The sequence below is a fragment of the Desmodus rotundus genome, chromosome 6, assembly GCF_022682495.2.
Source record: "Desmodus rotundus isolate HL8 chromosome 6, HLdesRot8A.1, whole genome shotgun sequence".
Taxonomy (NCBI): Eukaryota; Metazoa; Chordata; class Mammalia; order Chiroptera; family Phyllostomidae; genus Desmodus; species Desmodus rotundus.
In genome coordinates, this window is record NC_071392.1 from 116,268,396 (window position 1) to 116,339,668 (window position 71,273).

General features: G+C 47.5%; 2 protein-coding genes and 2 pseudogenes across 3 annotated transcripts in view; 2 read left to right on the forward strand and 2 right to left on the reverse strand.

Annotated features, from left to right (window-relative positions):
* Window positions 1-2,666: 2,666 nt before the first annotated feature.
* Window positions 2,667-50,574, reverse strand: LOC112303850 (signal-regulatory protein beta-1-like). Of its 2 annotated transcripts, none has more exons than XM_053926860.1 (6): window positions 50,434-50,574; window positions 46,322-46,672; window positions 40,493-40,810; window positions 39,586-39,918; window positions 4,073-4,182; window positions 2,667-3,427 (listed from the first exon to the last, which is right to left on the reverse strand). In XM_053926860.1, exons 1-5 carry the CDS (start codon window positions 50,501-50,503, stop codon window positions 4,076-4,078), a joined length of 1,179 nt encoding a protein of 392 aa, XP_053782835.1. In that variant the 5' UTR covers window positions 50,504-50,574; the 3' UTR covers window positions 2,667-3,427; window positions 4,073-4,075. The 2 variants fall into 2 exon arrangements, with proteins under 2 accessions (XP_053782835.1, XP_053782834.1); XM_053926859.2 differs by lacking the exons at window positions 2,667-3,427; window positions 4,073-4,182 and adding exons at window positions 32,545-34,794; window positions 35,327-35,435.
* LOC112303612 (L-aminoadipate-semialdehyde dehydrogenase-phosphopantetheinyl transferase pseudogene) lies at window positions 17,875-19,452 on the forward strand (annotated as a pseudogene).
* A 3,902-nt stretch (window positions 50,575-54,476) lies between the features above and the next one.
* Window positions 54,477-71,273, reverse strand: part of SIRPB1 (signal regulatory protein beta 1) — a 20,918-nt gene continuing 4,121 nt past the window's right edge. Inside the window, exons 2-5 of the mRNA XM_053926862.1 lie at window positions 66,162-66,512; window positions 59,982-60,299; window positions 59,081-59,410; window positions 54,477-54,583 (exon numbers count right to left, since the gene is read on the reverse strand). Of these exons, the coding sequence (XP_053782837.1) occupies window positions 54,477-54,583; window positions 59,081-59,410; window positions 59,982-60,299; window positions 66,162-66,512 (1,106 nt within the window). The remainder of the gene's footprint in view (window positions 54,584-59,080; window positions 59,411-59,981; window positions 60,300-66,161; window positions 66,513-71,273) is intronic.
* Window positions 66,548-71,273, forward strand: part of LOC128781196 (L-aminoadipate-semialdehyde dehydrogenase-phosphopantetheinyl transferase-like) — a 6,433-nt pseudogene continuing 1,707 nt past the window's right edge.

The following is a 71,273-nucleotide window of genomic DNA, read 5'->3' on the forward strand; positions in this document are numbered from 1 at the left end:
GGACAGGCCTATAGGAAACAGTGCTTCCCCTGCCTGGGGCCTCTGCTCTCCACTGGGCCCCTCCTCCCATCTGAGATCTTCATGATGGTGCCCCACTTGGGGTCCAGGACAAGAAGGGTCTGCAGTTGTGGGCTGTGTCCCAAACTCCCAACTCCAGGACCCTCGGATTTGGCAAGCTTGTGGCCTCATCCTCACCAGCCTCACCAAGAGCTGCTCAGCTGGAGAAGAAAGAGGGTTTACTGGAGCCTGTTCAACATCAGGACAGAAACAGGTCTGCTACTGAATGGCTCCACATTCTACTCTTCATTGATGGGGCTGGTAAAACTTAGCCTGAATTCACAGTGCGTTCTGGACCTCAGAACTTGTATGTGCTTCTGTCCAACAAAAGGAGTAATATCCTGACTTCTTTCAAGTGAGGGGGTGGATTATAAGACCCAGGGCTAGACTCCCAGGTATGTATCTCAGTGATGAAATATGTTACAACCAAAGCCTGTGTGCTAATGTTTATAGCAGCTTTCTCTGTAATAGCAGCAAAAGATAAAAAATGTCCAATAATAAGTGAACAGTTAATCAAACTGTAATACCTTGTAATGTCTCCATACAAGGACATGCTACTCAGCAATAGAACAAAATCGATGATTTTAAAAGATTTTTTAGTTGTTTATTTTTAGAGAGAGGAGAAGGTAAGGAGAAGGAGAGGGAAACATTAATGTGTTGTTTGCTTCTCATGCGCCCCCTACCGGGGACCTGGCTTGCAACCCAGGCATGTGCCCTGACTGGGAATCAAACCCACAACTGTTTGATTATCAGGCCTGCACTCAATCCACTGAGCAGAAATGGATTATTTACATGTGCAACAACTTGTAAGTTTCTTAAAGGTATTATGTTGGGTATATAAAGTCAATCTCAAAATTCACATGTTTGACTCCACTCATATAATGTTCTTAAAACTACGGAGTGGAGAGCAGACTGGCCCTTGCAGAGGTTGGTGTGGTGGGGATGGGGTCACTGTAAAGGGTGAGCACAGGGGACCTCTGTGGTCATGGAATTGCTCTGTGTCCTGGTCACAGCAGTGGTGACACAAACATACACCTGAGGGGCCAACACAGCACAGCAGGACATGTTACAGCATTTAGCTGTAAGTACCAACCTCATAGTCATTGTAACGAAGACATGAACTACTCAGTTATCGATGTCATTAGACTATTAAATTATACTGCAATGACATCGGGGTGATGGGCGTAGAAAGTGTGGCATGTACGGCATGAGGTCAGGAGTGACAGCGCCTTATGTCCCATCTTCCTTAGCGGGACGTCCATACGTAAACCCCAAGGGTCAGAGATCCAGAAGTGCACTAGAAGTGCGTTGTACGAGGTGTGACAGTAAACTCTAAAGTAATCAGTTCACAGAGTTGAAAGTGGCTGCCCCCTGGACGTAGGAAACAGTGGGTGGCTCGGGAGACTCCAGTCTTCACATGTAGAACTTGTGAACTATTTGATTCTTTAAACACGGCACATGTAACTTGGATACAGGGAGAAACTAATCATAGATAATTACTGTCTAAAGTGTTGCACATAAAAAGTGTACATACTATTAGCACTAGTAAGGGTTTCATAAGCTTGGTGGACATAGAGTGATGATTGAAATCAATCGCCATCCTAAACAGTAGTCAAAAAACACTAGTAATAGTAATTACTGTTTTTAAAGTTTTACATGGACAAAACCAGGGGGGAGGGTGGAGGTGGGGGAGGGAGGTGGGTTCAGCTGGGGTGGGGTGGAGGGATGGGGAGAAAAGGGTGCAACTGTAATTGAATAACAATAAAAATTTTAAAAAAATTTCAAAAAAAAAGTTTTCATGAACTAGAAAGTGTTAAACATAGTTCTAATTAGAGATACCTAAGACCATTAAGGGGAAAAATTGTGTATTGAGAGTCAAAAAGTAAACTTTAATAGATTATATCATGTCCATCAATGAAAAAACTTAATAGTCTAAAGATATAAATTTATCTGAATTAATATATAAATTTAATACAGCCAAATAATAATTTTAATATAGTTTTTCATGAAATAGGAGAAAGTCATTCATTCATGGACAGCAGTGGGGTGTTGCGGTGGTGAGGGGTGAGGGGTATAGGGGACTAAATGGTTATAGAAAAAGTACAATAAAAAATATAAAAAATGCATTTTGGTTAAGAGTAACACACAATTTAGAAAACAAGAAAAGATGGGAAGATTTCCCAAGAGAGGTACGAAAACTGATTTTAAAACTATTCTAATTAAGTCAAGGAAGTTCCAACAGGGAGATAGACAAGTAGCTGAATGCAACAGAGAGCTCATGAAAAGAAGCACATATTTACGCAAACTTGACCTACGGCAAAGGTGGCTGTGTGGACCAGTGAGTGCAGGGTGATTTACCCTTGCGGAAGGAAAAAGGATCCCGACTACCTAACACACACACACACACACACACACACACACACGGGAAATAGGCCTAAATCAAAGGCATCAATTACAAGAGTGAAGCTCGATCGAACATTGAAAACCATTTTTGGTGAAACAAAAAGCTCCCCGATGACACCGGCCTGCTTCTCTGTGGCCCACACTAGGGGGACAGGAGGGCTCTCCCATGGGTGCCATGGAGCAAAAATCAGTGTTTGTTGCAAAACATTAGGTAAAGGTTTAATACAATACAAATTGTAGAACATCTTACAATAGAAAACCATAGAGCATGGAAAATAAAATGGAGCTACATGTATCAACATTATTAAAACACAAAAGTGTTAAACAAAAAAGTTCCGGAATGTTGTATACAGTATAATAGCATTTAAAGAAAATTTAAAACATGCAAAGTAAAATGACATATTTCATAAAGATTTTATATATATTGTAAAAGTATAAAATTATGCTCAAGAAAATAACATCAAGTTCAGAATAGATTTTTCAAAATGAACACAAATCATAAGGCAAAATGTTACTGTTTTGCAGATTTGGTGGTGGGTCCATGGGGTTTTTTTACATTACTCATTATATATTTCAGGATACCAAAATGCTTAATCTTCTTAGTGATTTTAAATATCTATGTGCTAAAATGAAATCATGCTTACAAATCTCTGCATAAAATAAAATCTCTGAATATTAAAGGTTGTTTACAATCAGAAAGAATGGAAACCCACTCACTGCCTTGCTCTGAATGGGCCTCTTTTGGGGGGAGGCAGGGCCAGTTTGAAGGTCAGCGCATCTAGGTCCAGGCCTCTCAGAGTCCACGTGATCAAGCCCATCTTTGACTCAGGTTCATTGTCAGAGAGAAGGACCATCAGGGGGGTATGTGGAGGAGCATGTTCCTGGTTCAGGTGGGGCTGGCAGAGTGAAGGGCCAGGGTCTTGGGTCACCTGCAGGTCCTCCCAGCTTCTTCTCTCCAATGGAGCCCCTTGGAGAAGGCAGGAGACAAGGTATCACAGGGCATGGAAAGATGGAGTGAATTAATTAATTAACTCTGATATTAATTCCACAAATATTTATTGAGCACTTGCCAAGTGGCAAGCACTATGACCTGGGTTGGCACAGATCAGAAATCAAGCCCCTACTCAGTTTACCCAAACCCCTCCTCTTTCTGCTCCCCCTTTCATACCCACATTCATCTTCACCACTGGTCAGCACCTCCACGGCTCTTGGGTTGGATTAGCTAATTTTAGTTCTACTTTTCTGTTCATACCAAACATATATCATATGAAAACTGAACTATGGCACAGTTTATGGAGGACTCTTTTCAGTTTGGGTCTATAAACTTCAGCCTTTATCCCACCTCCACACTTGGGACCACCATCTCCAGGGTCCCAGGGAACTTTATTTGAAAACTTTCAAATCCCAGGACACCACACAATGTGGAAGACTTGGAAGCCTCTGAGATTCCAAATACATTTAGAGAAAATAAAAGCGTTCACAACTTCTGTTGAGGCTGAATCAATCTTGTGGGGACCATGTGACTAGGCAGCCACACCCTGGACTTCTCCTGCCGCCCATGGGGTTTGCCCTGACCTTCCTCTTTAAGGATTAAGGCCTGCCTCCAACTCACCTGTTACAGGTTCCACCACCTGCGGACGTAGGTGACTGTGAAACTTGTCACCAGCAGCACCTTGAGGCCCAGGAGGAAAATCACAAAAATAATGGCAGATGTCTGGGGACCTAAACACCAATGGGCAGAAGGAGACATCACATGAAGTTTTGTGAGTTTAAATACCACACAGCACTCAGGAGACGGAGGTGACTCAGCTGCTCACCCAGTGCTGAAAGAGAGTCCTCATAACTTCTTGCTGTGAAAACCAGCAGGGAGTGTGGTTGAGTGAGACAGAGAGTGGCTGGAATCTTGGGCATTCTTTTTTTTATTTTTAAAAAATAATTCTCTAGATATTATGTTATTACTTTTATTGAATTTATTGGGGTGACAATCAGAGAAAGAGAAATACCATATAATTTCTCAAATATATATATCATCTAATGAACAAAATAATCTAACAAACAAAATAGAAACCAGGCATCCCTCTTAAAGGCCCACACCCAGATTTAATCAGACTCACTCTCTTAGAGCTCCAGCACTGGGGCAGCAGCCTGAAAGGTGCCAGGGGATGGAAGGAACTGAAATGTCTGGCTTTGCGGTGAGGCTAGAGAGGCAGCTTTTTCCCAGACAGAAATGCTGGCAGAAGCCATTGATCCCCTGCTGAGCCCTCCCCTGATGGCACAGGTGAGCACTATGTCTGAGTCTCTATCAACCTGGTTAACATTGTTAGCCCCTCCCTGGTGATTCCCTGAGACCCCAACCCCCACAAGTTGTGGGCCTACCCAGGCCATTTCTATGGATTTCCTTAGAAATGGCCTATCTTGGCTTATTCTCCAGACTTTCTAAATCTCTCAAAGGACCACAAACCCCTAATAAGCTGCATCTGGCCTCGGTGCCCCAAACCTCTTGCTAAGTGGCCCCAGGCCCAGCATTAGCGGCGGCCAGCTTCAGTATGCAGCTGGGCCTCTCCCAGGCACCTCCAAGCCCAGCACAAGTAGCACCCATCTGCTAATTACTTTGTAGCTCATGCCAGGTAGCCCCAAGATGGGCCCAGGCAGTGGCTGATCTTTTTCTGCACCTCCAGGGAAACCCCAGAGCCAAGGAACCCAGTGAACAGCTTTAGACAACAAAGGAATACAACTCAACCACCGCCAATATTGAGAGGTGGTCTCATTGGGCACCAGAGCCCCAGGGAAGTGAATCCCACTCTGTGGGGGTCAGCCCCTGCATGGCGACTCCTTTGCTGTAGTCACAGCCAGTCCTCTCAGCTGATTGGCCTGGGGAGAGATTCCTGCCATTGATGAACCAACAGCAATCAAAACTCAACCACAACAGGAGGATGTACACATCCCACACTGGGGGAGCACCTAGAGCACCCAGGTAGGGTGACCGGGAAGGCTGTGCCACTGGACACTGCAGGACACCTACTACATAAGGCCACTCTACCAAGACTGGGAGACATAGCACCTCTACCTAATCCTTAGAAACACACACAGGGAGGGAGCAAAAATGAGGAGACAAAGAAACATGTCCCAAATGAGAGAACAGAGCAAAACTCCAGAAAGAGAACTACAAAAAATGGAGACGAGCAATCTACTAGATGTAGAGTTCAAAACACTGGTTATAAAAATGCTCAATGAACTTAGGAGGAGAGTAGGTGAACTTAGTGAGAACTTCAATAAAGGGATAGGAAACATAGAGATGCAAGTATAACCCCTGGCTGGGTGGTGAAGTTACTTGGAGTGTCATCCCATGAACCAAAAGTTTGTAGGTTTGATTCCCAGCCAGGGCATGTACCTAGGTTGTGGGTTCAATTTCCAGTTGGGGTGCATATGAAAGGCAACTGATTGATGTTTCTCTCTCATATTGATGTTTCTCTCCAATTTTAGTATATGTGCTGCCAAAGCGAGCACTTGATGTTTCTCTCTCTCTTTCTCCCTTCCTCTTTCTCTAAAATCAATAAATATATTCTTGGGTGAGGATTTAACAAAAAGTGAAGATAGAAAACGTTAAAAAAGTCAGAAATGAAGATACGTTAACTGAAATCAAGAATACATTGTAAGAAATCAACAGTAGAGTAGATAAAGCTGAAGATCAGATCAGTGATTTGAAAGAGAAGGAAGCAGAAAACACCCATTCAGAACAGCAAAAAGAAAAATAGTCCAAAAAAATGAAGATAGTTTCAGGGCCTCTGGAACTACTTCCAGTGTACCAACATTCACACCATAGGGATTCCAGAAGGAGAACGGAGAGAGCAAGAAATAGAAAACCTGTTTGAAAAAATAATGACAAAAGACTTCCTTAACCTGGTGAAGGAAATAGACATGCAAGTCCAGGAAGCACAGAGAGACCCAAACCAGATGGACCCGGAGAGGCCCACCCCAAGACACATCAAATTAAAATGCTGAAAGTTAAATACAACAAGAGAATCTTTTTTTAAAAAAAAGCAGTAGGTTACTTACGAGGGAGCTCTCATAAGACTCTCTCAGCTGATTCTCAATAGAAACTTTGCAGGCCAGAAGAAATTGGCATGAAATATTCAATGCGATGAACAAAACAAAACAAAACAAAACCAAAGTGATGAAAAGCAAGGACCCACAACATGGTTACTCCACCCAGCAAAGCTATCAATGGACAGATAGAGAGCTTCAGACAATGAAAGCTAAAGGAGTGTATCACCACCAAACTGGCATTATAAGGAATAAAGGGTATTCTTTAATAAGAAGGAAAAAAAGATAAAAAATATGAAAAATAAAATGGCAATAAATATGTATCTGTAACAATTACTTTAAATGCAAATGGATTGCATGTTCCAATCAAACGACATTTTGTGGCTGAACAGGTAAGAAAACAAGACCCTTACATATGCTGTCTGCAAGAGACTCACTTCAGATTGAGAGACACACAGACTGAAAGTTAAGGGAAAGAAAAAGATATTTCATGAAAATGGAAACAAAAGAAAACAAAACATGTGGGGGCAGCAATACTTACACCCCACAAAATAGGCTTTAAAACACAGGTGGCAAACACAAGGCCCTCGAGCCGAATGCGGCCCTCCACCTTGTTTCTACCCAGCAGCAGCGCTGAGCTCCTTGCCCCTAGTTAAGGAGTAGTTACATCTATACAGTCCTAAAATTGCATTCGGCCCTTTGAAGGCAACCACCAGGCTGCTGTGGGCCCCGGTGAACATGAGTTGGACACCTCCCCTTTAAAACGAAGGCTACAACAAGAGACAACAAGGGACCCAGCAATTCCTCTTCTGAGTATTTATACAAAGAACCCAGAACACTAGGTTGGAAGGACATAAGCATCCATATGTTCACTGTGGCATTATTTACAATGGCCAAGATATGGAAGCAACCTGACTGTTCACCAATAAATGGGTAGATAAAGAAGAAGTGGTGCATATGTAAATGAAATATGACTCAGCCATGAAAAATGAAAGAAATCTTGCCGTTTGTAGCAACATGGATGGATGTGGAGGGCATTGTGCTGAGTGAAATATATCAGACAGAGGAAGACAAATGATTTCACTTATATGTGGAATCTAACAAACAAACAAACAAGCCAACCGGGAACAGACCAACAGATACAGGTAATATTTTGATTGGAGGGCTTTTGGGGAGATGGGTGATAAAGGTGCAGGGATTAAGAAGTACAAACTGATGATTACAGAATAGTCACAGGGATGTACATTGTATATAATATTGTAACAGTCAGGTACCATGTCAGATGGGTAGTAGATTTATCCCGGTGGTCACTGTGTCTGTTGTATAAATGCCCAGTCACTGCACTGTACACCTGCAACTAATGTAATCTTGTGTGTGAGCTGTAATCCAAACATAAATCTTATCTAAAAAATAAAGTGCATAACTTTGGTGTATGGGAAGGCAAACAAGAAGGAAGAAGTGTGTTATTAAAACTGAGCAGTGAAGGGAGAAAGGAAAAGGGGGAGAGAGGGAAATTTAGGGTCATGAAAGCAAAAGAGAACCAAAGACTTCGAGGACTCAGAACCTTTCTCCCACCATCAAATCTAACCAGTAAACTCCACCAACACACAAAGATTAACCAGCACTGACAGAGAGAGGCCCATATAAACCCATATATATTATAAAACACTGCAGCACTATATAAACATGACCAAAATATTGTGCATCCTTACATGAAATCATTCGTCCAGGACTATGGTGAGCAGAGACCTCAGGGTCCATGCAGGGTGTGGCCCCACGGTGCAGAGGGTAACCCAGGCCCTTCCACGTTGCCCCACTCACTACCCCAGATGACCCATGCACCATCCCCAGTGTCATACTGGGCAGATGTGCTGGGCCACATGCACTGAGAGCAACAGGAGGTGGCAGGCTGTGCTGAGCAGCAGCAGGAGATGAGACTCAGAGCACCCAAGGGGGTCTCAGACCAGATGGTGCAGACACAGCTCTCCTGTGCTCCCGCTCAGTGCAGCTCCGACCCCTAGAGATGACACCAGGTATAAGGTACAAGTAGACGAGGGCTCTGAGCGATGGAGGAGGGAGGCAGATGGACTCGGACCTGAGGACTGGAGGAAGAACACAGTGACAGGCTTCAGAGGTGGCACGTCCCTGGATCTCCAGGCACAGAAGGTGACTCAGGTGTGGCTTGGGAAAGACAAAAATGCTAAAATCAGTGATCTACGTTCCCATCACAAGAATCAAGAAAAGGGGGATCAAAGTCAACCCAAAGGGCAGAAGGAAGGAATCTGTGAAGTTAAGAAGAGAAAAATCAATGAAATAGAAAACAGAAACAATAGAGAAAATCACTGAAACAAAAAGCAGGTTCCTGAAAGACTAATACAATTGAAACATTGATCAAGACTGACAAATAAACACAGAGAAACGACACATTTCCCATATCAGACACAACACTGGGATGTCACTTCAGACCCTGCTCCATCAGAAAGACACTAAGGGAATGTTATCAACATCCCCACGGGCAGAACTTGTGATGATTGCTGGTTGGTCGTCACAACGCTGGGGAAAAGGGGGCCTGTGCTGTGACCACCCGTGGCCCCTTGGATGCCTTGTCCTGACTCAGACTCCACGTCCTCAGGGCTCCCCCTCTGCAATTTCACAGAGCAGCAGCTTCGGGCATTTGCCAGGTGACCTTACTGATTCAGATGGAAAAGTCTAGGATGGAGTAGAGACCAGGAGGAGGTTGGGAAGAGCAAGGAGGAGGGAGGGGCTGCCGTGGACACTGGGTGCAGGGACTGTTAGGAGAAGGAAGGGAGAGGCAGGAGCTCACGATCTCTGTGCCTCCGTTTTTCTTCCTTTAATGTGTATTGATGTCAAAAGATGTATAAAAATATGTACCAAACTCTTACCACTGGCAACTCTTGGAGTGTGGGGTTTGTGGGAGGGGAGCTCTCTCAAAAGTTCTTTGTATTGACAGACTTCTAGAATATTCTATAATAAGCACACATTCCTATTCTTAACATTACAAAAAATAAAATTTAAATAGTGGGTAAGTTGGAATGTCTGAGATCTTCCTGCCAATGGCATGGATGGAACTGGAGAGCATTATGCTAAGTGAAATAAGCCAGGCAGTGAGGGACAAATACCATATGATCTCACCTTTAACTGGAACATAATCAACAAAGAAAAAAGCAAACAAAATATAACCAGAGACATTGAAATTAAGAACAATGTAACAATAGCCAGAGGGGGTGGAGAGGGGATAGTGGGGAGAGGGGTCTATAGGAGCTACTATAAAGGACACAAGGACAAAATCAAGGGGGAGGGTAGAGGTGGGGGAGGGAGGTGGGACTGGCTGGGGTGGGGTGGAGGGATGGGGAGAAAATGCAGACAACTGTAACTGAATAAAAATTAAAAAAAAGAAGAAAAATATTTGGGAGAGAAAAAAAGAAAAGAATAGTGGGTCAGTTGGGGTGGAGGCCTCACCAGAGGGTCCGTCTGTGCTCGGGTCCTTCCGGTGAGCAGAGGCCTCCAGGGTGAGGTTCCTGCTGACAGCTGGCTGCCCATCGTGCTGCACCAGACAGGTGAGCACCACGGCCTCCCTGCGGGCAGATGACTTCACCAGGAGCCAGCTTCCCCAGGTGAAGGTCCCATCCTTGTTCTCCACGCGAGTTAAGGGTGTTCCTGTTCGCGACATATTTCCATTCTCCAACCATGTCAGCTGTAGGAGCTGAGGGTAGAAGTTCTTCACCTGGCAGGTGACGTTCACCTGGTTCTCTGACACGACGTGTTGGGAAATCTCCAAGGTGGGCGGGACTGAAACAGCACAGGGCAGAAGCTCTGATCTCGTGGACACACAGATCACAGAGGATTCCCCTAACGTAGCTCCCCCACCACAGCGAGGGGGTCATTCAGGACAGTGCTAGGTAGGCAGCGGGTGCTCAGAACTCAGGGTTCTCTTTGCATATGAATGAAATCACTAAGCTCAATACCCTGCACATAGTAGATGCTCAAGAAATGGTAGCTCCTATTAGGATAATATGACTGAAGTCCACAAGCACAGCCTGGAAAGCAGTTGGAACATACTAACTGTAGCAAAATAAATGAGTACCCCAAGCACATAGTAGCTTGGTTTATAGTAGGTGCTCAATAATTGGAGTTGCTATGGCTAAAGTAGATGAAACTACCAAGTACAATGGTAGGTGTTCACCTGGTGACTGCCATTAAACAGTGGTGAGTTACAGGCTCATCCAGGTACCAGGTGATGAGAAGGACTGTCAGGAATTAGATTCCAGGAAAATTAAGTCGGAGCAAATGGCAGGCAGAGGAGCAGACTTGGAAGGTAGGAGCCAGGTGTGGGCTGGGGCTGGGTGTGAGGGGCATCTACCTCGGATGATCTCAGACAGGTTGGCAGTCCCACGAAGAGGGCCTCCCTTCAGGGTGACATGGTCCACCTGGCAGATGACCTGGGAGCGGACGTCCCCCCGGGCCAGCGGCACCGTGACTGTGCTGGAGACGCTGTAGGAAGGGCTGTCTCCCTCTGGGTCCACGGCAGTCTGGGAGGCTGGGAGCTCATTCCCATCTTTGAACCATCTCAGGATGACGTTCCTGGGGGAGAAGCCGTGGGACTCGCAGGTGAAGCGCACTGTCTGCCCAGGTGCGGCCCTCCCCGTGGGGGCTGACACCACGGGGGGAGAGGGTTGGGCTGTAAAAGGATCACAATGAACATGAACATGATTGTGACCATCACCACCAATGACAAGCACGTGACACTGTTAAACACCTTGTCATGTATTACTTTTCATCCTGTAACAACGCTGGGGGCATGCCATTGTCCTCATCCTACAGAGCAGGACACTCAATCCTTGGAGATGAACCCTGAGTGAGAGCCCGGCCAACAAGCAGCTCTAGGCCTGAGTTCAAAGTCCACCTCTATCTCTTACCAGGTGATTTCCCACCAGTCTGGGCACAGGAACAGAACTGCTGGTCAGTCTCATTCTTTGTACTTTTTTAAAAAAGTTATAATTTATTGATTACACTATTATAGTTGTCCCATCTTTCCCCTTTGCCCCCATCTGTCCAGCAATCCCCACTCCCTCAGGCAGTCCCCCCACCATTGTTCGTGTCCATGGGTCATGCATAGGTTCTTTGGCTACTCCATTTCCTCCTATACGGTACTTTACATCCCACTGGCTATTCTGTACCTATTTGTACTTCTTAACCCCCTCTCCTCTTCACCATTCCCCCACACCCCTTTCTAGTCTTTCAACCATCAAAATGCTCTTCTTATCCATGATTCTGTCTCCATCTTTTTTGCCTAGTTTGTTGTTTAGATTCAATTGTTGATAGATACATATTAATTGCCATTTTATTGTTCATAGTTTTGATCTTCTTTTTCTTAAAAAAGTCCATTTAACATTTCATGTAACAATGGTTTGGTGATGATGAACTCCTTTAGTTGTATCTTGTCTGGGAAGTCTTTATCTGCCCTTCAATTCTAAATGATAGCTTTGCTGAGTAGAACAATCTTGGCTGTAGGTCCCTGCTTTTCATGACTTTGAATATTTCTTGCTGGTCCCTTCTAGCCTGCAAAGATTCTTTTGAGAAATCAGCTGACAGTCTTATGGGAACTCCCCTGTAGGTGCCTAAATGCTTTTCTCTTGCTGCTTTTAAGAGTCTCTCTCTATCTTTAAACTTTGGCATTTTAATTATGATGTGTCTTGGAGTGGGCCTCTTTGCCTCCCACTTGTTTGGGAATCTCTGTGCTTCCTGGATTTGCATGTCTATTTCCTTCACCAAATTGGGGCACTTTTCTTTCATTATTCCTTCAAATAGATTTCCAATTTCTTGGTCTTTCTCTTCCCCTTCTGGCACCCCTATGATATGAATGTTGGGAAACTTGAAGTTTCCCCAGAGGCTGCTTACACTATTGTTTTTTTTTTTTTTTTTATTCTTTTTTCTCCTTGTTGTTCCAGTTGGTTGTTTTTTGCTTCCTTATGCTCCATATCATGGTTTGATTCAAGGCTTCATCTACTCTATTGTTGTTTCCCTGTAAATTTTTCTTTTTTTCAATTAGAGTTTCCTTCATTTCTGACTGGACCTTTCTTTGTGCTGTTAAGGTCCTCGCTGTGTTCCTCGAGCATCCTTACGACCAGTGTTTTGAACTTTGCACTTGATAGACTGTTTAACTCCATTGTGTTTAAGTTTTTTTCCTGGAGATTTGATCTGTTCTTTTCTTTGGGCCACGTTTCTTTGTCTCCCCATTCTGGCAGCTTCCTTGTGTTTGTTTCTATGCATTTGGTAGAGTGGCTATGACTCTCTGTCTTGGTAGCGTGGTCTAATGTATTAGGTGTCCTGTAGGGTCCAGTGGCACAGCCTCCCCATCCCCCAAGCTGAATACTCGAGGTGCACCCTTCCTGTGGACTGAGTACACCCTCCTCTTGCAGTTGAGCCTTGATTGCTGATGGCAGGTCAATGGGAGAGATTTACCCAGGCCAGTCAGCTGCAAGGACTGGCTGCGACCACTGAACCCCAACCTCCACCCTCCATGGAGGATCAGCTGTGCAGGGGCAGGGTGGTGGTGGTGCTCCAGTGTGGCTGTCCATGTGTGTGCACTGGCCCTGGGTGCATTGGTCCAGGTGTTTCCTGGGTGGTGCAGGCCAAGGTCCGCCCACACCTGTCTTTTGCCCCAGGGCAACCTGCCTGAGCCATAAAGCTATCTGAGATGGCCACTACTTGTGCTGGGCTTGGAGATTCCCAGGTGAAACCAAGCTGTGAATGTAGGCTGTCTGCTTCTAGTGCCAGGCCTGGGGCCACTTAGCAAGAGGTACAGGGGCTGGGGGTGGGGCTCACTGAGGCCAGCTGTTGCTTATTTGAGAGGATTTAGGAAGTTGTGAAGCATGAAACAAGGCCAGCCATTCATATGAAAAAGCAGCCTGGGTGGGCCTGTATGTTGGGTGGGATGGAGTCTCAGGGGATCTCCAGGGAGGGCAAACAGTGTTAGTTAGCCAGGTTGATGGAATCTCAGATATGGCATCCACCTGCCAACTCAGTGGCTCTGTGGGGGGTGGGCTCAGAAAAGGGTAATGGCCTCTGCCTACCCTTCTGCCTGGGAGAAAACTCTCCCCCAGCTCTTTCTTTAATGCCAGACACTTGAGTTTCACCCTGTATGCCACTGGTACCCTCAAGTAGCGACCCCAGTGCTGGAGCTCAGAGGGAGGGAGTCGGAGTAAGTCCATGTGTGTGTTCTCTTAACAGTAACTGCTTAGGGCTCCAGAAGTTTCTTCTACCTACTTAATCCCCGCTGGTTTTTGCAGCCAGAAGTTATTGGGCTCATCTTACTGGCACTGGACTCTCAGCTGGGGGCCTGGTTTTGGTTTTGGACTCCTCATTCCTGAGATACCCCTCCCAAATGTTTATTCCCCACACCTGGATGTGGGACCAGCCCACTCTGCTTCTCTGCCCCGCCTGCCACTCTGGATGGATGTGGTTTCTTCAATTCCATAGTTGTCAGACTTCCATTTAACCTGGTTTCTGACGGTTCTCAGTGATGGTTGTTCCTGATTTTAGTTGTAATTTTGATTTGGTTGTGCAAGGAGGCAAGGTATTGACCTATGATGCCACCTTGACTGGAAGTTGTACTGTTTGTAGGTGACCTCTGATTCTTTCAGACCCCTGAACAGGAGCCGCGATTATCATACTTCATCAAGTGGGGAAACTGAGGACTCAAGCACAGCTGAGACTTCCCAAGAGCACACAGTGGTGGGATGACAAGACCATGGCTCAGTGAGGGTCTGTTCTCTCATTGGGCTCATCTCGTAATATCCTGTAAAGGTTGATTTGATCATATTATAAATATTCTATTAATCAATGATTTGATAAACATGACATTAAAATATTATAGAAACTTTCAGGCAAACGAGGACCTGAGGCTCAGCAAAATTACCTGGGTCACAACAATGACGTAACACCTGATTTGGGGGGACTACTCTGTGCTGGGAGACTCAGACAGAGCACCTGAGATCCTTTGCAGTCTTCTAAAAAGCACCCGTGGTGGTCACCATTTTACAGATGAGAGAACTGAGGCTGATAGAAACAATAGTCTGTCACCTCCCCCACTCATCTGTCCCAGAGCTGTTTCCTGGGGCCCCCAGTATTCATGACCATCAGCAGAGCAAGTGCCCACCTTCAGGAGCCAATCACTTACTGATATGTGCTCCCGAGAGGAGTGGCCTCCAAGTGCCCAGGCCTGGTGACCTTGTGGTAATAAATGGAAGAATGGGCTCCTGACATGGGTCTAGAATATGTACTCCTGCTCACCTGGGGCCCCGGTACTCTCTAGGAAGTGCCTCCCACCTCATCCTCAGGCTGTGGGGACAGGAAAGGTGGTGCACAGTGTTTTTGGGTGTGGAGTGACCCTTCTTTGCTCTGTCCAGGTCACTGTCCCCAGGCTGCTCCTGCAGGCTGCTCAGTGAAGGAAAAACACAGCATTTGGGGCCGTACACATGAATGTTTTTATATGCTGGGTCATGTCAATTGGGAGTAGTTTCAGGACAAGATGGGACATTTGAGTATCTGTCTCATTTAGGTTGTAAAGCTATTGGTGCCTCCCTAAGAGGACCTTCTTATATTTTTATTTTTTTCTGAAGAACATAACAATATATGATTTTAAAGAAGAGGACTGGAGCTTTCTCCTCACGTTGACAAGCACGGTGGGGTGGTGCAGAGAGGGGGGCTGTGATTTATGCTGCTTGGAGTTCAAATCTTAGCTCCCCTTTCCACTGAGTTCAGGTGCCTCTCTGAGCATCAGTGTCCTCACACAGCAAAGGGGCAAGAGAGGTCCCTCCCTCACTGCACTGGTTCTAAAGTGAATGCCACGATCAAAACATGGCCCCTGGCCCCCTCCCACCTGCCTGCTGTCTTACTCAGGTTGTCCTCTGAGAAGGCAGCTTGGGGAAGAGGAAGGAGCATCTACCAGGGGCAGCAGAGCTGAGATGCAGCCACTTAGTGCCAGCGATGGCCTTGGGAAGGGACGCACCTTTGGGAATTACTATAACATGAGAAAATTCAGGATAAAGCCACCTCCCTTGCCTATGTGCAGGGGTTGTGGGGAGACTATTGCTACCACATCAAGGAGGAAAATTGGCAGTTTCGCACAAAGTAAAATGCACGTACCCTGTGACGTTGCAATGCCACCTCCAGTGGGCATTCCCTCTTCAACAAGTGACACAAGACAAGGCTCTCCCTGCATCACTGTGCTAATAGCCAGAGGTTGGGACCAACTTATACCCATCTGTAGATGGTCAGTGAACGATGCCGTCTCCATACGCTGGAGGGAGAGGTGGCTGTTGAAGAAGGGGCAGGTGCAGGTGCTGATGTGGATGCTTGATTTGGGGGGATGAGGCTGAAGGCTGGGAGAGGGTTTCAATCATCTTGAGCATCAGCATCTGAATACGAGGGGCACGTGTAAACAATGAAAAGAATATTCTGACTTCTTGTTCAATGGTTTGTTGTAATTTGCTTTTATTCAGCTCCTTGCATATGCCAAGTCTTCCATGGAAAGGGGGTCCTGTGACAGGGCAGGAAGGAACCTGCTTGGAATCAGATTGGACTCTGGAACAATGTCATTACTCACTGGCTATGTGACCATGGGCAAGGCCACTGTCACCTCTTGGCCTCAGGCTCTAAACTGTACATGGGGTGGCTGCAGGGGCCAAGCTGGATAGTCAAAAGGTCCTTTGTTGGCTAACATTCCAGGATTCAGGATCCTGGGCCTTTGAGAGAAAATCCTAAATAAGCACGTTTGCTGCCTTAAAAGGAGAACACCTATGTCACCCACATGGGGAACCTCCTCTCAGGGTGAGGAACACTCTGAAAACACTCTGCTCGGAGCCTAAGTGACAGTGTGACTGGGTCCCTGAAATAAAGGGGGTTTATCAGACAGACACACAGTGAGCGCCCAACCTCTGGGCACCTCCTCCCAGCAGGGCTGGCAGAGTAAACAAGGGGTCTGTGCCCCTTAGGAATGTCATCTCACGTGATGCTTCTGAGGAGGAAATAAAGCAACACGTCCCCCCTCCCTGCCCTGCATAGATCTCTCCCACCTGCAGGGAAGAGAACGAAGGTTCATGGGAGAGGAGCTCTGCCTGCTCAGTCCCCTGCAGCTCCCACAGCACCCAGAGTGGAGCCTCCCAGCAGGTGTCAGTGAGTGTCAGTGAGGGGGACTCCACTGAGGGGAGTGCTCTCTGGAGGCAGAGGTGGGGTCTGACCTCGTGACAGGCAAGTGACTAAGGCCTTCAGTTCCCTCATCCCTGAAACCAAGGGGTAGATGGGGTTGGAAAAGACAAGGGCAGAGAGGGGGGTCAAGCAGAGGATGTTTCCATACTTTTCCTGCCATTTACCAGCCATGGGGCCTGGAGACCTCTCAAGGCCTCACCTTCCCTGACCTGCAGAAGGGGTGACATCAGACCAGGAATCAGGTCTTGTCTCTAAGTGCCCCCAGCCATACCTGATTCCTAGCTGCTGCTCAAGGAACGGAGATCTTTCTTATGGACTTGTTATCACTCGCCAGAGACAAAGGGCCCCGCACTGTACTCACCGCTCACGCTGAGCCGAGTGCCGGCTCCAGACCTGAGCTCCGTGTCGGGGCTTCCTCTGCGGAACTTCACACAGTAGTAGGTACCGGCATCTGCTGGGGTGATGTCACTGATGCGGATGGAAAAGTCCGTGTTGTTTCTCTTTGTGACGTCTGTAACAGTTGTTACTCGGGGGAAGTGGCCTCCTTTTTGAACATAGATTAACTCCCGGCCTGGCCCTGTCCCCCTGAACCACATGAGAGGCCCCACAGGGAGCAGGGAGGTCACGGTGCAGCTCAGAGTGGCCGTCTCTCCTGCTGCCACTGCCACTGACTTGTCAGGCTGAATCACCTGCAGCTCCTCACTGGCCCCTCCTGGAGGGAAACACAAGGCAGTTATTCATTCATCCATGTGTGATCCTGTGGATGTTGTCAGGTTTTTATCGACAACAGCTTTCACTGACAGAGTGACACCCTGGGAGGGCCTGGAGCTCAGCACACAGCATGTGTCATACTTGTCACCCTCACAACCTTCCTGTAATGTGAGATTCTTTCACAAATGAGGAAACTGAGGCACCAAGAGGTAAAGTGATGGGGCTAAGAGTAGGTTTAAGTCTTTCCCTGCCAAGTGGTTCTCCTTGGTGCCCACAGTAGAGGGTGTGCTGGGTCTTTTCCTGCGATGCTTCGCTGCCCAGCTGAGCTGTGTGGCTGCTGGTGGTGTGACCTCTCCAGCCTGAGGAGAAGGAGCCCATTGTCCAGTCTGTCTGTGCCCAGGACGCCAAGGCAGCCATGGCTGGTTTTTCATGAGGAAGAAATTACTTGTAGAGAAATTGAATATCTCTTGGAATAATATTTGTTTGCAGAGAACTGCAAAAGGAAAACCAGTGTTTTCAAAAGCCTCACTGAATCCTTATCCCATTTCAGCTCTAACATCTCTCGTTAAAGGGACTGTGCTGCACTTGCTGCTGGACCTGAGCTACGAGTTAGAATTGACACTATGAACGGTAGTTTCCCAGGGTGCGGTTCAATTTGAGAATCCTTTCTGAATATGGAAAGAAACTTTACCAACAAGGAATGAGAAGCAATCAGAAGCTTTAAGGATGGACGCGGCTGGGTACGTTTTACAGGTACTGGGCACTGAAAGGATCCCTCCTAAAGGTCACAGGTGGTGGACTCGGATTTGAATTGCACGACTTGAATTTGCTGTATCTCCAGGAAACCTGGACACAGGCCAGGCTTATAAAGAAATGTGTTGGGTTCTGGATGGAGGGTAAGAAGAGGGAGGGGTGTCTGAGGGAAGCAAAGCGACTGCACCGTGTTTTCTCCGTAGCTGTTAGGAAACCCAGGGGATCTGGACAGCAGGATGTTCCGTCCCCAGGTGAGTCCGGACCCTCCCGGAGCAGGTCACTGTCTCGCCCACAACGACCCAGCTCATCTGCGGTCCCTGTGGCCCCTGAAGGGCTTTCTTGTTGGGACTGTTTTTGCATCTCAGAAAAATTCTGATACAGAACAGTACACAGTCATGGTATGCTAAAGGGTAAAGTTAAATGCTGATACACTCAGATATTATTTCACCAAACACTTTGAAATAGGAAAACACAACATTTCTTATTTAAAAAGCACCCAGTTCAAGAGAGCTCAGCAGAACACATGTTCACCTTTTCTTCCCCCTCTGAATCTCGTTGAACAGACAGAGGGAATTGAAAGGGTGACAGAGTGCTGAGTGGCACGGGCAGGCCTCATTCACAGGCGTTGAGATGTTTGCCATCAGAAGGCAAGGAGCCTCTCCACCAGCAAGAAGACTGTGCCTCTCTCTATTACGGAGGCCTGGTGCTGAACCTCTTCTATCTCAGAGGCGTGCCTGCACATACTTGTAGAAAAACAGAAAATGGAAATGAGCAAAGAGGAAATATTTAACTTCTGGCTTTCAGACAGAACTATATTAGAGATAACTATTTCTAAAACCTTTTCTTGGCAAGTAAATCCATATTAACATGCTTGTTTTTTAATAAAAAATGGAAACATACTATTCCGTAATTTTTCCCCTTAACTGTGTGGCTACTGTTCATAAACACTTCTGCGGCTGACTTTCCCTGGCTGTAAAGCATTCTGCTGTGCGGCTAACGTCGGCTAGGGTGCTTTTGACCAGACAGAAGTGTCCAGTATAAGAGACCTAAGTGACCAGGCACATTTACTACCTCACACGCAGCTCGCATGTGTCATTAAGGACTCTGTCTGGCCTCAGGCGCAGTGTGTTTGGCCCCAGGCTCGTCTCCTGGTCCCGAGAGCTGCTGCCGCCACTGCAGCTCCGCATCCTCTCAGAATTGCGACTACACGTCAGGAAAGGCTGCTCCTCCTCCCACGTCTCAGCTTGTCAGTGAGGGTGCCCTTCACCCGGGTCCCCAGAAGACTCCTCCTGGGTGCCCTGGACTCGGGTCAGCTCACTGAGGAAGCGATGGTTAGACCCTGTGGGAAGTGGACTCTGGGGGAGGAAGGAGCTGAGGGAGGCTGGGGGGATGACACCGAGGGGACGCCCACCGCCTGCCCAAAGGGAGGGGCCACCACTTACTCCTTGTTCCTCTGGGTCAGACATTTGGTCGTCTGCTGATGTCACTGTGAGCAGTGGTGCGGGGAGCACCCTTGTGACCATGTTCTCAGGTGTGTGCTCAGTCATGTCCTTGATGGAGGTTCTGGCAGTGGAATGGTCGGTTCCATGGGCTCTAGAGTATTTAGAGCTACTGGAACAAGTGTTGCCAGTAGTTCCCCCAAAAGGCTGTGCCACTCACACTTCCAGCTGGTTTACATGTGTGACCACCTTTACCCCACCTGCATACTCCCTGGGAAACTGTAGGTTCTATATTCTCAAAAATTTAATCTTTGTCAATATAAGTGAAAAAGGTACCTTATTTTTAAGTTTTTATTTCTTTTACTACAAATAAGCTTGATATGTCAATGTTGTTATTGGATTTGTATTCTTTTTTAAAAAATGATTTTCCTGTTCATTGTCTTGCTTGTTTTTATTTCCGTAAATAGGACTTAATTCAAGGTGGGAACATAATATCTAAAATGCCAAGACCGTCCCATTGATGACACCGGCTGACACATGGTTGCAGTGCATGACTTGGGGAGTTAGTCCTGTTATTGTTTAATATCAAGAAGTGAAATCATTTCATTGTTGCCATTACTAAAGTTTAAAGTTGTATGTAAATTGTATAAAATTAGATACCTTGCTTAGGAAAAGAAGGGATGTTTTATAATTTTTTATTTTATTAAAGATTTCCCAAAATACTACACAGCAGAAAGAAAGAAGGAGCTCCTACCCTTTGCCACAACATGGATGGAACTGGAGAGCATCATGCTAAGTAAAATAAACCAGGCAGTGAAAGACAAATACCCTATGATCTCACCTTTAAGTGGAACATAATCAACAAAACAAACAAGCAAGCAAAATATAAGCAGAGACATGGAAATAAAGAACAAAGTGACAGTGACCAAAAGGCGGGGCGAAGGGGGTCACAGGGGAAAGAAGGGGGAGGGTTGAGTCAAGGAATAGGTATAAAGGTCCATGGACAAGGACAATGTGTGTGTGGTGGGGGGGGAGGACTGAATGTGGGAGAGGGCAGATGGACAGGGCAGGGGAGAGCAATGGGGGAGAAATGAGGACAATTATAATTGAAAAGCAATAAAAAAATTAAAGAAATAAAGATTTTCCAATATTCCAATCATAATAAATAATTTTTAAAAGGAACAAGTTGCATTTATAACAGGAAAGCGTTGTTATCCTTAGCATAAATATAATGGGGACATGCAAAAATATCATCTGTCATGTTATTATAATAATGAAATGATGAACATTGAATTAAGCAAAAAGAGTGGATATAAGTGCTGAGTCACCTCTGGACGTGTCACACTTCCCCAGATATCTCTGGCTGTGCACTCTCTGCCCTCATAAAGTGTCCCACTTCCGGACCATTGCAGGGTGGGACCCTGAGACTTCTCTAGACCGCTGAGCTGTGCGCAGGTGATGCGTGTGTTTTGTGGGAAATGCATTTAACTGTAAGAACCATCTGGAGCAACTTCCCTCTTCCTTGGAGATGTATGTGTCACGCTGGGCTCTGCCCACTGAGCCTGGGCACCTGAGTGACAGTGATGTGCAGAGCTCCCCACACACAATGAACATATCACTTAAATAAGAAGTAAAACATCCCTGGCTGGTGTAGCTGAGTGTATTGAGCATGGGCTGGGAACCAAAAGGTCTCAGGTTTGATTCCCAATCAGGGCAAATGCCTGCATTGCAGGCCAGGTCCCAGGTAGGGGGTGTGCAATAGGCAACCCTACGTTGATGTTTCTCTCCCTCTCTTTCTCCTTCCCTTCCCCTCTCTCGAAAAATAAATAAGAAAGTCTTTTTAAAAATAAGAAGTAAAACAGTGTTTCAAGTTCCTGAGATTTTATTTTCCCATAGCATAATCATGTTATATGGTTTCCTAGGCTGTTTGAAGAAAATACCGTAATCTCAATGGCTTAACCCAAAAGAAATTAATTGTTTTATAGTTCTGGAGGTCAGAATCCAAAGTTGGTGTTGTGGAGCTAAAGTCAAGGTGTCTCCCAGCTGCATTTCATCTGGAGGCTGTGCCCAGCCTTCCCAAATTCTGGAGGCCGCCCACAGGCCTTTTCTCGTGATTCCCATCTCCCTGTAACTCCAGCCGCTTGCTTCCCCTGTCACTTGCTCTTCTCCCACTTTGATTTTTTCACCACCTTTTGTTAAGAACCCTTGTGATTACATCTAGCCCACCTGAGAAGGGAAATATTTTCATATCAACAGCGACTTCCCCAAAATTTCTTTTACCATATAAAGTAAAATATTCACAGCTTCTGAGTAGTGACAAATAGGCTTATTGGGGGCGGGGACAGGACCAGTGCTGTGTTTACCACACCACACATGTCTTCTGTCTGTTACAGAAACCGGCTGTGAAAGCACATGTGTATGTGGTATTATGGGAATCTCTGAGAAAAGCTACACAAGCAGTGGATGGGTGAGAGTGTTCACAAAATAAAACCACAAAGCCATCACAGAAGGAAAATGGAATATTCACATGTAAAAATAAATCAAGTAACACACCTCCAAAAACCAACTGCTGAAAGCAGAAATCACAGGACCAATGAGAATGCTTTGAGGCAAATTATAAGGAAAACATAATACACCAAAATTAAGATGCATGCAAAGCAGTGCTAGAGGGAAATTTCTGGCTGTCCATGCATACATGGAAAAAGAGAAAAGATCATAAATCAATAACCTCACTGTACACATTAAAATATTAGACAAAGAAAAGCAAAATAAACCCCAAACGTAAGGAGGCAGAAAGAGGAAAATTCTAAAGTTTAGTGCAGAGGTAAATGAAATGTGAATTAAAAAACAACTGAGAGCCCTGGCTGGTGTGGCTCAGTGGATTGAGTGCCGGCCCGCAAACCAAAGGGCTACTGGTTCGATTCCAGGTCAGGGCACATGCCTGGGTTGTGTTGTGGGCCAGGTTTCCAGGTGGCAGAACACACATGCGAGGCAACCACACACTAATGTTTCGCTCCCTCTCTCTCTCCATCACTTCCCCCTCTCTAAAAATAAATAAATCTTTTTTAAAAATGGAGGAAATCAACAAAACCAAGAGTGTGTCTTAAAAATATTAACACAATTGATAAACCTTTGGTTATATTGACTAAAAAAAAATGAGAGATGATCCCAATATCAGGGAGAAAAAGAAGACATTTCTAACAATTTTACAGAAACAAAACTTATTGCTCAACAGTGGTGATGAACAATCCAGAAATGAAATTACGCAAACAAATGCATTTTCAATAGATGCAACAAATATAAAACAGTTAGGAGTAAATTTAACTATTGAGATGAAAGACTTGTACACTGAAAAGTTCAAAACATCGTGGAACGAAATGTAAACAGATTTAAATAGAAAAACACCTGTGTTCATGGACTGGAAGACTTAATATTATTCATATTATTCAGATGTCAGCAGCGCCTAAAGCAATCTACAGATTCCATAAAATCCTTATAAAAATAGCAATGGGATTTTTCAGAGAAATGAAAAAGCTTTTTTTGAAGTTCATGGAAAATCTGAAAGGACCACAAGTAATGAAACAATCTTGAAGAAGAAGAATGTAGTTGAAGCACTCCCACTTCCTGTTGTAAAACTTTGCCCAGAACTGCAGTAACCACGCGAGAGTTGTCCTGTCGTTAGAGCAGATGGAGAGACGGCGGGGCAGAGTGAAGAGCCTAGAAACACGCCCTCCATAGGGTCGGGCGGTGTCAACAAGGATAGCAGGACCGTTGAATGAAGAAGGCAGACTGTTTTAAGACCTGGTGCTGGGAAACTAAATGTCCACACATAAAAGAATGCAGCTGGACATTTATCTTGCATCATAAAAAATAAATGCAACATGAATGAAAACCCTAACCATAGAGCTAAAACTTTAAAATCTCAGAAAAAATTACCATAGGTGAATTTTTTCCTAACTTGGATTTGGCAATGATTCATTGGCTCTGACACAAAAAGCAGACAAGACAAAGAAAAAACAGTCACTCAGAGGAGAAGCAGCTGTGGCCCCGTCGATAAGTCCTGTGGTCTTTTCTGTTTCTTATCTTCTCAGGAGAGAATCTGCGGGTCCCCCGTGTGAAGTGTGAGCTGATGAAACCCTCCCACTTAGCCCTGTGTGCGATCACACAGCCCCCCGTGCTGCACAGGGCAGGTGCTTTGGTACCCAGCACACCTCGGTTTGGGTTTTTAAGTCAGGAAAAGAAGGCTGAGGAGAGGGAAGCTGCAGAGCTGAGACAAAATAGGAGGAACAGGAACGAGTCTTCAAGGGAGAAGTGGAGGGAACAGAGAAGGAGAGAAGAGGACTCAGAACTCTGCCGATGGGGCATCTCTACATCTCATGTTCACACCCCTGTCCTGGCCTCTCCCCTGGACTCTGGGCTGTATGTCTAACTGCCCACTCACATTTTACTTTGGATGAAAACACACATCTCAGTTAACATGTCCAAAGTGAAGTCCTGAATTCCCCCCCAGCTCTCTCGATCTCACCTGAGCACCGTTATTCTTCCAGATGCTCAGGTCACCAGCACGTGGAGTCTTGCCATCCCACCGGAATCCTGTGCATCAGAAGCCCTGCGGCTCCCCTTCCGCACGCACCCCGGTCTCCATCTTCCCCCGTCTCTGCTGCCTACTGTGCGGGTACCAGTCAGTTCTTTTCTGCATGAATGCTCTCCCTGCTTCTCTCGGTGTCCTGTCGTAGTCTATTCTCAACTAAATGCCACAATATTTAAAACCCGATGTCACATTATATCTCTTCTTTCTTCAAAACCTTGCAATGGAAATCTTTTCCCACAGAGAAAAAGCTTGAATAATTGCACAAAGTGGAAGATTCTACTCTCACGGAGTTCGCACATGCTGTTCCCTGACAGGAAGGCTCTTCCCCCAGATAACACTGTGGCTTGTTCCCGACCTTCTTAATGTTGGCTCAGACTTCCCCTTCTCAGTGGTGCTCACCTGGACATCCCTGTTTAACACACATCCCAACTAACAGATTCCCCAGCTCCCTTATTCAGCAATACTTTCCTTTCCCCTTAAACGTACCACTTTCTGACGCCCTATAATATTGAATGATTGATTCTGTCTAGTGTTTACTGTCATTTCCCCACTGGGATACAAGCTCCATGAGGGAAGCTACTTTGCCACTTCTGTTCACCAGCACACCCCGAGTTCCCATAATGTTTTGGTACATTGCAGGTATTTAATAAATATTTGTATTACACGTGACAACGGGGCAGTCACACTTCTCCCTGACACTCTGAAGTTCACCTGAAGTGGGAAAACTTGTGTATTTATGTCAGAAACTGAGTTTCCAAACTAGATGACTGAGTGGAAAACAAAAGCATCTGGTGCATGCGCAGGAAGCAGAAGAACCCAGGAGCAGAAAACGACACCCCCTCCCCCAACGCCCGCCATTCCCCCACCCATTGGCCCAAGTGGCAGAAATCTCAGGGGATGCATGTGGGGTAGTGGGGAAATCTATGAGCTCTAGGATCAGGCTGTTTGAGCTCAAATAACAGCTTTACCGTGTTCCACCGAGAGACCTTGAACCTCTCTGTGCTTCTTTTCTCTTCTGTAATTAGGGGTGACAGGGGAATCTACCTTGGATATAATGATCACATGAGGTAAAGAGATAAGAATTTCTAACAGTATCTGCACATAATGAGTGTTCAAGAAATTGACAGGTTATTACTCATTTTACTTCCTGGGGCTGGATGCTTCAACTGACATTACAGGGTATATTGTGAGTGTACACACACATGGATACACACACACACACATACACATATATACTACAATGAATATATATATATATATGTATAACAGATGAATATATACACTACAGGCAGGATTCTCTGTATCTTTTACGGAGCTCCCCTTTTTCCTCCTGACCCCCATCCATCACGGAAGAGGGACGCCAACATTAGAATGTACAAAATTCTCCTCGTTTTACCAAAGGAGAAGCTTGCTGGTCTTCAGAACTTGGGGGAGGGTAAAGAGCATGTTTAGAGAAGTAGAGGAGCGAGGGTGTCTATGAGACAGAGCGAACTAAACATCTATTCAAGCATTTCATGTGGACTAAAGTGATTTGAAGAGAACAAAAAGGAAGGACTTTTTTAAAATCCCATGTGTGGGGTGTGTGTGTTCACTCCCTCGCTCCTTTCATACACACACACAGATACACACACCACAAGTATGTATAGAAGTGTGGCCTCACACACTAGCACACAGGTTGTTTGGAGGATTAAAGGAAGTGATTGCACCAAATGAAATGATTGTATCGCACGCTCAGTAACACACTTGGCACTCGGGGACCATGCAACACACCACGAGCAAGAGTTCCTGAGTAAACGATGATGTGAACTCCGGGTCTCTGCGTGGCCTGATGGGTGACGACTATTCTTTGGTTTAGTTCTCTGTGTTTTCCGATTTCCGCAGTCAGTCTCCGCTGAGAAGCCCTATCACGTGGGTAAAAGAATGAGCTCTGGATCTGCTGGGCCTGGACTTGAGTCCTGCCTGAAAATCTGCCTCACCTGGACAAGACTGGGCAAGTTACTCTCTGTGTCTCAGTTTCCTCATCTGCAAATTAGGGATGATAGTCATAGTTCTCACACAGAGATGTTGTGAAGATTAGAGCATTTAACACCCACAAAACTGTCACTGTTGTGGTTTAAAGCATCATCCCTCTGATGCCTCTGGTACCCAGGTCCAGGCAATGGACTCACAGAGAAGAACAATGGACCCTGATTTCAGGCTCTCAGATATTGCACTCTTCTTGGCCTTCTGTGAGAGCACTGGGTGATGCTCCCTGTTTTCCTGGAGGCTCTAAATTTCAGGGACAGGAAAATGCCCAAGGGGAGGAAAAGGAAATTCTACCCTATCGTGTGCTCACCTGTGAGGTCCAGCAGCAGAGTCAGCAGCAGGCAAGGAGGAGGGAGGGACCAGGAGGCAGGGACGGGCATCCTGGAGGCCTGAGGAGCCTGCTCTGTCCTAATGTGTGCTGGCAGAGCCTGGACTCTGCTCTGTGGGAGGAGCGAGTCCCCACTTCCTGTGATAGAAGGGGAAGTGCCCAGGATGGGGTGCAATGGCTTGGAGTCATCTAGACTCGAGAGAGTTTCTACTTCCAGATTGTGACATAGAATTAGGCAGAGAGGGCAGCTACGGGGTGAAGAGTTACTCATCTTTGTTCTCAGAAAGACTTGGACAGGCCTGCAGGAAATACTGCTTCCCCTCCTGGGGCCTCTGCTCTCCCCTGGGCCCCTCCCCCCATCTGAGATCTTCATGGTGATGCTCCATTTGGGGGCCCAGACAAGAAAGGGCTCAATAGTAGGATGTGTCCAAGCCCAGGAGCCTAGGATGTAGTCAGCTTATAGCCCCCCCTTCTTCATCCTCACCGGGCTATTAAGGTGGGGAAAGAGAGGTTCACCGGAACCTGTTGAACATTGGGACAAAACCAGGCCTGCTCCCGAATGACTCCCTGTTCTAACCATTTCTCGCTGGAGCAAATAAAAACCCAACCGTACAGTACAGTGTGCACTTCACAGCTGGTACGGACCTCCATCCAACAAAGTGTCCAATAACAAGCAAGTTACTGTAAAACCAGGCGGCATCCACACAAGGAGACACTAGTCAGCAATACAAAGCAATGGTTTTTTACACGTGCCACGATTTTAAGTTTCTCGAATGCATTCTTCTCAGTGAACTAAGGCAATCGCAAAATGTCACATCCTGTATGTTTCCATCTATTTAACATGAAACAATAGAATGGAGAGCAGACTGGCCCTTGCAGAGGTTGGTGTGGTGGGGATGGGGTCACTGTAAAGGCGAGCACAGGGGGCTCTGTGGTCTTCAAATTGCTCTGCATCCTGGTCATGGCGGCGGTGACACACATATACACCTGAGGGACCGACACAGCACAGCAGGGACTGTTACAGCATTCAGCTGTAAGGACCAACCTCATAGTCATTGTAGTGCAGACACTGAGTGTCCTGTTAACTAAATTAAACTATTGCCGTAGTAGGGTGACGGGGAGTGGAAAGGGTGCGTGTGTGGCCTGAGGTCAGGAGTAACAGCGCCTTATGTCCCATCTCCCTTACTGGGACGTCCATCAATAATGCCTAAAAGGGACATAGCAAGAAGCGGCATTTAAAGGAGGCTATGTGAAGTATGGTAGAAAAACATTCACCTTCAGATAATCAGCTAAGAGTTGCATGCGGTGCCTCTGAGGGGTGGAAAATGGTGGGAGGGAGGGAGACCCCGTTTTCATACGCCGAGCTTACAGAACGGTTTGACTCTTTACACATGTGCACGTGTGACTTGGATAAAGGTAGAGACCTATTCTACATCACTCATGTTGTAAGTGAGGCAAAGAAAAAGAACGTCCATACTATCGCAGTGATGAAGGGTTCATAGGCTTGGTGGCTGTGAGAGCAATGATCAAAATCAATTACCTTTCTAATTGGTAGTCAAATCCAGTGTACACAGTAATGATAACTTTTAAAGATTTCATGACCTAGAAAGTGTGAAGATAGTTTCAGTAGAGATGCATAAGATAATTATGGGGAAAAACATGTAAAATTGTGAATTGAAAGTCTTAAAACATCTGAAAACTTAAATCGCATATCCGTGATTGGAGAAACTCAATGTTGAAAAGATGTCAGTTTGCCTGAATCGATACATATAAATACAGTGCAATCGAATGATAATGCTAATATGGTTTTTCATGAAACATGACAAAGAGATTTTTAGAGTTTTCACTTTACATGACAAAGGTAAGAATATTTGCCCCATACAGGTATGAAAACTGAATATAAAACAACATTAATTAAGACAGGGAAGTTCTGGCACAGACGGACAAGTATGCTCCATGGAGCAGAGAGCTCGTACAAAGAACCGAATATTGATAGAAACTTGATGGACAGCAAAGGTGGCCGTGCGGCCCCGTGAGTGCTGGGTCATTCATCCTTGTGGAAGAGAAAAGGTACCTCACCACCTATAACACACACACCAGGAAAATACAGCTGGCGAAAGACATGAATACAAACAGTAAACCCTGAGCAATTACTGGAAGCAGTTTTTGGGTGGGAACAAGGCCCCACATGATACTAACACGCTGCTTCACTGCGGCCCACACAAGGGGACCAAGAGGGACTCCACCATATGGGTCAAGGAAGCAAAGACAAGAATGTTTGTTCTGAAGCAGTACTAGCAAAACATGAGAGAAATCCTCACTATCCAGCATGAGAAAAACTAATAAATTGTAGCATATTGTTATAATAGAAAACAATAAAGAGGTGAAAAGTAATAAAATGAACTTACATATAGCAACACAAATAATTACACAAACTGTGTTAGCATAAAAAATAAAATAAAGTGCCAGAATGACATATAAGCTATAATCATATTTGTATAAAAATGAAAACATGCAAAGTAATACTGAATATTGCTTAAGTATTGATGCATATGTTATAAAATAATAAAATGTTAATATTTTGCAAGGAAATGTCCATGGATATTTTTATATCATTCTTTATATATTTCAGACTAGCGAAATGTTTATTTGAGTAAGAGATTTCAAACATCTACATGTTCGAAGGAAATTGCACTTGCCAAAGCTCTGATTTTATCTCTGATCCACAGTGTCTGTGGGAGTGAAGGGTCACACTGCCCCTCTCTCACTGGAAGACTTGGTGGTGAACTCATGGGGGAAGAAATCCAGCGGCTTTTCCATCTCAGCTATTGAGGCTGCTGGTCTCTATCCACTGCACGCAAACTGTGCGTGGTCCGATTGGCCGAGGTCCGTCTGAGACACTAGTGCAGACTTGCAGTTTTATTCTGGCAACTTAAACTTTTATCACTTCATGCTAAACACAAGCGACTCTGATCAACTCTCACTATCGCTTCATTACAGCACACAAAGCTTTAGTACAAGAAATATACAAAGAAGAATCCTTTCGATAAAATAGGTTGAGCTTTTTTGCCCATTTTATTGAGACATAATGACACATAACTTTGCACATTAGCTTTAGAGTACAGGATAATGATTGGAGATACATTGTTATTATTGCAAAATGATGGTCGCAGTGAGTTTGCTGACATCTATGACCTCACAAAGTGAATTTTTCTGTTCATATGATGAGAACTTTTATATTTGCTCTTTAGCAACTTTCAAATGTGCACGCAGTGTCCTTGACTGTGGTCCCGTGTCGTACATTGTGTCCTCAAATGTAGTTATCTTACCTCTGGACTTGCGTGTATTTGGCCACTTTCACCCATTCTCCTACAGCTATGCCCTGCCTCCGGGACCCCCAACCTCTTCTGTGTACCTCTGAGTTCTGTGTTTTTGATTCTGCATATAAATGAGAACATACAGTGTTTGTCCCTCCCTCCCTGAATTATCACATTACCACGATGCCCTTAAGTTCTATTCATGTTGCTGCTGATGGCAATAGTTTCTTCTTTTTATGAATGGACAACGTTCCAGCACATCTTCTTCCTGCTGTCATCCCCTGATGAGTAACTACATTGGTCCCCTGACTCGTTACTGTAAATGATGCTGCAGTGAACACGGGGCTGCGGGCATCTCTTCAGATAGTGGTTTCATTTCATGTGGTCACAGACCCGGAGGTGGACTCGCTGGATCCACGGCTGGTAGTTCCATTACGTTTTGTGCGGACCGTCTGTGCTGCATTCCATCGTGGCTGCACCCAACCTCCGACTGGATGGATTTCACTGCCCTTTCTTTCATTTTCCTGATCCTCTTCTCTGCTTCAGTTAGTCTACTGTTGAGCCCTTCCTTTGAGTTTTTAGTCCAGGGACTGTATTCTTCACCTGTGTAACTTGTTTGTTCTGTCCTGATATACTTATCTCTCTGTCAAATTCTCCCATTGTGCAATATTGTTCACCTGGGCACGTGAGTACCTTTATCAGCATCAGGTAAAACACTTACCCACATTTCATTAAGGTATATTTCTAGAGTTTTACATTATTCTTTTATTTGCTACGTATTCCTTCATTGCTTCATTTTCTTTGACTCTCTGTGTTGGTTTCTGTGCATTCAATAAAAGAGGCAATTTTGGTGAAGTGGTTTGTTCTAGATGAATTTTATAATTCAGTCCTGATCTAGCTTGATGGTCCCTCCAAACTGTGTGATTGTCCAAGCTGCCTTGTGTATTCTGGGTGGCCCCCAATCGTTGAGGTGGCATTTCAGTGTCCCAAGGGGAGGGTATCAGTCTGCACCTAGGTGCAGCCTGATTGGAACCTGTATCTCTCCCAGTACATAGTGTGTTAGTTAGACCAAAGAAGGGAGCAGGTGGAATCAGACACTTAGCCTGATTAGACAGGAAGAGGAAGCCTCCCAGACACACGGGGCACAGCAGCATCCTTGCCAAACCAACCATAATCCCCTAGTAGGCAGGACAGACCACCTTCGCGATCTCCGCAGGGAACAACCAGGTGGGGAGGGATACCCAGGGAGGGGAAATCCCTCTGCTGAGGCGAGTGCAGTAGAAGCCTAGATGGTGAGCACAAAGGGGCAGGGACAAACCTGAGGAGACAGACTGAGGGTTGTGGCACCAGCATAGCCCAGGAAGATCCAGGAAAGGAACTGGTAGTTTGAAATAGAGTCTGCTCTAACCCAAGCCCAAGGAAATACAATGAAAGCTTAACAAAGGTAGGGGGCATCACACTCTCTCTCTTTACCTGCTCTGCAGGCCCAAGCACAGTGCCCTTGGTGGGCTGGGCGGGAACAGAAACTGCTGGACGGCTGGGGCTTCGTATGCCAGGCTAATGGGACGCCAGCTCTGGATCCTGACCCCCGTTCTAGGGCTTGAAGGGCCCCAGAGGCTGGAATGCTTTCACAGCAAGGCAGAGCTAAGCAAGCTGGTCGTGGGTAAGACATTGCCTAAGCCCTTCCTTTGTTTTTGCTCCAACAAATCTTGCCAGTCACTATGCCTTCAGTCCTCCTAAGCTTGTATCCTGAAATGCACTTCCTGTGATACTGTGGATGAATTCTATTTCCTCTGGCAACAGATCCTCAGGCAGAAGCTTCTAAAGTATATAGACCTCTTTCAGAGCAAGACTGGGAGATGGGGTGGGGGTGGTCTGAGTGGAGGGAGGCTAAGGGCGAAAAACTGGGACAACTGTAATAGTATAGAAAACAAAATGTAATAAAAGAAAAGACAGGGAGATGGGAGGTCTGACTGCTGTGTGCGTATTTTTTTGTTGTTGTTTGTTCTCTACCATCCCGGGGGACCCACTAAAGCAAGCCCCACAGCCACCAGAGCCAGGCAATCAGTGGGTGCACCTCCTGCATCCCCTAGAGCTAAGGGACCACACGTGTGCACAGGCTCCTTCAGGGGGACGCCAGGACCCGGCGTGCAGCAGAGGGAGTGTGTGCAGGTGGTAGCGCTCAGCTCCCTGGTGTCTGCAGAGGGCTGTTGGCCTTAGAGTGGGTTAAAGTAGGAGTCTGGCCCTCAGACTGCAGCTTTTACAAAAAGTAAATAGTCCTCTTTCTGTGAAAGATTAGGGACTAGGAAATGGGCACGCTCCTCTGTTGCCTCTGGGTTAGGCCCAGGGTGTCGGGATAGACAGGCAAGTTGGTCCTCACAGCCCGCCAAGAACTGCTTCCTTGTTTGGGGCAGTGCTGTGGGCGTGTGGATTCAGGCCCATTGGCTTTCAGATCTACTTGTGGGGGCCCATCCCTCAGGGGAACTTTTACAATCAAGGAACTTTAACAATGTAACAATTGGTAGATGTTAGGTTTATATTCCACTTGTCAAGGCCACACTGGCAGTTGTGAGTCTCTCCTGATTGGAGGTCTCTGGGCTGAGGGCGGGGTTTCGGATGAGACTGGGTCTCATTCTCTCCTCTTTGTTTAGATGTGCGTTTTTTCTTGGGTGTCCCATGCTTGGGAGTGTCCCCAATAGTCTCTGGATTTCCTTCTCAGGGGATCGTTCCCCTAATAGCTGTAGATTCAGTGAGTCTCTGGGCGAAGATGAGTTCAGGGGCCTCGTAAGTCACAACCTTGAACCATTCAGTTTTGCTTAAAATAATAAAATCTTATTTTCCTTATTTTGTCCATGTTCGATATCCAATGTTCACAGGGAAGCGAAACCCCAAGGCAACAGGGTTCTGGTGAGACAAGATTTATTATTCTGGCTGCCAAACCAGGAGACTGTCGGAGATGGCTCAGGTCCGTGCCTCCCCTCCCGCAGCCCAGAATTCAGACTTAAAGCAAGTTGTAAAAATAATGTTGAGACATTATACAGATTTATTAAATCTATGAGTCTTGATCAGGCAATTTTGGAACTAAGTCATCTAAATGGAGGGATGGGGAAGGTGAGAGACGGTGCACAGGAATTCCTAGTGGGCAGGGTCTGATTGGGTGAGGTCTAGGTGCCCCGCCAAGTGCGGATTCCTGGGCCTCCGTCACTTCTGACTACTGTGTCTGTGAGGAGCGCGTCTGTGCTCGGAGTTTCTGGCTCCACGTGAGTGTCGCTTCAGGTCACCTGGAGTTCATTTGTCAGCTTTCTGAACATGCCCTGTGCCTCTGGCACCAGTCTGACTCTGCTCTGGGAGGAGGCCTGCTGTTATAAAAGGAAAAAAAAAAACCCAAACCCCAAAACTATTAGGGTCTGTTTTCAGCGTTAGAACCTAGTTTCAATTATATTGTGATTTGCTCCAGTTTCCCCTCATCCTGGCAACCGTGAGCCCGACTTCCAAGCAAATATTGCTCTTGCCGTCCTTAAAGCAGATTCTTGGATCCAGGTGCCAGGCCAAACGTAGGAAAATTTTCCCCAGAAAAGTCTGAGAACATCTGCAGGCAGCCAGGCCCCTGGAACACTTTCAGTGTCGTCACTTCATGGGGCTGGAAAGCCCCAGACCATGTGAGTTCCTTGCTGAGCAGAGCTGGTGTGTGTTTTCCAGCATCTGAACCCAGGTCTCTGCCTACCAGACCTCAGAGGGGAACCTCTCTGCTTGATCCTCTAAAGGGCTGTGAACACGTGGCCACTCAGCGTCTGAGGGGTCACAGGGCGGCGTGGTCTTTAATGGCTCGTCGGGTCCAGTGGTTCATACACTTAGACGTTGTGGATCAACACAGTTTTGAAAAATAATTGTATACGTTAGTTTTCAAAGAAAAATTAATTTCAAATGCCCTTCCAGTTGCTATAAATGTTGTCTTAGAGCAGAAAGCCAATACCTGGAAAATACAGAGAATATAATTCATTTCTTTCTTTAAGACATAGTGATTGATTGTCTAGGTTGAAAAATCACTTAAAATCTCCAGAGATAATCAATCATGAAGGTATACATTAAGGGGACAGCATGGTATTCAAGAAAATCTACTAAACTAGGCAAGAAAAGTGAGAGTCTGTGGTGTTTGAATCCTGCCCCTCAGCCCCCTTCCACTCGACAACATGAAAACCACTCCCGACGGGAACAGCGGGGACACAGGCTGCCTGTTGGCCCAGCTCCTACTTAAAATCAATGAGGATTCTCAGCTCACATGAAATTACTGTTCCTCAGTTTTATGCTATCATTAGAGAGCAACCAAAAAGATTTTTTAAAGGCATATCCATTATTGAACCAGTGCCAATATTAAGGCGGCGACCTCGCTGTATCAAACTGTACAGCTTGGTCACAGCACTGCCTTCTCTTCCTGCGGCTCCTGGTCGATGGTGACGGGTAAAGGTCTGATGGCATTAACGGCACTGTCCCTTCCGTGTTCTCTATTCTCAGCAGCCCATTTTCCTCAACCACATTTAAGTCATGAGTGTGACATGACGCACAGGTGACCACGTGCAGTTCTGTGTGTGATTCTGACAGGACGAGGTCCGGAAGCATCACAGACTGTGGGAAGGGGCACTAGGGGCCCATGGGCAGCAGGTCCGCTCTGGGGACAGGCATTTGAAGAAGAGTCGGTGACATTTTCAGTTGATTTTTTTTTCCGTTAGGCTGAGTGTTTCCTAGAAGGAGGGAGACTGCGGAGATGGAGGGTGGGGAGCAACAGGGGAGGAAGGAGGAAGCTCCAGGAAACACGTTCTCATTTAATTATCTGCTGGTCATTCAAGAAGCGTTCCCTGCATGTCTCCTGTGTTCCGGGCCGTCTTCTTCCTGACACGCCTGTCATGAGAGAAGGTACAGCACCTGGCATAGGACTCTGCCGCCTCAGCCTTTCTCCCCAAGTGCTGATGCCTGTTCCCATCCCTTCCACTCCGTCACAGGGAAGATCAGAGCTGGGATGGCCCTCAGAGCAGCGGGTTCAGGAATCCTCCAAAATAATCCAAAATATGACTTCTTTAACCCCCAAAGACCCAGGAATCAAATAATCTAGAGATGGTCTTCAAGGGAACCACCCTCTCAGCTGCCCCTCATTCAACTCTCTCTGCCCACTTCCTCCAGAGAAACCCTGAGACATTGTGGACACCCTGTAACACCTTTGACTCAGCCCACCTCCTACAGAATCCACCCACTACATAGGAAGTGAGAATCTCTTAGAGAGATCTTAGAGACTCCTGAGCGTACTGATATACATGCATCACCTTCTCTTTACACCACGTTACCTCTGACCCTGTGTGACCTTGGGCTGGTCCCTCCTTCTGACCTTGTCCCTTCTGGGGCAGACCTGGCCCACTCTCCCCATCACACAACTTACAGTCAGGCTCTCCACTTCCTGTGGGCATAGAGGGCAGACACACCAGTCACCAGCAGCACCTTGAAGCCTAGGAGCACAGCTACGAGGACGTCAGTAGACAGACCTGGGCCTGAAAACAGAAAGAGGAGGAGCCATTAGAGGAGACCATTCCCAGGGGCCTCTACTGGCTCCGTCTCAGGCTGCCTGCGCCCACCAACGTTCTGAACCTCTCGAATCCTGCTCTGCTCTCAGGCTCAAGGCAGAAATGTCTTCCCGAGGGCAGGGGTGAAGAAAACGTGTGCAAAACGACCCATGAGTGCGGCCCCTGGGTAACTAACTTGGTCCTCACTCCCCTACGAGGCAGGTAGTATTGGCCTCAGTCTAATGAGGAAACTGAAGCTCGGACAGTTTGTGGAGCTCACAGATTGGTGATATTCAAACCCAGAAAATACATGGCTGCTGTCCATTCGATGACCTTAAGCCCTCGTCTTATGAGTGAAGACAAGACCAGCCTGTCAGAGTTTCAGGAACAATGTGAACAGGGCATTTGAGAGCAGTGAGGACAGATTTCACAGAGCGAGAGCCACACGCAGTGCTTCTCGCGAGAGCTGCAGGCTGGAAAACATCCTGACATTCAAAGAAATGTGGTCAAAAGATCGGGAACAGCTGAAACACCATTCAGGCGGCTATGACCCCAGGTCCATGTCAGCTGAACCCTTTCTACTGCACACAGAAAGTCAGATCTGGGAAAGCACACTTGTAGATTCTTTGCAGGTTTATAATGACCCATTTTTGTTTAAATAAAAGAAATGAAGATATTAAATAAATCATTACAATTAAAATAATCCTTAAGGTAGGATTGAGGAATTCACCATATTTCCTGTGTGGTGGTGGAGAACAGCAATTCTCAGCTGAGAGGATCTCTGGGGCTTTCCCTGAGGTGAAGAGAGCTTCATTGTCAAGTTTGCACTCCCTCCTGGAGGGCAGCCTGGGTCAGAGGACTGGCTGTACTGGGAGTATAAAGGCTCAGCCCCTCCCGTCCATGTAAACAACTCTCAGAGACTGTTCTTCTGTCCAGGTCTCTGTGGAGCGGCCAGGTCTGGTGCCTGCATTGCAGTTCGGCAGCTCCCTCTCCTGCTCCTTCACTCCCCCAGGAATATGCATCCTGACAGCCCCCCACAGTGAGCTTCCCACACTCATGTGCATTTAGAGTCTGCTTCCCAGGGAATCTGACCTATAGAAGTATGTCTGGGGGTCCTCTGGAGAGCAAACTTGAAAATGCAAGTCAGAAACTGGATCACTCATTAGCAGGCTGGTCAGGAAGACCCGGGTCTGGCTGGAGGAGGAGCAGGGGTCAGCCCCACTGGCCCTATGGATGTAATGGGTAAAATTTTCACTGGGAACAGGAATTCTTTAACAAGGGCAAGGGAATAACAGTGCACCAGTCATCAGGAAGTTAGTTGGGAAGTGGTAATTGTAAGGAATATGCACTTGGATGGCTGTTGCTGGGGCATCAATCCTTTGTAGAAAGACAAAGAAGAGCTGAGAGTGATTACTTGCAAGGTAAAGGGTAAGTGTGAGCCACAGAGTTGTTTCATAGTATTGCAGATTGTTTTGTTTCCAGAACCACAGAGCAGACAGAATGGAGATTTGGGTCAAGGACGTAATTCCAGGAGAAGCAGGACTACAGAAGAACTTGAACTCTCCACTTCAATGGGCCCTCTCAGCCAGAGCAGGGCCCTGATGGGGAGATAGGGGACTCTGAGATAGGGGCCTGTGGGCCAAAGCACTCAACAATCCTTACTCCCATTTTGGGCAGCTGAGGACAATGGCAGCAGCACAGCTACTTAACTGCAACTATGGCCTCTCCAAACCAAAGAAAAAAACACAAAAGGAAAAGTCAATCCTACACACTACTTGCTCTCAGTATTACTTGAAGAGAAAATGTAAAAGTGTCAAAGTAGCTGTAGGGGAAACAGAAGAATCACCAAATCCTAGTGCAAAGTCATCCATGTGGCACCTGCCCACCCCCACTCAGGCACAAGGCACAGGGCAGCTAGCAGAGGGCTGAGAGCTACTGGGGACACCACCACCACCAATACTGAATCCACCTAACTCTGAAATACTGCAGAGTGTCCTGGAGATCAGATCACAGACATAGCAGAAGGCTTCAAAGTAAGTCAGCACAAAAGGGTCGGCACAGAATCCCCATAACCTGTGACTATGTTACATGTCCTGGCAAAAGGGTCTGGTCATAGTGAGTAAGGAGTGAAATGGGGCACGATCCAGCATTTTCCAAGTGGAGCCAACGTACTCACAGATCCTGCTAAGTGAGAGCGGGGCAGCGAGCCATAGAAGAAGATGCGATGACAGGGCAGAGCTCAGAGTGTTGTGAGCCTCAGCCCAGGGTGCGGCAGCCTCTAGGGCTGCAAGAGGCAGGACCCGGAGGCTCCCCTACAGCCTCCAGGGGAGCCCAGTCCTGCCAACCCACTGCAGACCCCTGACCTCTAGAGCTCAAAATCATAAACTTGTGTTGTTTAAGGCACTGAATGTGTGGCAATTTGTCACAGGGATCATAGGAACTTAATCCAGGGGGGAAAGAAAAAGGACGGATGTGATTGAAGGGACTGGGACAACTTTAAGCACACAACTTCAAGCACACAACTTCCATGGAGAAAAGCAAAAACAAAACAAGGGAAAAAAGGCAGTTTGGAACTGTTAACTGGAAATAGAAATAGTGAAGGCAGGAAATTTAGAGTTCTGAAAGACAAAAAAAGCAAAAAATGCGAGGACTTGAAACCAAGTTCTCATTATTGAAACCAACCGTGCACCATAAATCTGCATCGATATATATGTGGATTTTGCTGTATTGACAGAGGAGAGGTTCATTCACCTAGAAATACTGTAAACACCTCAATACCATAAACATGGCCCAAAAGATGTGCATTTGATGCCACCCCCATTGGCCCAGGACTGCAGTGGCCTGAATCCTCACATGCTGGTGTAGACTGTGACATCCCAGTGCGGAGGGTCACGTTGGCATTTTGCACGTTGCTTCAGCTGGTCAACCCAGACAGCCCAAACACCGTTTCCAGGTGGGTAGTTAGCTAGTGCGTGGGGCCAGGCCCACCGGGGGCACTCGGAGGTAACAGTCTGCTCTGAGACACGCGAGAGGTGGAGACTCAAAAGCAAGCCCAAGGGTGGTCCAGCGAAGAGGGCAGAGACTCATCTCTGCTGCCTCCTGGTTCAGTTCTCCTCTGACCCCTAGAGAAACACCAGGTTGGAGCCCAGGAGGACTGGAGAGGGAAGAAAAGGCACACTAGCTCGGGACCTGGGGATGGGAGAGGAAACTCGGCATTCAGGCATCGCAGTGGCACTGTCCTCGCCCCCCAGGCACAGAATGCAACCCAGGTGTGGCATTAAAAAGTCTAAAACCAACAATCTATGTTCCTGCCTCTGAAAGCAAGGACAGGGGGAGCAAAATCAACCCAAAGCCAGCAGGAGGAAGGAAGTTATACAGGAAAGAGGAGAAATATTGCTGAGATTGAAAATAGAGAAACTATAGAGAATCTCACTGAAAGAAAAACTGGGTTGTGTGGAAAAGTCCATAAATTGAAAAATTTCTATCAAGACCGATGAGGAAAAAAACAGAATGACACATTTCCACATCAGGAATGAAATGGGTCAGCACCACTGATCCCGCAGACGTCCGCGGTGTAATGAGGGCATATCTGAGCAACTCTGCAGGCGGACGGGGGTGATGACTGCTGGTCCCTGGTCACAATGTGGGGAACAGGAGGCCTGTGCTGTGACCACCCGTGGTCACTTGGACGACTTGTCCTGACTCAAAGTCCAGGTCCTGGGGCTCACTTCTCTTTACAGAGCAGTAGTTCAGCCATTTCCTGGGTGACCTTACTGATTGGGATGGAAAAGTCTAGGATGGAATAGAGACCAGGAGGAGGGGCTGCTGTGGACAGTGGGCACAGGGATTGTTAGGGGAAGGAAGGGAGAGGCAGGACACTGTGAGCTCACGATCTCCGTCCCTCTGTTTTTCTTCCTTTAATGTGTATCAATGTCAAAAGATGTATAAATATATGTACCAAATGCTTACCAGTGGTGACTCTTTGAGTGTGGAGTTTGTGGAGGGGACCTCCCTTCAAAATTCTACTTTCTATCGATAAACTTCTAGATTTTTTCTGTAATAAGCACTAATTACTATTTATAATATTAAAAGCAAAGACAAAATTTAAATAGCGGGTCAGTCGGGGTGGAGGCCTCACCAGAGGGTCCGTCTGTGCTCAGGTCCTTCCGGTGAGCAGAGGCCTCCAGGGTGAGGTTCCTGCTGACGGCCGGCTGCCCATCGTGCTGCACCAGACAGGTGAGCACCACGGCCTCCCTGCGGGCAGATGAATTCACCAGGAGCCAGCTCCCCCAGGTGAAGGTCCCATCCTTGTTCTCTACGCGAGTTAAGGGTGTTCCTGTTCGCGACATATTTCCATTGTCCAACCAGGTCAGCTGTAGGTGCTGGGGGTAGAAGTTCTTCACCTGGCAGATGATGATGGTCTCCTGGTTCTCTGAGACGGTGTGTTGGGAAATCAGCAAGGTGGGCGGAACTGAAACAGCACAGGGCAGAGGCTCTGACCTTGTGGGACACACAGATCACAGAGGAGGGGCCTGTGACTTAGCCCCCAACCACAGCAAGGGGTCACCCAGGACAGTGCTAGGTAAGCAGTGGGTGCTCTGACACTGCGGGTTCACTTTGAATATGAATGACATCACTAGGTACAGTGCCTGCACACAGTAGGTGCTCAGGACTGGCAACTGCTATTAGGGTAATATGAGTGAAATCAAATCTGCACAGTCCCTGGCATACAGTTGGAACGTAATAACTGTAGCAAAATAAGTGAAATCACCAAGCATGTAGGGGCTTGGTTTATAGTAGGTGCTCAATAATTGGAGTTGCTATGGCTAAAGTAGATGAAACTACCAAGTACAATGGTAGGTGTTCACCTGGTGACTGCCATTAAACAGTGGGGAGTGACAGGCTCATCCAGGTACCAGGTGATGGGAAGGACTGTCAGGAATTAGATTCCAGGGAAATTAAGTCAGAGCAAAGAGCAGGGGGAGAAGCAGGCTTGGAGGGTAGGAGCCAGGTGTGGGCCGGGGCTGGGTGTGAGGGGCATCTACCTCGGATGATCTCTGACAGGTTGGCAGTCTGACGAAGAGGGCCCCCCTTCAGGGTGACATGCTCCACCTGGCAGATGACCTGGGAGCGGACATCCCTCCGGGCCAGCGGCAACGTGACTGTGCTGGAGACGCTGTAGGAAGGGCTGTCTCCCTCTGGGTCCACGTCGGTCTGGGAGGGTGGGAGCTCATTCCCATCTTTGAACCATCTCAGGATGACGTTCCTGGGGGAGAAGCCGTGGGACTCGCAGGTGAAGCGCACTGTCTGCCCAGGTGCGGCCCTCCCCATGGGGGCTGACACCACGGGGGGAGAGGGTTGGGCTGTAAAAGGAACACAATGAACATGAACATGATTGTGACCATCACCACCAATGACAAGCACGTGACACTGTTAAACACCTTGTCATGTATTACTTTTTATCCTGTAACAACGCTGGGGGCGTGTCATCATCCTCATCCTACAGAGCAGGACACCTCACAGCTGAACTCTGAGTGAGTGAGGGGCAGGGCCCACAAGCAGCTCCAGGCCTGAGTTCAAAGTGCACCCTCTTTCCTCCCCAGGTGATCTCCCATCACTCTGGGCTCAGGAACAGCAGTACTGACCGCTCTCCCTCTTCCTATTAACCCTCCTGTCTGGCCGCCCCTGACACCTTCCCAACCTCACAGAAAGTGTTCACAGAGTACATGCAGGGGAAGCCATGGGGGGCGGGACCCCATGAAGTGGGAACAGGCTGGCAGCCCAGGACAGGTGCAGCCGGGGCACATCCCCGTCCCATCTGTGAGATGGGACAGCAGGCACTTCTTCCTGGGCTGCAGGGAGGGGTCGATCAGGCAACGGAAGCTGTTTTGCTTTGAGTAAAATAGAAGATGCTTCACAAAAGTTAATAAACAGAGATCCATCTTGAACCTGGATCTAATTTATATCCGGAACTCTCCCTTCAAGCACTAATAAGTTTACTCCCTAATTTTCATTATTTCAACAAATATTCCAATAACGGCGAATCTGTGCCAACTGCTCAATTTCACAGGGATGGGTGATCGGATGTTTATCTGAAATTGGGTTCTTGTCTTGGGTCCATTTTGGATTCAAACAATAAGAGTGCTGAGAGAGTCAAAGGCGGTTAATTTCTCAGTCGTTAGAAATGAGAAGAGACACAGACACAGGACCGAGAAGCAGGCAGCACTCCCCTGTGTCCTGAAAGGATCCGCACTGATTCCAAGGATCACTGAATCAAATCCAAGAGCAGTTTCTCCCTGTAGGAAGATTCTCTAGGGTGTCTTGGAATTGTTAATCATCACCCAACACCATCTCTAAACAGCGGGCAGACATCAAATATGAAAAAGTTTTGCATTTGTAAATATCTACCTTGCTTCCTAAAACTCTTCAAACATTTTGAGGACATTTGTAAGCAGGGTGCCACTTGAATAAGTCATACAAACCCTAGCAGCCTGGACGTCACCGCGGGGATGGATGCTGGGATCAGTTACCATTGATCCAGAGCCTCCTGGGCTCCTGACGGCGGGCTGATGCCTCTGTGCCCCTCAGCTGCTCACCCTCCCACCGCCCTGCAGGCTGGCCCTGTGGACTCGCTTATGGGAGGGGGCTGAGAGCAGCTGAGTACGAAACCCCAGATGGAAAAAACAACAAAGGAAACGATCAAATTGATGTTCTCTCACTTAATGTTTTTTCATAATCCCCCCAGGACACAAGTTTGATGAAATGACTTTCAAAACACACATCAGCCTTGGCTCAGTGGAGTGAGTGTAGGCCTGTGAACCAAAGGGTCGGTGGTTTGATTCCCAGTCAGGGCACATGCCTGGGTTGCTGGCCAGGTCCCCAGTACAGGTTGTGCGACAGGCAACCAACCACACATTGCTGTTTCTCTCCCTCTCTTTCTCCCTCCCTTCTCCTCTCTAAAAATAAATAAAATCTTTAAAAATACACACACACCAGGTCACAGGTGTTTCCCTGCTCATCAGCTCTTTACAGAAGCTGGGAGCGTTTTTCAAAAAGGGGAGCAGATTTCCTCAGTGACATGCTGGTGTGTTGCTGGTGTGTTGGGGCAGGAAGGGCTCTCAGGTTGGGTATTTGTGGGGACTCCGGAGCCTGTTCAGACACACAGGTTTGAAGATGAGACATTGTCCCCAGACATGGAGCTCGGATCGCACAGGGTGTCCGGGCTGCGAGTCCTCAGGGCTGGAGAGAGCAGGGTGCCACTCTCAGCGCTGGCCTGCTCCGTGGGAGGGTGTCCCTGCCCCTCCACTCAGGCTCGTTTTCGTGGGCCTCTGATGAGCTGTCTCTGGCCAATGAGATTCCGAAGCACCCGCACCACCCAAAGGTGTTGTTCTCACAGCCCCAGCAGCAGGGGGAGCCACCTTTGTCAGGGGAAAGAATACGAGGTTTCCTCTGTGGCCTCAGAGAACATACAGCTCAGGGCTCTCTGCCCTGGCTCTGCAGTAGCAGCCTCTGGATAGTTAAAAAATTCAGCTGCCAGAGCCACACCTGAGCATTAAGTCAATTCCTAGGATAGAGCCAGTGATTCCAGTGACAGCCAAGGTTGAGAGGCACCGAACCCCACCTCCAACCCCATTACACTGAGACTTGGGAAGGAAAGTGGCCCATCCGAGGTCCTATGGCTTCAGCTGGTCATAGCCCACACTCATCGAACATTTACTGCGTGTCAGGCACCACTCTGAGCACTTCCATGTGCTCTCTCCTCAGTCCTGGGAGCTGCTCTGTGAGGTCGGTGCTGTCCCTGACAGGTGAGGACACCAGCACAGGGTGGGGAGCAATGCATCAGAGGTCACGGGCTATGAAGTGACCGAGCTGGGATGTGGGCCTAGGCAGGGGGCTCAGCCCATGAGTTCACCCACTGGGAGCTGATGCTCAGTGCCACCCTGACCCACCCAACCGGGGGCTTTCTAGACGTCCCTTCCTGTCCTCACAGACCCCTGATGGGAGCTGGGATTATCGCCCCTGAACAGGCAGGGACACTGAGGACCCCGGGGACACCGGGACTTGCCCAAGAGCACCCAGCGGTGGAGTGACGCCATCGCTCACCGAGGGTCTGCCCTCTCACCAGACTCACTGTAGCCTCAGTCCTCCCTGCAGAGGGTGGTGACAGCACCCACTGTCTGCGGGTGAGGACACCAAGGCCCAGCCAGAGAGAGTGGGCCACCCCGTGAAATATCACCCAATTTGGGGAGCGACTCTCTGCTGGGCAATTCAGACAGAGCACCTCAGTCCTTCCACTCTCCTAAAGGAGCCCATGGTTATCACCTTCTTACAGAGGAGTAAAGGGAGGCTGGGAGAAATGAAGGGTTCGTCCCTCACCCAGTACTAGGGCCTGGGGGTGTTTGCTGTGGCCCCCAATTCCTGTCCATCCACACAGGTCCCGAGCTGGCTGCCTCCTCCTCTTTTCTCTCTGAGAATTTTGACTTTAAGGAATAATGGGGAGGAGTCAACTCCAAGTGACCAGGACTTGCGACCCTCTCACAATAAACAAAAGACGTGGCCTCCTGAAAAAAGAGTCTAAAATACGAACTCGCTCACGCAGGACCCCAACCAACCCCTAGGAAATGGCTGCCCCTCCTTATTCTGGGTCTGCAGGTCCAGGATCATTATTTAAGGTGTTTCTGGGGGTGCTGTGACCCCTCTCTGCTCTGTCAAGGCCGCCGTCCCAAGGCTGTTCCCGCAGGTGCTCAGAGAAGGACAAACAGCACAACAGCCTCCCAAATGCTTCTATGTCCGAGCGCCGTCATTAGGAGCAGGGTCAGCATAGGGCGAGACTTCTGTGTACCTGTCTGATCTGGGTTGTAAAGTTGCCCCACTCGGCCCACAGAACCTGTTAAAAAGTACTCACTGCGGAAGCCAAACCAATTTACATTTTAAAGGAGAGGTTTGGAGCTTTCTGCACACTTGGACAAGCACAGTGAGGTGTGGCAAAAGCCAGGGGCTGTGACTCAGGCTGTTTGGGGGTCAATCTTAGCTTCCCTACCTGCTCACATGTCACGCCCCCTCTGTGAGCCTTAAGTCTTCACCTGTCAACAGCAGCCCCCACCAAAGCACTGGTTACAGAGTCAGTGCCAGGAGGAAGGGAAGGCACCCAGAGCGCCACTGCTCCCGCCCCCTCCCGCCTCCCTGCCTTCTCACCCAGGGCGTCCTGTGGGCAGGCAGCTTGGGGAAGATGAACGAGAACTTTAACAGAGGGCAGCAGACCTGAGATGGAGACACATACTGTCTGTGATGGTCCAGGCAAGGGACACACCATTGGGAACTACTGTAATGTCAGAAAATTTGGGATAAAGCCACCTTCCCTGCCTGTGTTCAGGGGTTGTAGGGAGAATCCATTGCTACCTCATCAAGGGGGAAAATTGGCAATATCCATACAAATTAAAATCACGTCATACCCTGTGACCTAGCAATACCACCTCCAGGGGGCCTCTCCTCCTGAGCAAGTGACACAGGACAAGCTTCTCCCTGCATCACTGTGCTAATAGCCAGAGGTTGGGAACTACTCGTCTCCATCCATAGACTGTAAATGAATGATGCTGTTTCCATACGCTGGAGGGTGAGGCAGCTGTGGAAGAAGGGGCAGCTGTAGGTGCTGATGTGGCTGCTCCATTTGGGGGGATGAGGCTGAAGGATCAAGTGGATTTCAATGACCTTGGACTTCAGGGTCTGAATGTGAGGGGACATAAACCTTGGAGAAAACAATGAAAGGAATATTCTGGTTCTTTGTTCAATGGTTTGGTGTAATAACTTTGTAATCAGCACCTACTATGTGCCACGTCTTCCATGGAAAGAGGGTCCTACAACAGGGCAGGAAGGAATGTTGCTTGGGCTCAGATGGGGCTCTGGGTTGATGCCTTCACTCACTGGCCATGTGACCAAGGGCAGAACTACTGTCCCCTCTTGGCCCCAGGCCCCCTTCTCTGCACGGGGGGTCAGGCAGGAAGGTCTGACAGTCGTTTGTGTCTGGACATCCTGGGATTCACACTCCTGGGTCTCTGGCAGAAAACCCTAAGTGAACAAATTCACTGTCTCAACGGGGTGACCCTGAAGGCACCCACATGGGGAACCTCCTCCCAGAGTGAGGGACAGTCTGAGAAGACTCTGCTCAGAGCCTGAGTGACAGTGTAACCAGGTCCCTGAGATAAAGGGCATTTATCAGACAGACCCACGGTGAGCGCCCAACCTCTGGGCACCTCCTCCCAGCGGGGCTGTCAGAGTAAACAGGGGGTCTGTGCCCCTTAGGAATGTCTTCTCATATGATGCTTCTGAGGAGGAAATAAAGCAACACGTCCCCCTCCCTGCCCTGCATGGATCTCTCCCAACTGCAGGGAAGAGAACGAAGCTTCGTGGGAGAAGAGCTCTGCCTGCTCAGTCCCCTGCAGCTCCCACCGGCACTCAGAGCGGAGCCCGGCTCCCAGCAGGTGTCAATGAGTTTCAGTGAGGGGGACTCAGCCACACTGAGGGGAGTGCTGTCTGGAGGCAGAGGTGGGGTCTGACCTCGTGAGGGGCAAGTGTCTCAGACCTTCAGTTCCCTCTTGCCTGGAAAGGGGCTGGATGAATTGGAAAGACAAGGGCAGAGAGGGAGGTCAAGCAGAGGACGGTTCCAGACTTTTCCCGCCATTTACCAGCCATGGGGCCTGGAGACCTCTCAAGGCCTCACCTTCCCTGACCTGCAGAAGGGGTGACATCAGACCAGGAATCAGATCCTGACTCTAAGTGCCCACAGCCACACCTGATTCCTAGCTGCTGCTCAAAGAATGAACATTGTCACCAATATTGTCACACAGCAGGGACAAAGGGTCCTGCTCTGTACTCACCGCTCACGGTGAGCCGAGTGCCGGCTCCAGACTTGAACTCCGTGTCGGGGCTTCCTCTGCGGAACCTCACACAGTAGTAGGTACCGGTGTCTGCTGGGGTGATGTCACTGATGCGGATGGAAAAGTCCGTGTTGTTTCTCTTTGTGTTGTCTGTAACAGGTGTTACTCGGGGGAAGTGGCCTCCTTTTTGACTGTAGATTAACTCCCGGTCTGTCCCTGTCCCCCTGAACCACATGAGGGGCCCCACAGGGAGCAGGGAGGTCACGGTGCAGCTCAGAGTGGCCGTCTCTCCAGCTGCCACTGCCACTGACTTGTCAGGCTGAATCACCTGCAGCTCCTCACCGGCCCCCCCTGGAGGGAAACACAAAGCAGTTATTCATTCATCCATGTGTGATCCTGTGGGTTTTGTCAAGGGTTTATCAACAACAGCTTTCACTGACAGAGTGACACCCTGGGCGAGCCTGGAGCTCAGCACAGAGCAGGTGTCATACATGTAACCCCCACAATGAGCCTGTAATGTGAGACCCTATTACAAAGAAGGAAACTGAGGCACAGAGAGGTAAAGTGATGGGGCAAAGAGTGGGTGTAAATCTTTCCCTGCCAACCAGTTCTGCTTGGTGACAGCAGTGGAGGGTGTGTCCCTGGGCCTTTCCCTGTGCCACTTGGATGCCTAGCTGAGCCACACGGCTGCTGGCGGGGTGACCCATCCAGCCTGAGGAGGAGCGTGTTGGTCAGTCCATCTGTGCCCAGGATGCTAAGGCAGCCATGGCTGGTCTTGTAATGATGATGAAATGAGTTACTAAAGGTTCAGTGAGTTTTTACCCCAACTTTACCTCAACTTTTACCTCAAATTTTCCTCAACGTTAACATCTCCTGTGAAAGGGCCTGTGCTGCTGGACCTGAGCCTCAAGCTGGAATGGATGCAATGAGGAGTATTTCCTAGGTAGTGGTTCAATTTCAGAATTCTTTGAGATTATGAAAAAAAGTTCACAGACAAAGAATAAGAAATGATCAGAAGCTTTAAGGATGAATGTTTGGCTGGATATGTTTTCAAGGGATTTGGCCCCGAAAGAAAACGTCATAATTGAGTTGTTTGCCTTCCTGGAGTGGAGTCGTGTGAGTTCTTTATAAATTTGGGAGATCAAACCCATGTCCGAGGCATCATTGGAAAATATGTTTTCCCATACAGTTGGTTCTGTTTCATTTTAGTGCTGTTTTCTTCAGGTGTAGCCATGCTTTCTTGGATGTGACACCAGAACCACAGGCGACAAAGGAGAAAACAGTCACTCAGAGGAGAGGCAGCTGTGGCACCTCTGATAATCCTGTGGTCTTCTCTGTCCCTCAGCTTCTGCTCAGGGAGAAAATCTGTGGGTCACCTTTGCAGCCTGTGAGCTGGTGAGCCCCTCCCACCGAGCACTGTGTGTGAGCACACAGCCCCAAGGAGGCCACGTGCTGTCACAGGGCAGGTCCCATTGGGCAGAGAACAGGAGACTGACTGGATTGAAGTCAGGAGAAGGATGGGGGCAGGGAAGCGGAACAGCTGAGAACACAATGGGAGAAACAGGAATAAACATGGAGGGAGACGTGGAGGGAAAGGAGGAGGGAAGGGAGAGGAGGGATCAGAGCGTGGGGAGGAAGGACAAACTGCTGTCTGTGCTTCTGTAAATCTCACATCTACATCTGTGACCCAGGCTTTTCCCTGAAGTCCGGACTGGATGTCCAACTGCCCACTCAATTTTTATTTGGATGAAAACACACATCTCACAGTTAATATGTCCAAAGTGAACTGAATTTCCCTCATTGCTCTCGGTTTCTCACCTGAGCCACCTTTATTCTTCCATGTGCAGGGTCACCAGCACGTGGAGTCTCTCTCTCTCACCCCGAACCCCGGTGCCTCAGAAGCCCTGTGGCTCCCGTTCTGCATGCACCCGAGTCTCCATCTTCCCCCGTCTGTACCGGCTCCTGTCCTGGTACCGGTCACTTATCTGCATGACCGCTCTGTGTCCTGTCGTAGTCTATTCTCAACCAAATGCTAAGATAATTTAAAACTTATGTCTGATTAGATCACTTCTTTCTTCAAAACCCTGCACAAAGCAGGGAGATCCTACTCGCACGGGCTTTGCACAGGCTCTTCCCTGACAGGAGGGCTCTCCCCCGAGATAACACGGGGCTCACTCCCGACCTTCTGTTAATCTGGCTCGAACCTCATTTTCTCAAGGATGCTCACCCAGACTACACTGTCTAAAATTCACCCCACCGGAGGATTCCCCCAATTCTCCTATTTAACAATACTTTAATTTCCCCCTAAACCTTATTTTCTAATAGCCTATATTATCTATTTTTATTCTGTCCACTGTTTACTGTCATTTCTCCACTGGGATACGAGCTCCATGAGGGCAGCGACTTCTTCTCTTTTATTCGCCAGCGCACCCCGAGTTCCCATAATGTTCCTGGTCCGCTGTACGTATCCAATAAATATTTGTAGTATGTGTGGGAATTGGCCAGTCAGACTCCTCCCGGAAATCTTGAGGCCTATTTTAAGTCGGCAGATCGATAGAATTTATGTCAGAAACTGAGTTTCCCAACTAGACGACGTGAAGAAAACCAAAAGCATCTGGTGCATGCGCAGGAAGAGGAAGAACCCAGGAACAGAAAACCACACCCCCCTCCCCCAGCACAGACCCCTCCCTGCACCCACGGGTCCAATGGAACAAATCTCATGGGGATGGATGTGGCATAACAGGGAAACCCGTGAGCTCTAGGATGAGACCGTTTGAGTTCAAATAATAGATATGTCCCCTACCGTTGAGTGACCTTAGACCTCTCTGTGCTTCTCTGTTCCCTTCTCTGGGGAGAGCTGACAAGAGGACCTGCCTTGGATGTAATGATGACGTCAGAGAGCAGACGCAGGAATTCCCAATCGGGGCTGCACGTGGTGAGTTTTTGAGCAATTGAAAAGGGGTTGTCATTGTACTTCCTGGAGCTGTGGTGCTTCATGTGACAGCAGAGGATATAGATGTAGATGCGGAAATCGATGGAGATGGAGATGGAGAGATACTGATACTGATATTGATATAAGTATAGATGCAGACCATCCAGGGAGGCATCTCTGTGTTTTTAATCCACTTCCTCCCGCTTCACTCCCATCGCTTATAAAAGAAGGAATATAACAATGCACACTTCCACTCATTTTACCAAGAGAGAAGCTTGCTTGTCCTAAGAGTTGGGGAAGGTAAAGGGTAAGTTTACGGAGGCAGAAAGGAAGGAGGCAGCAGAGAGAACTAAGCATCTGTTCATGCGCATTTCCTGTAGACTGACAAGGGTTTGAATCAAACAGTAAGAAAAGACTCCAAAAATCTCATGTGTCTGTGTGCACGCACTCACACCAATCACACACACAAACACACACAGATGCAGGTGTCACGAATATATATAGAAGTATGGCCTCACATTCCAGTCACAGGTCCTTTTGAAGATTAAATGAAATGATCATACATATTAAATACTGAGAAACAGACTTGGCACACAGCCAGACATCGTCAACAAAAGTTCCTGAGTAGACAGCAGAACTTGATCTCTGGGTCTCTGCGTGGCCTGATGGGAGATTACTATTCTTCCTCGTTATGTCTCTGTGTTAGTTCTGATTTCTCCACAATCAGCCTCCACTGAGAGCTGAGCAGCATCGCATGGTTAAAAGAAAGAGCTCTGCAGCTGCTGCCCTGGATTTGAACCCGGCTGAACCACTGCCTCACATAGGTGACGTTGCCAAGTTACTCTCTCTGCCTCAGTGTCCTCATCTGCAAATCAGGGATAAAATCATAGGCTCACACAGCCATATTGTGAGGATTAGAGGGGTTAATGCCCACAAGCCGTCACAGGTGTGGTTTGAAGCGTCATCTATTTTGACACCTCTAGTAAACAGGAGCAGGTGATGGACCCACAGAGAAGAAGCCCAGATTCCAGATTTCATGCTTTCAGATAATGTCCTATCCTTGGCCTTCTGTGAAAGCACTGGGTGATGCACCCTGTTTTCCTGGAGGCTCTCAAATTTCTGAAGGGCAGGAAGAGGTCCAGGAGCAGGGAGAGGGGATTCTACCCCAAGGCATGCTCACCTGTGAGGCCCAGCAGCAGAGGCAGCAGCAGGCAAGAAGGAGGGAGAGGGCAGGAGGCAGGGATGGGCATCCTGGAGGCCTGAGGAGCCTGCTCTGTCCTAACGTGTGCTGGCAGAACCCGGACTCTGCTCTGTGGGAGGAGAGAGGCCCCACATCCCAGGATATAAGAGGAAGTGCCCAGGATGGGGTGCAATGGCTGTGAGACAGTAGCCCGCCTCTAGATCCGAGATAGTTTCTATTTCCGGATTGTGAAATAGAATGAGGAAGAGAAGGCCAATAGGGGGTGAGGAGTTACTCATCTTAGTCGTCAGAGAGACTTGGACAGCCCTACAGGAAGTAGTGCTTCCTCCTTCCTGAGGCCTCTGCTCTCCTTTGGGCCCCTTCACTCATCTGGGATCTTCACAGTGATGCCCCACTTTGGGCCCAGGATGAGAAGTGTCTGTGGTTGTGGACTGTGTCCCAAACTCCCAAGCCATGAACCTTCCAAGATGTATGGCTTTTGGCCTCATTCACACCAGCCTCACTGGGAGCTACAGTGATGGAGAGGGGAAGGGGGTTCGCCAGAGCTGGCCAACATTGGGATGGAAGTAGGTTGGTCCTGAATGACTCCCTATACCTAACCTTTATGGATGGGGCTGGTAAAATGCAGCCCAATGCACAGTGCGTTCTGGACCTCAGAACTTGTACATGCTTCCATCCAACAAAAGGAGTACTATCCTGACTTCTTTCAAATGAGGGAGGGGATTCATAAGACCCATGGTTAGACTCCCAGGCATTTATCTCAGTGATGAAATTTATGTTACAACCAAAACCTGTGTGCTGATGTTTATAGCAGCTTTCTCTGGAATAGCAGCAAAAGATCAAAAATGTCCAATAATAAGTGAACAGTTAATGAAACTGTAGTACCTTGCAATGTCTCCATACAAGGACATGCAACAACTTGTAAGTTTCTCAAAGGCATTATTTTGGGTAAATAAAGTAAATCTCAAAATCTCACGTACTGTATGATTCCACTCATATCACATTCTCAAAACTAGGGAGTGGAGAGCAGACTGGCCCTTGCAGAGGCTGGTGTGGTGGGGATGGGGTCACTGTGAAGCCGAGCACAGGGGGCCTCTGTGGTCATGGAATTGCTCTGTGTCGTGGTCATGGTGGTGGTGACACACACATACACCTGAGGGACCAACACAGCACAGCAGGGCATGTTACAGCATTTAGCTGTAAGTACCAACCTCATAGTCATTGTAACGAAGACATGGACTACTCAGTTATCGATGTCATTAGATTATTAAATTATACTGCAATGATATTGGGGTGATGGGGAAGTAGAAAATGTGCAAGTGCGGCATGAGGTCAGGAGTGACAGCGCCTTATGGCCCATCTTCCTTAGCGGGACGTCAATACGTAAACCCCGAGGGTCAGAGATCCAGAAGTGCACTAGAAGTGCGTTGCATGAGGTGTGACAGTAAACTCTGCAATAATCAGTTCGCAGAGTCGAAAGTGGCTGCCCCCTGGATGTAGGAAACAGTGGGTGGCTCGGGAGACTCCAATCTTCACATGTAGAACTTGTGGAACTATTTTGATTCTTTAAACACGGCACATGTAACTTGGATACAGGGAGAAACTAATCATAGATGATTGATGTTATAATTGTGCAAATAAGAAGTGTACATACTATGAGCACTAGTAAGGGTTTCATAAGCTTGGTGGACATAGAGTGATGATTGAAATCAATTAGCATCCTAAATAGTAGTCAAAACACACTGAAAATAGTAGTTATTACATTTAAAGATTACATGAACTAGAAAGTGTTCAATGTAGCTCTAAATTAGAGATGCATAAGACCACTAATGGGAAAAATCGTGTAAAGTTGTGAATTGAAAGTCATAAATGTAAACCTGTATAGATATACATCTTACAACAGAAAACCATGGAGCTTGGAAAATTAGTAAAATGGAGCTACAATTATCAACATTATGAAAACACACAAAACTGTGTAAGCACAAAAATAAAGTTACAGAATGTTGTATACAGTAGAACAGCATTTAAATAAAATTTACAACAAGCAAAATAATATTAAATATTACTTAAATATTTACACATATATTGTAAAAGCATAAAATCATATTTGAGAATAAAAAACCAAATTGAGAAAAGGTTTTTCAAAATGAACACAAATCATAAGGCAAAATGTAATCATTTTGCAAAGATAGGGTGGTGGGTCCATGGGTTTTTTTGTACATTATTTACATTATATTACATTACATTACCTTACATTACATTTGCATTACATTACATATTTCAGAGTACCAAAATGCTTAATCTTCTTAGTGATTTCAAATGTCGATGTGCTAAAATGAAATCATACTTGCAAAATCTCTGGGTAAAGTGAAATCTTCTCTGAATATTAAAGGTTGTTTACAATCAGAAAGAATGGAAGCCCATTGTCTTGCTATGATGGGCCTCTTTTGGGAGGAGGCAGGGCCAGTTTGAAGCTCAGGGCATCTAGGTACAGGCCTCTCGGAGTCCACGTGACCAAGCCCGTCTTTGACTCAGGTTCATTGTCAGAGAGAAAGACCACCAGGAGGGTATGTGGAGGAGCATGTTCGTGGTCCAGGTGGGGCTGGCAGAGTGAAGGGCCAGGGTCTTGGGTCACCTGCAGGTCCTCCCAGTTTCTTCTCTCCAATGGAGCTCCTTGGAGAAGGCAGGAGACAATGTATCACAGGGCATGAAAGATGGAGTGAAATTCATTCATTCATTTACTCATGCATTCATTCATTCATTCACCCCTTTATTAATTCCACAAATATTTATTGAGCACATACTAAGTGGCAAGCCCTGTGTCCTGGGTTGGTAGCACTGATCAGAAATCAAGCCCCTACTCAGTTTACCCAACCCCTCCTCTTTCTGCTCCCCCTTTCATACCCACATTCATCTTCACCACTGGTCAGCACCCCAAGGCTCTCAGGTTGGGTTCATTGATTTTAGTTCTACTTTTCTGTTCATACCAAACATATATCATATGAAAACTGAACTATGGCACAGTTTATGAAGGACTCTTTTCAGTTTGGGTCTCAAAGCTTTGGTTTTCATCCTACCTCCACACTTTGGACCACCTTCACCAGGGTCCCAGGGAACTTTCTTTTTTTTTTCCCCATATTTTATTTTATTTTATTTATTTATTTTTTAAATATATTTATTGATCATGATATTACAGTTGTCCCATTCCCCCCCTTCACTCCACTCCATCCTGCCCACCCCCTCCCTCCCACATTCCCCACCTATAGTTCATGTCCATGGGTCATACTTATAAGGTCTTTGGCTTCTACATTTCCTACACTATTCTTACCCTCCCCCTGTCTATTTTCCACCTATCATCTATGCTACTTGTTCTCTGTACCTTCCCCCCCCTCCCCCTCCCACTCCCCTATTGACAACCCTCCATGTGATCTCCATCTCTATGGTTCTGTTCCTGTTCTAGTTGTTTGCCTAGTTTACTCTTGTTTTTATTTTAGGTGTGTTCGTTAATAACTGTGAGTTTGCTGTCATTTTTACTGTTCCTATTTTTTATCTTCTTTTTCTTAGGTAACTCCCTTTAACATTTCATATAATAAGGGCTTGGTGATGATGAACTTCTTTAACTTGACCTTATCTGAGAAGCACTTTATCTTCCCTTCCATTCTAAATGATAGCTTTGCTGGGTACAGTAATCTTGGATGTAGGTCCTTGCGTTTAATCTTGGGTAATGTAATTATGATGTGTCTTGGTGTGTTCCTCCTTGGGTCCAGACCGATAGGAGGGGCAGGGAACTTTCTTTGAAACCCTTCAAACTCTAGGACATGACACAGTGTGGAAGACTTGGAAGCCTCTGAGATTCCAAAGACATTTAGAGAAAATAAAGGTGTTCACAACTTCTATTTAGGCTGTATCAAGCTTGTGGGGACCATGTGACTATGTAGCCATACCCTGGACTTTCCCTTCCAGCCCATGAGGTTTGCCTGACCCTCCTCTCTAAGGATTAAGACCTGACTCCAACTCACCTGTTACAGGTTCCACCACCTGCAGATGTAGGTGACTGTGAAACTCGTCACCAGCAGCACCTTGAGGCCCAGGAGGAAAATCACAAAAATAATGGCAGATGTCTGGGGACCTAAACACCAATGGGCAGAAGATGACATCACATGGAGCTCTGTGAGTTAAATACCTCACAGTACTCAGGAGACAGAGGTGACTCAGGTGCTCACAGGAGTGGAGGTGAGTGAGCTTCTATGCACTCCCCATAGACTCTATGTGGTGTGGCTGCTGTAGACAGCATGAGGTTGGCTGAATGGGAGGATGTGTTTCATGCTACACCATACAGGTGAGCACCATACAGGTGAGCACTGGCTCAGACACTTGGAATGGCACATTCACCCACTGCAAACTTTCCAGGTGGTAGGTCCCATTACTTTTCTCCATAGACACAGGTTACTCAGCTCCCTTGAACATATGACTGTTCTCCAGCCACGTGGGATGCACACTCTGTGGATAAAATCTCAGCTCCAGGCAGGTAATAGCCATCACATCTAAGGCGGGTGAAGACTGGGACACTGTCACTGCAGGGGGGACTGACACAGTGCAGAGAAAGCTGACAATTCCTGTAGGAAGTCCACTGGGGGAGACTGAGAGCTCCTTGAGAACAGGTCATCTGCCCAGGGCCTGGCACAGAGGAGGATGTAAGCATTGGTTAACAGCTGCCTGTGTAAATAAATGCACGAATGAATGAGAGTGTGAACACATGAGTGAATGTGTGCTTGGATGGATGGATGGAAGGAAGGATGGATGGAAGAATGAATGGGAATCTAAATGGGATCAAAGACATCCTACTCTTTTCTTTCTTTTCCAATTTGGAATCTGGTCACAGGTTACAACATGGTATAAACTTAAGGACATTGTGCTAAGTGAGATAGGCTAGTCGCCAAATGACAAATACCGCATGGTTCTACTTACATACATATCAAAAGGTGTCATACTCAGGGAGACACTGCCCTAGAGCCTCCAGAAGAAACTCAGCCCTGGCCACCCATTGCAGACTTCTGACCTCTAGAACTGCAACATAATAAATTTGTCTTGTGTCAGCTACTAAACATGTGGTCACGGTGCCAAACAGGACCTCATCCAGGGAGTTAGGGACATTTAAATAGAACAGACGCAATGAAATGGCCAGGCATAATTAAAGTTGATAACTTGTGCTTTGGCCAAGATGGTGGAATATGTAAATGTTGAATACGCATCCTCCCAAGATTACAACTAAAGCACAGAACAACCATCGTTTAGAACTGGCTGAATTCTAGCTGAGCAGAAGTTGTATACACAGGAGAAGCCACATCTAAACTTGTAGGATGGATGGAGTCATGGAACAGGCTGGTCACACACTCACAGTGGTGGTTAAAAATATCTGGAGGGACTCTCTGCTGTGGAGTCACTCCTGGGGAACACGGGTCCCCAGAACCATACCAGGCTCACCAACCCAGAATTCCAGTGCCAGACAAGAAGTCCCCGATACTTCTTGCTGTGAAAATCAGCAGGGTTATGGCTGAGTAAAAGAGGACGGTTGGAGTCCCAGATATTCCTCTTTAAAAAAAATAATTATTTAAATATTATTTTATTGTTTGTAATTGAACTTATTAGGCTGCCAGTAACAGAAAGACAAATACCATATGATTTCATTTGTATGTAAAGTCTAATGAACTAAGTAAACTCACAAACTGAATTGTCTGGCTACATGGAGAGAGCTGGACGGGCACATTTTCCCAGACAGAAGTGCTGACAGGAGCCATTGATCCTTTGCTGAGCCCAACCACACAGGCACAGGTGGGCCCCATAGCCGAGTCCTCATCATTCTGGGTAACGTTGTCAGCTCTACACTTCTGATTCCCTGAGACTCCACCCCATACAACTTGTGAGCCGACCCAGGTCATTTCAACTGTTTTCTTTACAAATGGCCTCTTTTGGCTTATGCTCCTGATATTCCTAAAATTTCTCAAAGGTTGACAAGCCCCCAGCAAGCCGCATCTGGCCTTGGTGTGCCCTGTAACTCTTGCTGAGTGGTCCCAGGACCAGCACTGGTGGCAGCCAGCCTGAGTATGCAGCCTAGCCTTTCTCAGGCATCTCCAGCCCCAACACAAGAAGCAGCCATCTGCAGATTGCTTTGTATCTCATGCCAGATGGCCCCAGGCAGATGACAGGCAATTGCAGGAAAAACCTCAGAGCCAGGGAACTCAGTGGACACCTTCAGACAACAGAGAAGCACCACCCAACCACTTCCACAATTGGTACACTCAAGGGGTGGGCTTAGGAGGCACCAGAGCCCTGCTGAAGTGAGTCCTACTCTATGAGGTCATCCCCGGCCCCGGAGTTCCTTTGCTGTGGTCTCAGACAGAAGACCACAGCTAATCAACCTGGGCTAAAATTCCTGCCATTGATGTACCAACAGCAGTGGAGATTCAAGTTCAAAAGCAGGATGCACACCTCCCACACGGAGGGAACACCTAGAGTGATGCGCTTGAGTGACTGGGAAGGCTGCTGCACTAAGCCACATAAGACATCTATCACATAAGGCCACTCGACCAAGACTTGGAGACACAGCAGCTTTACCTAATACATAGAAACAAACGCAGGGAGGCAGCCAGAATGAGAAGACAAAGAAACATGTCCCTAAGGAAAAAACAGGACAATTCCAACAAAAGAACTTGGAGATGGGTGATAGAGGTGAAGAGATTAAGAAGTACCAATTGATAGTTACAGAATAGTCACAAGCATTAATAAATTATAGCACAGGGAATATAGTCTTTGTAATATTGCAAGAGCTATGTACGCTATCAGATGGTATTAGATTTATCCAGGTGGTCACTGTAAATTATATAAATCTCTACTCACCGGCTTCTACATCTGAAACTAATGTAATTTTGTATGCGAGCTGTAATCCAAAAATTTAAAGAAGCTATTAAAAAAATAAAGTGCATAACTTAGGGGTTTAGGAAAGCAAAACGAAGGAAGAAGTGTGTTTCACAATTGAGCAGTGAAGAGAGAAAGGAAAAGGGGGTGGAGAGAAATTTCAGGTCATGAAAGCAAAGGAGAATCAGAGTGTTTGAGGACTCAGAATCTTTCTCCCACCATCAAATCTAACCAGTAAACTCCACCAACACACAAAGATTAACCAGCACTGACAGAGAGAGGCCCATATAAACCCATATATATTATAAAACACTGCAGCACTATATAAACATGACCAAAATATTGTGCATCCTTACAGGAAATCATTCGTCCAGGACTATGGTGAGCAGAGACCTCAGGGTCCATGCAGGGTGTGGCCCCGCGGTGCAGAGGGTCACACAGGCCCTTCCACGTTACCCCACTCACTACCCCAGATGACCCATGCACCATCCCCAGTGTCATACTGGGCAGAAGTGCTGGGCCACATGCACTGAGGGCAACAGGAGGTGGCAGGCTGTGCTGAGCAGCAGCAGGAGATGAGACTCATAGCACCCAAGGGGGTTCCAGACCAGATGGTGCAGACACAGCTCTCCTGCGCTCCTGCTCAGTGCAGCTCCAACCCCTAGAGATGACACCAGGTACAAGGTACAAGCAGACGAGGGCTCTGAGCAATGGAGGATGGAAGCAGATGGGCTTGGACCTGAGGACTGGAGGAAGAACATAGTGACAGGCTTCAGAGGTGGCACGTCCCTGGATCTCCAGGCACAGAAGGTGACTCAGGTGTGGCTTGGGAAAGACAAAAATGCTAAAATCAGTGATCTACGTTCCCATCACAAGAAACAAGAAAAGGGGGAGCAAAGTCAACCCAAAGGGCAGAAGGAAGGAATCTGTGAAGTTAAGAGGAGAAAAATCAATGAAATAGAAAACAGAAACAATAGAGAAAATCACTGAAACAAAAAGCAGGTTCCTGAAAGACTAATAAAATTGAAACATTGATCAAGACTGACAAATAAACACAGAGAAATGACACATTTCCCATATCAGACACAACACTGGGATGTCACTTCAGACCCTGCTCCATCAGAAAGACACTAAGGGAATGTTATCAACATCCCCACAGGCAGACATCTGTGATGATTGCTGGTTGGTCGTCACAACGCTGGGGAAAAGGGGGCCTGTGCTGTGACCACCTGTGGCCCCTTGGATGACTTGTCCTGACTCAGACTCCACGTCCTCAGGGCTTCCCCGCTGGAATTTCACAGAGCAGCAGCTTTGGGCATTTGCCAGGTGACCTTACTGATTCAGATGGAAAAGTCTAGGATGGACTAGAGACCAGGAGGAGGTTGGGAAGAGCAAGGTGGAGGGAGGGGCTGCCATGGACAGTGGGTGCAGGGACTGTTAGGAGAAGAGAGGGAGAGGCAGGAGCTCACGATCTCCGTGCCTCCCTTTTTCTTCCTTTAATGTGTATTGATGTCAAAAGATGTATAAAGATATGTACCAAACTCTTACCAGTGGCAACTCTTGGAGTGTGGGGTTTGTGGGAGGGGAGCTCTCTCAAAAATTCTTTGTATTGACAGACTTCTAGAATATTCTATAATAAGCACACATTCCTATTCTTAAAATTACAAAAAAGAAAATTAAAATAGTGGGTCAGTTGGGGTGCAGGCCTCACCAGAGGGTCCGTCTGTGCTCGGGTCCTTCTGGTGAACGGAGGCCTTCAGGGTGAGGTTTCTGCTGACAGCCGGCTGCCCATCGTGCTGCACCAGACAGGTGAGCACCACGGCCTCCCTGCGGGCAGATGACTTCACCAGGAGCCAGCTCCACCAGGTGAAGGTCCCATCCTTGTTCTCTACGCGAGTTAAGGGCACTTCTGTTCTGGACATATTTCCATTCTCCAACCATGTCAGCTGTAGGCGCTGAGGGTAGAAATTCTTCACCTGGCAGGTGACATTCACCTGGTTCTCTGACACGACGTGTTGGGAAATCTCCAAGGTGGGCGGGACTGAAACAGCATAGGGCAGAGGCTCTGATCTCGTGGACACACAGATCACAGAGGATTCCCATAACGTAGCTCCCCCACCACAGCAAGGAGGTCATTCAGGACAGTGCTAGGTAGCCAGCGGGTGCTCAGAACTCACGGTTCTCTTTGCATATGAATGAAATCACTAAGCTCAATACCCTGCACACAGTAGATGCTCAAGAAATGGTAGCTCCTATTAGGGTAATATGACTGAAGTCCACAAGCGCAGCCTGGAATGCAGTTGGAACATACTAACTGTAGCAAAATAAATGAGTACCACAAACACATATTAGCTTTGTTTATAGTAGGTGCTCGGGTATTGGAGTTGCTATGGCTAAAGTAGATGAAACTACCAAGTACAGTGGTAGGTGTTCCCCTGGTGACTGCCATTAAACAGTGGGGAGTGACAGGCTCATCCAGGTGCCAGGTGATGGGTGGGACTGTCAGGAATTAGATTCCAGGGAAATTAAGTCAGAGCAAATGGCAGGCAGAGGAGCAGACTTGGAGGGTAGGAGCCAGGTGTGGGCTGGGGCTGGGTGTGAGGGGCATCTACCTCGGATGATCTCAGACAGGTTGGCAGTCCCACGAAGAGGGCCCCCCTTCAGGGTGACATGCTCCACCTGGCAGATGACTTGGGATCGGATGTCCCCCCGGGCCAGCAGCACCGTGACTGTGCTGGAGACGCTGTAGGAAGCGCTGTCTCCCTCTGGGTCCACAGCAGTCTGGGAGGCTCGGAGCTCATTCCCATCTTTGAACCATCTCAGGATGACGTTCCTGGGGGAGAAGCTGTTTGACTTGCAGGTGAAGGTCACTGTGTGCCCAGGTGTGGCCCTTCCCATGGGGGCTGACACCACCAGTGGAGAGGGTTGGGCTGCAAAAAGAGCACAATGAACAATGAACGTGATTGTGACCATCACCACCAATGACAAGCATGTGACACTGTTAAACACCTTGTCATGTATTACTTTTCATCCTGTAACAACGCTGGGGGCATGCCATTGTCCTCATCCTACAGAGCAGGACACTCAATCCTTGGAGATGAACCCTGAGTGAGAGCCTGGCCAACAAGCAGCTCCAGGCCTGAGTTCAAAGTCCACCTATATCTCTTACCAGGTTATTTCCCACCAGTCTGGACACAGGAACAAAACTGCTGGTCAGTCTCATTCTTTTTACTTTTTTAAAAAAGTTATAATTTATTGATTACACTATTACAGTTGTCCCATCTTTCCCCTTTGCCCCCATCTGTCCAGCAATCCCCACTCCCTCAGGCAGTCCCCCCACCATTGTTCGTGTCCATGGGTCATGCATAGGTTCTTTGGCTACTCCATTTCCTCCTATACGGTACTGTACATCCCACTGGCTATTCTGTATCTATTTGTACTTCTTAACCCCCTCTCCTCTTCACCATTCCCCTGCACCCCTTTCTAGTCTGGCAACCATCAAAATGCTCTTCTTATCCATGATTCTGTCTCCATTCTTTTTTGCTTAGTTTGTTGTTTAGATTCAATTGTTGATAGATATGTATGTATTGCCATTTTATTGTTCATAGTTTTGATCTTCTTTTTCTTAATTAAGTCCATTTAACATTTCATGTAACAATGGTTTGGTGATGATGAACTCCTTTAGTTGTATCTTGTCTGGGAAGTATTTATCTGCCCTTCAATTCTAAATGATTGTGTTGCTGAGTAGAACAATCTTGGCTGTAGGTCCCTGCTTTTCATGACTTTGAATATTTCTTGCTGGTCCCTTCGAGCCTGCAAAGATTCTTTTGAGAAATCAGCTGACAGTCTTATGGGAAATCCCCTGTAGGTACCTAAATGCTTTTCTCTTGCTGCTTTTAAGAGTCTCTCTCTATCTTTAAACTTTGGCATTTTAATTATGATGTGTCTTGGAGTGGGCCTTTTTGCCGCCCACTTGTTTGGGAATCTCTGTGCTTCCTGGATTTGCATATCTATTTCCTTCACCAAATTGGGGGCCTTTTCTTTCATTATTCCTTCAAATAGATTTCCAATTTCTTGATCTTTCTCTTCTCCTTCTGGCACCCCTATGATATGAATGTTGGGAAGCTTGAAGTTTCCCCAGAGGCTGCTTACACTATTTTTTTTTTTAATTCTTTTTTCTTCTTGTTCCAGTTGGTTGTTTTTTTGCTTCCTTATGCTCCATATCATGGTTTGATTCAAGGCTTCATCTACTCTATTGTTGTTTCCCTGTAAATTTTTCTTTTTTTCAATTAGAGTTTCCTTCATTTCTGACTGGACCTTTCTTTGTGCTGTTAAGGTCCTTGCTGTGTTCCTCGAGCATCCTTACAACCAGTGTTTTGAACTTTGCACTTGATAGACTGTTTAACTCCATTGTGTTTAAGTTTTTTTCCTGGAGATTTGATCTGTTCTTTTCTCTGGGCCATGTTTCTTTGTCCCCCCATTCTGTCAGCTTCCTTGCATTTATTTCTATGCATTTGGTAGAGTGGCTATGACTCTCTGTCTTGGTAGCGTGGTCTAATGTATTAGGTGTCCTGTAGGGTCCAGTGGCACAGCCTCCCCATCCCCCAAGCTGAATACTCGAGGTGCACCCTTCCTGTGGACTGAGTCCACCCTCCTCTTGTACTTGAGCCTTGATTGCTGATGGCAGGTCAATGGGTGGGATTTACCCAGGCCAGTCAGCTGCAAGGACTGGCTGTCACCACCAGCCTCCACCAACCTCCACCTTCCATGGAGGATCAGCTGTGCAGGGGCAGGGTGGTGGTGGTGCTCCAATGTGGCTGTCCATGTGTGTGCACTGGCCCTGGGTGCATTGGTCCAGGTGTTTCCTGGGTGGTGCAGGCCAAGGTCCGCCCACACCTGTCTTTTGCCCCAGGCCAACCTGCCTGAGCTATAAAGCTATCTGAGATGGCCACTACTTGTGCTGGGCTTGGAGATTCCCAGGTGAAACCAAGCTGTGAATGTAGGCTGTCTGCTTCTAGTGCCAGGCCTGGGGCCACTTAGCAAGAGGTACAAGGGCTGGGGGGTGGAGCTCACTGAGGCCAGCTGTTGCTTATTTGAGAAGATTTAGGAAGTTGTGAAGCATGAACCAAGACCAGCCATTCATATGAAAAAGCAGCTTGGGTGGGCCTGTATGTTGGGTGGGATGGAGTCTCTGGGGATCTCCAGGGAGGGCAAACAGTGTTAGTTAGCCAGGTTGATGGAGTCTCAGATATGGCATCCACCTGCCAACTCAGTGGCTCTGTGGGGGGTGGGCTCAGAAAAGGGTAATGGCCTCTACCTACCCTTCTGCCTGGGAGAAAACTCTCCCCCAGCTCTTTCTTTAATGCCAGACACTTGAGTTTCACCCTGTATGCCACTGGTGCCTTCAAGTAGCGACCCCAGTGCTGGAGCTCAGAGGGAGGGAGTTGGAGTAAGTCCATGTGTGTGTTCTCTTAACAGTAACTGCTTAGGGCTCCAGAAGTTTCTTTTACCGACTTAATCCCTGCTGGTTTTTGCAGCCAGAAGTTATTGGGACTCATCTTACTGGCACTGGACTCTCGGCTGGGGGCCTGGTTTTGGTTTTGAACTCCTCATTCCTGAGATATCCCTCCCAAATGTTTATTCCCCACACCTGGATGTGGGACCAGCCCACTCTGCTTCTCTGCCCCGCCTGCCACTCTGGATGGATGTGGTTTCTTTAATTCCATAGTTGTCAGACTTCCATTTAACCTGGTTTCTGACAGTTCTCAGTGATGGTTGTTCCTGATTTTAGTTGTAATTTTGATTTGGTTGTGCGAGGAGGCAAGGTATTGACCTATGATGCCATCTTGACTGGAAGTTGTACTGTTTGTAGCTGACCTCTGATCCTTACAGTCCCCTGAACAGGATCCGCGATTATCATACTTCATCAAGTGGGGAAACTGAGGACTCAAGCACAACTGAGACTTCCCAAGAGCACACAGTGGTGGGATGACAAGACCATGGCTCAGTGAGGGTCTGTTCTCTCATCGGGCTCATCTCGTAATATCCTGTAAAGGTTGATTTGATCATATTTTAGATAGTCTATTAATCAATGATTTGGTTAACATGACATTAAAATATTATAGAAACTTTCAGGCAAACGAGGACCTGAGGCTCAGCAAAATTAACTGGGTCACAACAATGACATAACACCTGATTTGGGGGGACTACTCTGTGCTGGGTGACTCAGACAGAGCACCTGAGATCCTTTGCAGTCTTCTAAAAAGCACCCGTGATGGTCACCATTTTACAGATGAGGAAACTGAGGCTGATAGAAACAACAGTCTGTCACCTCCCCTACTACTCTGTCCCAGAGCTGTTTCCTGGGGCCCCCAGTATTCATGACCATCAGCAGAGCAAGTGCCCACCTTCAGGAGCCGGTCACTTACTGACATGTGCTCCTGAGAGGAGTGGCCTCCAAGTGCCCAGGCCTGGTGACCTTGTGGCAATAAATGGAAGAATGGGCTCCTGACATAGGTCTAGAATATGCACTCCTGCTCACCTGGGGCCCCGGTACTCTCTAGGAAGTGCCTCCCACCTCATCCTCAGTCTGTGGGGACAGGAAAGGTGGTGCACAGTGTTGTTGGGGGTGCAGTGACCCTTCTTTGCTCTGTCCAGGTCACTGTCCCCAGGCTGCTCCTGCAGGCTGCTCAGTGAAGGAAAAACAGCATTTGGGGCCGGACACATGAATGTTTTTATATACTGGGTCATGTCAATTAGGAGTAGTTTCAGGACATGATGGGACATTTGAGTATCTGTCTCATTTAGGTTGTAAAGCTATTGGTGCCTCCCTAAGAGGACCTTCTTAAATTTTTATTTTTTTCTGAAGAACATAACAATATATGATTTTAAAGAAGAGGACTGGAGCTTTCTCCTCATGTTGACAAGCACGGTGGGGCAGTGCAGAGAGGGGGGCTGTGATTTATGCTGCTTGGAGTTCAAATCTTAGCTCCCCTTTCGACTGAGTTCAGGTGCCTCTCTGAGCATCAGTGTCCTCCCACAGCAAAGGGGCAAGAGAGGCCCCTCCCTCACTGCACTGGTTCTAAAGTGAATGCCACGATCAAAACATGGCCCCTGGCCCCCTCCCACCTGCCTGCTGTCTTACTCAGGTTGTCCTCTGAGAAGGCAGCTTGGGGAAGAGGAAGGAGCATCTACCAGGGGCAGCAGAGCTGAGATGCAGCCACTTAGTGCCAGCGATGGCCTTGGGAAGGGACGCACCTTTGGGAATTACTATAACATGAGAAAATTCAGGATAAAGCCACCTCCCTTGCCTATGTGCAGGGGTTGTGGGGAGACTATTGCTACCACATCAAGGAGGAAAATTGGCAATTTCGCACAAAGTAAAATGCACGTACCCTGTGACGTAGCGATGCCACCTCCAGTGGGCATTCCCTCTTCAACAAGTGACACAGGACAAGGCTCTCCCTGCATCACTGTGCTAATAGCCAGAGGTTGGGAAAAACTTATACCCATCTGTCGATGGTCAGTTAACGATGCCGTCTCCATACGCTGGAGGGTGAGGCAGCTGTTGAAGAAGGGGCAGCTGTAGGTGCTGATGTGGATGCTCAATTTGGGGGGATGAGGCTGAAGGCTGGGAGAGGGTTTTAATCACCTTGGGCATCAGCATCTGAATGTGAGGGGCATGTGAAAACAATGAAAGGAATATTCTGGCTCTTTGTTAAATGGTTTGGTGTAATTACCTTTTATTCAGCACCTACTATGTGCCATGTCTTCCAGGAAAAGAGCATCGTGGGACAGAGCAGGAAGAAAGATTGGGCTCTGGGACGATCCCCGCACTTACTGGCCTTGTGACTGTGGGCAAGGCCACTGTCCGCTCTTGGCCTCAGGCTCCCATCTGTGCAAGGGGCATCAGGCAGGATGGTCTAAAGGTCCTTTGTGTGTGGACATTACAGATTCAGGATCCTGGGTCTCTGACAGAAAACCCTAAATGAACATTTTTGCTGCCTTAATGGGATGACCATGAAGTCACTCACACGGGGAACCTCCTCTCAGGATAAGGAACAGTATGAGAAAACTCTGCTCAGAGCCTGAGTGACAGTGTGACCGGGTCCCTGAGATAAAGGGGGTTTATCAGACAGACCCACGGTGAGCGCCCACCTGTGGCACCCCCTCCCAGCAGGGCTGGCAGAGTAAACAGGGGGTCTGTGCCTCTTAGGAATTGCTTCTCACGTGATGCTTCTGAGGAGGAAATAAAGCAACATGTCCCCCTCCCTGCCCTGCATGGATGTCTCCCAACTGCAGGGAAGAGAACGAAGGTTCATGGGAGAGGAGCTCTGCCTGCTCAGTCCCCTGCAGCACCCACAGCACCCAGAGCGGAGCCCGGCTCCCAGCAGGTGTCAGTGAGTGTCAGGGAGGGGGGACTCGGCCACACTGAGGGGAGTGCTGTCTGGAGGCAGAGGTGGGGTCTGACCTCGTGATGGGTAAGTGACTCAGACCTTCAGTTCCCTCATTGGAACCGAAGGGCTGGATGAGATTGGAAAAGACAAGGGTGGAGAAGGAAGTCAAGAAGATGAGGGTTCCAGACTTTTTCCACCATTTACCAGCCATGGGGCCTGGAGACCTCTCCAGGCCTCAGCTTTCCTGATCTGCAGAAGGGGTGACATCAGACCAGGAATCAGATCCTGACTCTAAGCGCCCACAGCCACACCTGATTCCTAGCTGCTGCTCAAAGAATGAACATTGTCACCAATATTGTCACACAGCAGGGACGAAGGGTCCTGCTCTGTACTCACCGCTCACAGTGAGCCGAGTGCCGGCTCCAGACTTGAGCTCCGTGTCGGGGCTTCCTCTGCGGAACTTCACACAGTAGTAGGTACCAGTGTCTGCTGGGGTGATGTCACTGATGCGGATGGAAAAGTCCGTGTTGTTTCTCTTTGTGACGTCTGTAACAGGTGTTACTCGGGGGAAGTGGCCTCCTTTTTGACTGTGGATTAACTCCCGGCCTGGCCCTGTCCCCCTGAACCACACTGTGGGCCCCACAGGGAGCAGGGAGGTCATGGTGCAGCTCAGAGTGGCCGTCTCTCCTGCTGCCACTGCCACTGACTTGTCAGGCTGAATCACCTGCAGCTCCTCACCGGCCCCCCCTGGAGGGAAACACAAAGCCGTTTTTCATTCACCCATGTGTGATCCTGTGGGTTTTGTCAGGTGTTTATCGACAACAGCTTTCACTGATGACGTGCACACCCTGAGTGGACCTGGAGCCCAGCACATAACATGTGTCATACATGTAACCCTCAGAAAGCCTGTAATGTCATACCCTATTACAAATGAGGAAACTGAGGCACAGAGAGGTAAAGTGATGGGGCACAGAGGGGGTTTAAATCTTTCTGCACCCAGCGATTCTGCTTGGTGACAGCAGTGGAGGGTGTGTCCCTGGGCCTTTCCCTGTGCCACTTGGCTGCCCAGCTGAGCCACAGGACTGCTGGCGGGGTGACCCATCCAGCCTGAGGAGAAGGAGCATGTCGGTCAGTCCATCTGTGCCCAGGATGCTAAGGCAGCCATGGCTGGTCTTGTAACGATGACGAAATTAGTTGCTGAAGACTCAGTGACATTTTCCCCCATTTCAGCTTTAACACCTCTCATGAAAGGGCCTGTGCTGCTGAACCCGAGCTACTAGTTGGAACTGATGTAATGAGGGTAGTTTTCTCGGTAATGGTTCAATTTCAGAATTCTTTCAGATTACGAAAGGAAAGCTTACACACAAAGAATAAGAAACAATCAGAAGCTTTAAGGATGAAGCGATTCACCTGGATATGTTTTACAGGGAGTGGGCACTGGGAGAAACCCTCATAAAAACCATGGGTGTTGGACTAGGATTTGAACTGCAGTGGCTTGCAGTGGCCATGTCCCCATTAAACCTGGATGTAGGCCCGGGAAAGAGACACAGTGCTTCTGGAGGGAGGAGAGAAGAGGAATGGGGGTTTAAGAGCAAAACGACGAGCACCATTGTTGCAGTAACTCTAGGAGACCCGACGGGTCCTTACCGTCAGAGACTTGTGTCACCTGCTGTTCCCACGGCCCCTGAAGAGCCTTTACTTTGGGACAGTGTTTGCCTCACAGAAAAAATTTTGATATGAAATAGTACAGAGCCGTGGTATGCCAATAAAGACAAATGAAACCTGTTTTGTATTATTCTGTAGTCGATAAAAAATTAATGCCTGATGCTATCAAATTTTATTTCAGAAAACAGTTTGAAAAAGGAAAACACAACTTTTCCTGTTAAAAAAAGAGTACTCCCAGCCCCGGTTGGTGTGGCTCAGTTGGTTGGAGTGTTAACCTATAGCCGAAGGGTTGTGGGTTCGATTCCCAATCAGGGAATTGATCTCTTGTACCTGTGCAGGAGCAAGTGACCCCTGTCTGAACGTGTCCAATTCCCGGTCACAGCGCGGATCCCAGGTCTGGTGCGAGAGAAGCAACCCATCCATTCTTCTCTAGCATCGATATTTCTGTCTCCCTTCCTCTCTCCCTTCTCTGTCTCTCTCTTTAAACAAGCAAATGAAGCCCTGGCTGGTGTAACTCAGTGGATTGAGTGCAGGCTGCGAAGCAAGGGCCGCCATTCGATTCCCAGTCAGGGCACAGGCCTGGGTTTGGACCAGGTCCCCAGTGGGGGCATGTGAGAGGCAACCACACACTGATGCTTCTCTCCCTCTCTTTCTCCCTCCCTTCCCCTCTCTCTAAAAATAAGTAAATTAAATATTTAAAAAAAAACAAATTACAAAATGTCCTCAGCTGAGGATAAAAAAAATCATACTCCCAGTTCAACATAGCTTAGCAGAAGACATGTTCACCTTTTCTTCCTCCCCACATCCCATTGCACTGACAGAAGAAATAGCAAAGGCTGGCTGAATCTTAAGTGATACAGGGTACCCCATTTTACTGCACTTGGCTTTACAGGGCTTCGCCTTATTGCACTTCGCAGGTGTAGCACTGTTTACAGACGAAAGGCAAGAAGGCCGGGCACCAGTGGAAGCACGACTGGAGTTAGCTCAGAGGCCTGAAAGGGCGCCTGCAGGGTCTCTCAGGCAGGCCTGCACATGCCTGCTGCAGAAAATGCAGTTCTGCGATAAAGAGACGTTTACATTTTTGTTTCTAAGACAAACTATAGCAGAGATAACTATTTCTAAAACTTTTTCTTGGCAAATGAATTCTAATTAATGTACTTGTTTTTAAATACAAAATGGTAACATATGACTTTGTAATTTTTTTCTATTAACTGCGTATCTCCTGTTCATAAACACTTCTGCGGCTGACTTTCCCTGGCTGTAAAGCATTCTGCTGTGCAGCTAACGTCGGCTAGGGTGCTTTTGACCAGACAGAAGTGTCCGGTATAAGAGACCTAAGTGACCAGGCACACTTACTACCTCACACACGCCGCTCGCACGTGTCAGTAAGGACTCTGTTTGGCCTCAGGCTCGTCTCCTGTTCCCGAGAGCTGCTGCTGCCACTGCAGCTCCACATCCTCTCAGAATTGCGTCTACACGTCAGGAAAGGCTGCTCCTCCTCCCACGTCTCAGCTTGTCAGTGAGGGTCCCCTTCCCCCGGGTCCCCAGAAGACTCCTCCTGGGTGCCCTGGACTCGGGTCAGCTCACTGAGGAAGCGATGGTTAGACCCTGTGCAAAGTGGACTCTGGGGGAGGAAGGAGCTGAGGGAGGCTGGGGGGATGGCATCGAGGGGACGCCCACAACCTGCCCAAAGGGAGGGGGCCACCGCTTACTCCTTGTTCCTCTGGGTCAGACATTTGGGCGTCTGCTGATGTCACTGTGAGCAGTGGTGTGGGGAGCACCCTTGTGACCACGTTGTGAGGTGTGTGCTCAGTCATGTCCTTGACAGAGGTTCTGGCAGTGGAACGGTCGGTTCCATGGGCTTAGAGTATTTAGAGCTGTGACAAGTGTTGCCAAATGGTTCCCCCGAAAGGCTGTGCCACTCACACTCCCAGCTGGTTTACATGTGTGACCACTTTTACCCCCACTGCATACTCCCTGGGAAACTGTACATACTATTTTAAAAAATTAGTCTTTGCCATTGTAAGTGAAAACTGGTATCTTATTTGTAAATTTTTCATGTATGTCAATACAAATAGGGTTGATATGTCAGTGTTTTTTATTTTAATAAGCATGCCCAAGTATTCAAAGCATTGTAAATAATGTGTTTTAAAAGGATCAAGTAGCATTTATAACAGAGAAAGCGTTGTTATCCTTAGCATAAAGGTAATGGGGACATGCAAAAATGTCATCTGTCATGTCATTATAATAATAAACGATGATTGACATTGAATTAAACAAAAAGAGTGGATATAAGTGCTGAGTCACCTCTGGACGTGTCATACTTCCCCAGATATGTCTGGCTGTGCACTCTCTGCCCTCATGGAGTGTCCCACTTCCGGACCATTGCAGGGTGGGACCCTGAGACTTCTCTAGACCACTGAGTTGTGAGCAGGTTTTGTGGGAAATGCACTTAACTGCAAGAACCATCATGGAGCAACTTCCCTCTTCCACGGAGATGCATGTGTCACGCTGGGCTCTGCCCCCTCTGCCTGGTCACCTGAATGACAGCGACATGCAGAGCTCCCAACACACAGTGAGCATGTCACTTAAATAAGAAGCAAAACAATGTTTCAAGTTCCTGAGATTTCCCCCCCATGGTATAATCATGCTACATTAGTTTCCTAGGCTGATTTAAGAAAATATCAAAATCTCAGTGGCTTAAAACAACTTAAATTGATTATTTTATAGTTCCAGAGGTCAGACTCCAAAGTTGGTGTTACTGGACTAAGTTCGAGGTGTCAGCCCAGCTGCAGTCTTGCAGGCTATTCCCTGCCTTTCCAAGTTCTAGAGGGTGACCACCTGTCTTTTCTTATGATTTCCAGCTTCCTGTAACTCCAACCTTTTGATATTTTTTGTTACTTGTTCTTCTCTACCTTTGATTTTCTTACCACATTTTTGTAAGACTGCTTTTGATTATATTGTGCCCACCTGAAAATCTAGGATAACCTTTCCATATGGAGTCTTAACTTAATGACTTATCCAAAATCTCCTTTCCCATATGAAGTAAAATATTCACAGGTTCTGGGAACCAAGACATGGACCTCTTTTGAAGGCCCATTGCTCCCTGTACCAGGCACACCTCTGTGGCAGTTCAGAAGCCAGTGCTATAAGTAAAGCACCCACGTTCGTGGCCTTGTCACACTGCATGAACGACAAGGCCGTGCCCGGAACCTACAGGAAGAGCTATTCAAGCAGTGGACTGGTGGGACAGTTTAAAAAAGAAAACTGGAAGGCAATCACAGGAGGAAAATGAAGTGGTCACAAGTGAAAAGAAATTAAGTAACACACTCAAAAAATCAATGGGTCAAAGAAGAAATCACAAGAGAAATTAGAGGACCTTAGGGAACACGAGAGTGGAAACACAACACAGCGAAGTGTGTGAGACATGCCAAGCAGCGACAGAGGGATTCATAGCTGTAGATGCACGCGTGGAAAAAGAAGAAAGAGCCCTGGCTGGGCTGGTGTAGCTCAGCTGGGTGGAGCATCGTCCTGTCAACCAAAAATTTGCTGGTGTGACTCCCAGTCAGGGCACAAGCCTGTGTCCTGCAAACTTTGGTCCATGCCTTTGGTCCTGGTTGGGGCATATATGAGAGGCAACTCATCAATGTTTCTCTCTCCGACATTGGTGTATCTCTTCCTCTCTTTCTCCCTCCCTTCCCCTCTCTCTAAAAATAAATAAAAAGATCTTTAAAAGAAAGGGAGAGAGAAAAGATCATCAATGAATAACTTTACTCTGCACCTTAAGAAATTAGAGAAAGAAAAGAAAAATAACCCCCAAACCTAAGGTATCAGAAAGAAGAA

What these genes read in the sequence shown, in the direction of transcription:
- LOC112303850 (XM_053926860.1), bottom strand. Translation starts at nt 50,503, where the DNA reads ATGCCCATCCCTGCCTCCTGCCCTCTCCCTCCTTCTTGCCTGCTGCTG. An exon ending in CACTCGGCTCACCGTGAGCG is followed by an intron (nt 40,811 to 46,321) that starts GTGAGTACAGAG and finishes TTCCTTTTACAG; the next exon opens with CCCAACCCTCTCCCCCCGTG. An exon ending in GAGCACAGACGGACCCTCTG is followed by an intron (nt 4,183 to 39,585) that starts GTGAGGCCTCCA and finishes ATTGGTGTTTAG; the next exon opens with GTCCCCAGACATCTGCCATT.